The 72089-nt window shown below is 30.4% G+C and overlaps 4 protein-coding genes across 4 annotated transcripts; 3 read left to right on the top strand and 1 right to left on the bottom strand.

Annotated features, from left to right (window-relative positions):
• The first annotated feature begins 17732 nt into the window (after positions 1-17732).
• LOC132725659 (uncharacterized) lies at positions 17733-19976 on the top strand. The gene has a single exon (XM_060710837.1). It carries the CDS (start codon positions 17733-17735, stop codon positions 19974-19976), a length of 2244 nt encoding a protein of 747 aa, XP_060566820.1.
• An 89-nt stretch (positions 19977-20065) lies between these two features.
• Positions 20066-23335, top strand: LOC132725658 (uncharacterized). Its single transcript, XM_060710835.1, has one exon. It carries the CDS (start codon positions 20066-20068, stop codon positions 23333-23335), a length of 3270 nt encoding a protein of 1089 aa, XP_060566818.1.
• An 11618-nt stretch (positions 23336-34953) lies between these two features.
• On the top strand, positions 34954-38690 carry LOC132725651 (visual pigment-like receptor peropsin). Its single transcript, XM_060710829.1, has 4 exons — positions 34954-35135; positions 35511-35677; positions 36793-36901; positions 37307-38690. The coding sequence occupies exons 1-4, from the start codon at positions 35069-35071 to the stop codon at positions 37567-37569; spliced, it is 606 nt and encodes a 201-aa protein (XP_060566812.1). The 5' UTR covers positions 34954-35068; the 3' UTR covers positions 37570-38690.
• Positions 38691-51748: 13058 nt separating this feature from the next.
• LOC132725657 (visual pigment-like receptor peropsin) lies at positions 51749-56726 on the bottom strand. The gene is made up of 5 exons (XM_060710834.1): positions 56148-56726; positions 54455-54640; positions 53890-54056; positions 52529-52637; positions 51749-52111 (listed from the first exon to the last, which is right to left on the bottom strand). Exons 1-5 carry the CDS (start codon positions 56656-56658, stop codon positions 51849-51851), a joined length of 1236 nt encoding a protein of 411 aa, XP_060566817.1. The 5' UTR covers positions 56659-56726; the 3' UTR covers positions 51749-51848.
• Positions 56727-72089: the final 15363 nt, after the last annotated feature.

The raw sequence follows: 72089 nt of genomic DNA, 5'->3' as shown, positions 1-72089 counted from the left end.
TGAACTAAACAAATATCCTCTATATGCCAATAGGTATCATATGTGGCAATGATCCCAAAAATAAATATATGTGTTTGAATTGTGTTGGTAACTGCAAGATACATGATCCGATAATACATATCTGCATATAGCTGATAATAAATAAATTGTTGAAGTAAAATTACCATTACTCATCATATAAATTGTTAAACTAAATAATTAAAAACTTTCACAGCATTATTTTGAAGAAAAATTTTACACGAATATCCAATATTGTATATTTTATCAATATTTGAAATACTTATGAAAAATGTGCATATTTTAGACCAATTGTTTTAAATTAATGAGAATTCAATACCTGGGGATAAGAATACTTTTTTCACGCTATTAGTCAAACTTTTTAAAGAAATTCAAACTTGGGAAAAATGTACTAAGATTTTAAGAAGAATAAAAAGATTCAACATTCAAGTTATAATTCATATGTTTGTCATGTGTGATTAAGACTGATTGTACAGTAACTGTTTATATCATCATATTTCTTCTGCGTGACTAACGCAGTAAGGAATATTTTTGCACAGTTATGATCACATTTAAATATACATGTATATAATTAAACATATATATTTTTAATGAAAATTAGCATGCTTCTTTAATGTTGAGTAACAATATTGCATTTAGAAAACAAACATACATGACATTAGAATTATCTTACACTATCCTTGATAGTATTTAGAAATACATGACATCATTGATCATTGTTTACGTTTGTCTGAAATTTAACTGTAAATTTAACAGTTTAGTAGCGTGATTTTATTACATTTAGGACATTTTTCAACACAAGTTTTGGCAAAATTTAATTCATTTAAATCTTAATATAGAAAAACAAAGACTAAGTTTATTCTATTTTTCTTTTATAATTAAATTTCAATAAATGATGTCACGACCGTTGTTTGAAGAAAGAACATGTCAAAATGCCTTTAAAGTGATTTTAGGTGAAATTAATTACATTTATTTCACTTGACTGTGTATGATTGATTGTAACATTAACTGTAATATGTGTCTAAATAAATGATTTAATAGCAATTATAAGTGAATGTTCAAACAAATGACTTACAATGTTCAGATAAGTTATTCATAAGAAATGCAGATTTAAGCATCTTGAAAAACCGATGTATGAATACATTATTAGTGACATATGCTGATTTTTATAAATTTGAATTTAAATTTTACCATTTCATGTGATATCTCTTGAATCCGACTTCAGCCGGTGTTAGGGGCCTGGACAATAGCTTGTCCAACTTATCAGTACCATCATGAGCACGCTCATTCACACCATGCTTGAATTCAGCTATATATGTTTGCGGATGACCTTATCCTTATGCATTTATCTTCTTTTGCTAAGTAAGAATTCACACTAAACCTGTAAAGAACAACACCCCGAAGCAGTAGCCAAAACCCCTTTTTATTCTTTGTTATTTTAAACACAGAATATATGAAAATAGAAAAAGAGAACATTTGACGGTCTGTAATCATTGCAAAGCAAATAATCATAAAGTCAGTTCCATTACCTGTATACGCTCCCACATCAGATTAAGCAGAAAACAAATATTCTTATCAATAATTGAATTAATTGTAATTAATTTCCTATTTTGGGGAATTTAGGTATCAAAGCAAAATGTAAACGAAAGAGAAGAATCGTCACAGAATCCTTCAAACCAACCTAATTCAAATAGCTGCAAAACATTTTAAAACAAACTTTCTTTTCATTAATTTAATCTGTTTTATAACTTATTTTAATGAAAATTCAAAATATATGATATTCAAACATATGGCACTATCACTTCAGTTTATCGTTTATTATAATTCCTAAAAACTTGGTGACACATTGTGCATCAGAAAAGCTATTTTTATTAGAGAATATTAAAACAGTGTGATTTTCGTTAAAACAAACAAAAAACACAACAACAAAAAAAAAACAACAACAGACAAATGCAAGACAATAATTTTCCACATTGCTGAATAGACGAATGCTAATCCACCAGCAACCGCATGCTCGCGGTGCACCCTAATCTTCCTCCGCTTTCTATATCTTAGTTAGTAAAGCGAATGATACGTTTCCCGATCTTCAATGTTTAGAAACGAACGTTATTGGCACGTTATAAATTACTCTCGGAAAGGCGTATACTAAGATACAATAACTTCGAATACTTAGATTGAAACAACACAGAATAGTTTTTTCTACACAAAAAAGCTGAAGGCCGCTTTAGTCATAAAAATATTCAAGTTAAAGCATATGTTGAATGAATTGTTCGTTGACTTACGCAAGATGCAGATAAAGAACAATTACCCGAGATCTATATATATATTCTCATGGACAGAAATGTGATGTAAGAAGTGCCTGATTGCCCTTCAAATAAATTACTCGTTTAACAACGTTTCTGGGAAGCGAACATCATAAAAGCATTGTTAAAAGGATAGCAGAAATCGGTTAATAATCTTACAGTTAATACTGAGAGTTCAGGTATTGTAATGTTGACTGGTTTAAGATGCTCTTTTTATGTATACCTTTTTTGGCTTTATGACATACAAAAGAGGACACTTGAACTAACCATACCGAAATTCCATTCAACAAATGTGTGATACTTGGACGGCGTTCTAAAAGCAATATAGATTGTCTGTTTTTTGTTTGTTTTCCTTTTAAGTGTTAATCGTGAAAAGTCATATTAAAATTGACAGTACAATAGACAATAATGCCCGTGAAGGATTCCACTGTGCTCTAAAACTTTGTCCAACCTAGTTTGCAGAAGTCAAAACTAGTTAATTTATACATCCGTTATTATTCGGTGATGCTTGATTCACAAAGATGTGTTCAATTTTTAACCTTTATATAGAGCATACTACCACCACAATTAGAATTTGCATAGTACTCTTGTCTACAATGCCGTTTTCTACCATAAAGTAAGACTCCATTGATTTATTTCATATAAAATAAAATTGGTAAAATATTCTCTTTTGTAATATTTTGCCTCTTAAGAAAAAAAAATTACATAAAGTCGAAGCAAACATGAGTTGTGTCCTCGTGATAAAATGATGAAACTTGTTCTTTATTTAAAACACAAACTGTTCCATTTAAGCTTTAGGTAAAAACTCTATTTTTCCTTATTTGTGCTTGAAAATTTATTTATTTGTATCTGAAATAATATGGTTGGTGATAAAATCTCTTTCATTTAAAAGTCAGAAATGCCATACGTTTAAGCAAATATTTGCGAATATTCTATTTAAAAACCAGCAATAATGCATTGTACAGTATGCTCTTCTGCCTGAACCACTTACCAACGCAATATAGAATTTTATCATCTAATTCGTTCTGCAGTAAAAATAGATTTTCAATTCAATATTTTAAAAAAATATTCATTTCAAATTTAATAGCATGTCTATTATTTTATTTCCTTTTCAGAATTTATTGTGGTTAAAGTATCGCTCCTCTTGCCGGTTTGTATCGTGTATTTATGTTTAACCCTTTCCTTGGCATGACCTTACTGTCTGGTTTATTTATACTTATTATACTACTTCTAGGCAAACAAACGTATTAAAAGACATTTTTTATAACAAGGTGTTTTGTTTAGTTTTATTTATTATTCTGTTTTCACGGACATGTAACGGCTGATCTAATAAATTTAAATAATATAACACATTTATGGTGTCTCTGTGTCCAACCCTTTCATTGGAATGACCTTTACATGTCATTTCGGTATTAATGCAGCCGAGGGATCACCTTTTTCCAGATAGTTTTTAATGTCTGGTTTATTCATGATTATCATAATATGTTTTGACAAAAAGACATAACTATACAAATATGTTTGTATATTTTTGTATGGTGTTTTATAAATCTATATTAAGATAATGTAACACTCTCTGGACAAGGAACTACAACTTTATTTCCTTATAAAATCGATAGCTGCCAGATTATTAACAAACATGTATTTGGATGAAACAAAACTCGTGTTGTATGAAACATTCCCGTCTTCATATGATTGTATTTCATTTATTTGCTTGACGTCTGTATCAAAATTGAAATAACATTTCTATTTTATTTATTTGAGAAAAACAAACAAATAAATACAGATGACATAATCATTACAAAAAGTATGCAGTTATCCATTACAAAAAAAGAACGCAGTTATCATTACATAAATTATGCAGTTATCAATACAAAAAAATGCAATTATCTTTACAAAATACAAAAATTATGCAGTTATCATTACTTAATATTTGCAATTATCAGTACAAAAAGTATACAATGGTATCATAGTTGCATTTTCGTTATATTGGCGAGGCATGTTCCTGTATATGTGCGTATCCGCCGGCAATGATTGGTTTCACAGACGGAACGGGTTCCTTTTTGCTTTTGTGTTACGTTTTAGTTCGAATAAAAACCGTGTAACTGAAATATTTAATAAAGAACTGAAAATAAGAAAAACTAAAGAAAGAGATACTACCTTAAAACAAATAAGTAGAATTTCCCATTCAGATGACCATTTACGTATGGTTTATAAACTCTTTGAAATTCTTTCATGCTGTCGACTTTAGTTATTCTCTTATTTGTAGAACAGAGACGGGCGGACTTTATTTTCGTATATTCTCCGTACTGTGCGGTGTTATATAATCACCCGCTTAATATGCCACTTTTGAGTATCACTAAGTAAAATACCAAAAACGGAATAGCGAAGAAGTACGGTGTTAAAGAAACTCTAGAAATCAGTTCTGTCCCGTTCCACTCCGATGAAAAAAAAAACCCATTTGCAACTGGCTAATTATTTGCATATGGAAAGTTGCATAACACTTAAAATATTAATTGTAAAAACATTTTCTTTTGTGTTCTTTGGTACAAGACTTTCTACACTCCTTAATTACTGAAAGCAGTGCTGTAATCGCATGACATCTTCTGGACTTTGGGAGAAAGTGTCAAAACATTTGATCACTTTTTATGCCGACTGTACACATATAGAAGACTTACATGTAAGAATTCAATAAGTTATCATTTTATTCAGTTGTGATCAAAAAAACTTCATTTCACCCTAAATAATTATTTCAACTGCTCAAAATGATTTAGAAAGTAAAAATCGTTTAAGCGTTTTTAAACTCAATTCTAGCTTAAAATATCATTCAATATCTATTCTCAAGTTCAATCCGAGTACATTTCATTCCTAAAGTTTACACAGTTTTACGTTTTAAGTTCATCAGTTGATCTATGAAAGATTTCTTTTACGATTTTGGACCTGAGTGAAGTTCATTTGAAGGAAAAAAGTTATATTTTTGAAAAACAGATTACAAATTACTGTTATTAAAAAACAAACTAAAATGGGTTTACGTTAATCGTGTTGAGATCATTTCTATAAAACAGTCTTTGTTAACTTTAGTCAAAGCACATAATTAAAGTAGACAAGAAACAAAAAATTCTACAGTTTAAGGTTCTACAAATTTACGATGCAAAATATCATTAAATCAAATATGAACGCACAAGTATTGGAGGAAATTTTTTAAAAGTAAAGCACAAAAAAATCACTCACTGTTACGAAGATACAAACCTTAAGATGTTAATAGGAGTCGGGTGGTTTTAACTTTGTTTTTATCATCATCCATGTTATAAAAGTTCCGTTATAACATCAAATACATGTTCTGCTTTAAAAAAAAGAAAACTTTGTTTGATGACATTTGTTTTAAACAATAGAATATGGTTTTCTTGATCTTGAACTAGTATTTGATTCGAGTGAACTTTACTAGGCTAGGATAGGAACTAGGGAGGTGTGGAAGCGCTGAGTGTGATCCTCTTTTTAGAATCAATGAGATTCAAATACATGAATAAAATATAGACCTGATTTATGGAAAGCGGTATGGGACCTTACTGCCATTACTATATAATCGACCGTTAGAACCACCCGCTCCGCCATAAGCTATCCACTCCGTCGCCAAATGATTTCGCCATTTTAATGTAACTAATGGAAGAAGCACAATTCAAATTAAATTAACGCTCATTAGCATAATTTCAGCTTTGTCATTCAGAATATCACTCGACAGTGTAATACAGATTTCTTTCTGGGTGATTCAAAATATCTGATATAGTTTTAAATGATAATATGCTATATTAGAATGTCTGTTTGATAATAAAACACATATTAATGTTACATCACTTGAAGAGTTTTATAATATGGTAAATGCTTAAAATGTAAAAAAAAATGAAAAAAAATATGTACTGGCATGCGAGCAGTTCCCGTACAGAAGCAGTACCCGTATTTTTCATTTAAACGCTTGATTTTTACTTGCAGACTTCACAAATTCATTTCAAATCAAACAGATACATACACGAGACAAAATCAAAGTGTCAGTTCGGCAATACGTATAAAAAGTCTCATTTTAAATCACTTTCACCTATGCGTTGTCAAAACGTGACCTTGTAAACTTTGGGGGATTCCGTCCTTGCGCGCATGCGCAAAAATACTTACACGAGAGGCATGTTAAAGGATTTTCCACAAATACCAACTGTTTACAGATAAGTGGGCAATGTGATGAACACTTGTTTAATTATAAGAATTTTGACCAATATAACTATATAAAATAATTTTATGGCTTTGATGCGTAAAATAGCATGCATACAAGCATGCCATCGCATGTGAATGCGTTGGGGTAACGGTACCGGGTAATAGATACACGCGTTTAGTTTACTTTCTATTTCCTGAATTACATCTATTTATCTCATAGAAAATGGTCTGTTCAACAATTTTAAATGAAAAATAGGTCCGATATAATAAAATTGTATAATTATAATGGGTTAAATTTTATGCACGGGAACTACTTCTCTTCATACAAAATAATGGATAATTTCGGTACCCCATATGAGGCCTCATAACTAAGGGTTATTCTATGTTTAGAACATGATGGAATTCCCATGATTTGTTTGACGAGCCGAATATTGATGTGTAACATGCAAATTTTGGTGAGTGAGCGTAATAAAAAATAATGTTTAAGTTATTACGATTTTTGTATGGGAACTGCTCGCATGCCAGTAGCGTTAGTCATTATATTATTTAAAGATAAACTATGATATGACATTGATAATTGCTACACTGTCTCTTTGTAAATATGAAATGGACATGTTTCGACTTCATTCAAAGTAGATACATTGTTGTACGTCATGCTTTTAACTCTATAAATTATAGGTGATCATAATATGAATATATACTGTTATGATTAAAAAACTGGTAGTTTCTGTAAGAAAAGATCATCTTTACATGACATGTAATAAGGAATGCAGATTTCCATATATAGTTTTTACACTCTGTTATGCAAATTAAACATATTCAGTTAGGATTTCATTGATTTCAATAAGTTTCTACAATACAAAGGTATACTCAAGAAATAGTATATCTTTAAACTAATTTCAAGTTTCTGATAAATATAGAGAAAATATTTGAGCTCAGTTTCTATGTAGGAAACAACATCTTGTTTATCAAATGGCAGCTAAGAAACTTTTTTGTCTATCTGATCCAATTATGTCTTAGGTATAGGCACAATTTGATGTATGCAATTCCATAAATTCCAAGATAACTGACTTATGGAAGCGTATTTAATTACCTAACTGATGTAATTCGTATCTGATTTCCTCATTAAAATTTCTTCTAAAATATTTTGTGAACATTTTATTATGCATGAGAGGGAAGTTTTAATATTGGAGTAGTAAATGTCTTTCAAAATTGATATAATTAGAAGAGCATTGTTTGTTTAATAAAAAGTAAAAATATAAACTTAGTGTAAAAAGGTAAATCAATCCATTTACGTTTTTGAACATGTATGAATATACGTGCTTCAGGTTAGAAATAATAAAAAGAAAAAGCGTTTAAATACTTTATTTAAGTGATAACAGGTTATATACATAAATAAGTCCCTAGTTATAGTCATGTCAGTTTGCCAAAACGTGCCTGTTATGTAGGTTTTTGGTTTGCATTGACTGCATAATTTATTGACGTAGGATCAGCATTGAGAAATTTGATTATATGGTACTTGGGTCTTGTGTTATTGCCAATTTTGGTGACCCATAGGGTTTCTTTTTTTAAGCTTCTAAAAGTGGCGTCCATGGCCGAATGGTTAAGGCCGTTGACTTCAAATAACTTGCACCTCACCGCTATAGGTTGCGATTCCGCTAGGGACTTTTGTGATGACTGAACTCTCTACTGCTATTGTGATGACTGAACTCTCTACTGCTTAATGGTCTTCTTGTGTGTCTTTTGACACAGTTAGGCGATGGAAAAAGAAATTTGAGTCTGGGGTAGAGTGCATCAAAAATGCACCAAAATCAGGTAGGCCACAATCTGCATCTCGTAACGAAATCGTTTCCAAAATAAAGGATATCATTGAAGGAGATGCCAGATTTGCAGTTCGTGATATTGCACGAAAGGTAGGCATATCACTATCAACGGTTCACTTTATTTAGAAGAAGCATTTGGAAGTCAGAAAGACTGCTAGATGGATGCCACATCTGTTGACCGATGAGCAAAAGAGGCAACGGGTTAAGGTGGCCAAAATCTGCTTCAAATGTTTCCAAAATATGACAAAAACAGTTTGCCAATGTCGTCACAGGTGGTGAAACTTCGGTCCATCATTTTGAGCCCGTCAGAAAGGTTAGCAACAAAATCTAGGCCACTAAACACAACAAACGCCCAATAAACGAAAACGGTCTTTGAGTGCAAAGAAGGTTTGTATGCAGTTTTCTTCTCTGGTGAAGGTGTCGCAATAAAAGTGCCGGTGAATAAGGGCAAAAGTATCACTGGGAAGTACTACAAAGACGTAGTATTTAAGAAACTTAAAAATTATTATAAGAAACGACGCCCTGTCACTGGTTTTAAGCATACCATATTTTACATGAAAATGTCCCCGCTCATTCCTTGCAATAGTTTCGGCGTTTTTGAAAAAAGAAAAAGTTACTATTATGCCTCACCCCGTATTCTCCAGATCTTGCCCCATGTGATTTCGGAAATACAAGTCCCGACAGGCAATTGGATCTGCCATTCATCAGTACCTTATTACTTTGCCCAAATCAGCGTACCGTGACGCCTTCAATTGACGCCTGAAATTTGAAGTCTCCAGATAGAAATAAGCAATACATTTCAAACATCCCTCATATGTCGTATTGTAAAACAAAACATTTCGGTTTTCATTTAATGTTTTTAATTACAAGTTTGTCTTGCTACGTTTGTATTTTATTAATGATCTCTTTTTGGAGATATTAATATACAATTGCCACTCTTGACTCACCTTTAACAGCAATGGATTATTTAAAAAAAAGAAGTCCGAGATGGATGTTCATTTTCCAAACAGAAAATGTGAACATTGCAGATAAATTCAATTTCTCTTTACTCTCGGACTATATCTAATAATTGTTGTTTAGTCTTCAATGCATATATTTCAATGACATATGTGGTAATCCGCTTTGAGGACATTTTGCGAACGATTCACTCGCCAAACCCTATATAAAAAGATATGTTTTGTCAGCATTTATAGCATGACAATCTAGAAATATCGACTACCGATGATAATTTATAATTAATTCTTTGGGGAAAATCAATAGAATAGCTTGACCAAGTTATTGTTCAACTACTTGGAATTTTGCAGTATTTGTCACCACATTTCTACTGTGTGACTATCATAGTAAGGGCTTTTTTGCATAGTAATCTTAATTATTTAGTAACTTTTGTGGATTTCTTTATTAAAAAATAGCATGAATTTGGAGGTATGCTGCTTTAATAAAATTTCTCTTCTGTGAAATTTTCCAGAGACTTTACAGATCACTCCTTGATGAAATTTAATAGAAAATTTTAAAAGGTGTCAAATTATCAACTGAAATTTCCCTAGCCTCTATTTATGTTAGGTTTTCGCTATCAAGATCTCATATTAAATATGTCTGGACCCAGACAGAATAGATTTATATTAATGAATTTCCTTTTTAGAACTATCCCTACGAAGTATTTATTGAAAACAACATGATGGAAAACAGCTCTGGCTGTGCTTTTTTCATTCGGCCCTGAAATTAATGACTGATATTTCATATTTTATAGCCCTCCAATAGAATAGAAACATTGGAATTTCTGAAATTGTCCTTTTACAATTGTATACCTTAGTCAAACCGTTAACTAATGATATACTATGCTCATCCTTGTGATATACTTTGCTCATTCTTTGGTGAAATATTTCAGTCACGGAAATCTATTGAAATGTATTGAAGTCTAACTGAATGACATATTCAGTTAGACCTCCATTTAGGGTTTATTTAAATAAAATAATGAGTAAACTTTTTATAAGGAAACTGCGTTTCCTATTACAGATCAAACAAAGTTGGTAGTTTATTTTAAAATTATCTGTCAGTTTTTTTAAAGAAACTATATATTCATATTGTGACCTCCTGTATTAAGTAGAATTTTAAACATAACATTTCTACTTTATGTGAAGTCAAAACATGTTTATTTTATATTTACAAAGAGACTGTATAGCAATTACCAATATTTTTTTGATATTAGTTGTTGGCAAAGTATATCTTTATATGTCGTTTCCTGAATATCTTCAGAAGATGGCTTGTAAAAAAAAGAAAACAAATGCTTGAGTAACATTCATTTTACACCTACGTATACTTTATATCTGTGACTTAATTGACGGTTTAATTACGCTAATCTCACGTGCGCATTGTAACGTGAGGACAATATTTCCAGTGCAGTTATTAACAATTGTGCACCATTTATCTCATTTCAGTTCATTATTTATGATGATAATTTTGTTTAGATGTTATAATAGTCAAGTGTGGAAATTACCGGGAGATTAGAAATGTGAAATTGCAATTATGTATCATGTAAATATTGAATTTAATTACAAAGACCAATCTTCCGTTATTTAATAAAATACTAATGCATTGAAGAAGCAGATTAAAATTTGCAATTAACAGCCATTAGATCGCTTTTCCAGAACCTGAAATGTAAACCAAAAAAATATGAAAAGTTAGGCTTTTATCATTTATACAAGTATATATCTTTTTTTATTCGGCTATAAATATATAATTTTACCCGTGTGTGACATTAGTTTCCGACTATAAATTTTAATTTAAGCTAATTTCTTCAACATATGTAACATATGTCGGCCATGTTCAAAGTGATTGACATATAAGTAAAACTTGTGTGGTAAGCTTAAGGTACAAGTATGTGTACATGTACTAAGAATATTATTTCTCCGATATACCTAAAACCCTCATTATGAACAACTCTAAAAATTGAAAATAGTTTTAATATAGACAAAATTGAGACAAACACGTGTACAGGGAAAATGCTGACGTTGTTTATCTAAAGACATTAATAATAATAATACGGTTATAGAATATATGTCGCTTTGTTTTGTCAACTATCAAAGCACGGAGTAAGCCTTTTAACGACACTGATTGATAAATTATCTGTCAAGTCCAGCAACTTTTGTTCTAATTTAACATTAGCCAGTCAATAACACAATAAGTGTGACCACAAGAATAGATTTATCTGTCTTTTCCACAGCTATTCACTAGTGGTCTAAAGATCTCTAGTAGAGCGGGGTCAAAACCAATCACGACCAAGCCGTGGTTTTATTGACCAAGAAACTTGACACTCATTTCTCAGTACTTGTTCCAGGAATAGATTTGAGTCTATTTCTATATTCTATAAGCGTATAACTTCCTTCACAATCGGATTTAACAAAGTCAGTATAGACTAATACATTTGTATTGTTTTAATCAAGAGTTGGAATACTTATGGAAAATGTATGGGTCCAGTATGAACCAATTCAAGTTATTGCCCCAATTAACTATTTTACACCATTTCACTAATTTAAAGTTCATGATTTAAGATGACAGATTTCTTAAGATGTGCGTATAGTCAGGTGATGATATAATCATGAAATCAAAAATGTAAAACTTTATTACTTTGATATTCTAAAATTGCCAAAACTCATTATGTCACAATTATTATTAAAGATCGAAATCATATTTTATATTACTTTAAGTAGATAATCAATAATTAAAAATTTGCAATTTAAAACCCATTATTGGCTTTTGAGTCTTAATGTTTCAGACAAAAATATATAATGAGTGAAAAAAGTATTGTTTATCGGCCTCTTATAATACTAATAAAACTACGGTGATAAAAGTATATTGAGGTATTCAAAATCATTTCTATAACGCAATTTGAACCCAAATTAGGGACATAATGTCAAAATAATTGTTTCAACTGCCTGTAATGAAATCAAACAAGCACGTGTTTGCTTAAACAGGGTCAGCTTCCGAAGGAAATTAATCATAAAAAGTTACTTGATATGGCATATGCATGTATAATGTGTCAAAAACTACAGCATAAAGTAGAGCTTTTTACAACACTGTTTAAATAAGTATCTGTTTATTCCAGCAACAGTTACTGTTGTTAAAATCACATGTTGGCCTGCTAAGAACATAAATATAACAACAACAACAAGTACATATATTTTTGAGTCACGTTACATAGAACCACGTGACGGAATATAATGGTAAAAAATCTGAGATTTTTTTTAAATTGAAAATATCAAAATTAAGCATCGTCACATATTGTTAATCAACTTGGAGACAGCTATTTTCGTGTAAATTATGGTTGCATATATAGAGGATATTGAATGAGTGTAGTTTAATACTTAATTTATTGAACGAGTTGAATAAAATCATATTATGCGAGCCTCTGGCGAGCATAATATTTGTTTTATTCAACGAGTTCAATACATTTAGTATTGAATCTACACGAATATAATATTCTTTTTATCACATCTATACAAAATAAGAACAGTAAACTGTTGAAATGAGTCATTTTTCAATGGCGCGTTTATAGTGTAACGCTAACATTAGCGCGCTTTAACGCTATGTTTCTATATAGCGCAAATGACGTCACGTCAAAGTGTTATTACACTAGTGTAATATCGTTTTTATTAAATGGCTTTATTACACTCCTGCGCCGCGGTTTATGTGATAAATAGAGGATATTGAATGAGTGTAGTTTAATACTAAATTTATTGAACGAGTTGAATAAAATCATATTATGCGAGCCTCTGGCGAGCATAATATTGTTTTATTCAACGAGTTCAATAAATTTAGTATTAAATCTACACGAATATAAAATTCTATTTATCACATATATGAAATAAGAACAGTAAACTGTTAAAATGAGTATTTTTTCAATGACGCGCCTATAGTGTAACGCTAACATTAGCGCGCTTTAACGCTATGCTTCTATATAGCGCAAATGACGTCACGTCAAAGTGTTATTACACTATAGTGTAATATCGTTTGTATTAAATGGCTTTATTACACTCCTGCGCCAAAGTTTTTGTGTTAAATCAACAAATGTCATTATAATCATAATGTCCAGAAATCATGTATAAATAAGGTACATTATATCAACTACTCTTTTAAACGAATAGGCAATTCTTAGAGAGATAAAACAATGGTATCGGTGTTTGGTATATAAAACGAGAGAAAGTGACAGGGAGGAAATCAAGAGCCAGTTTTGAACCGGGTGATGCTCCCCGAATTGGTCTTGGACAGAAGAAAGTACTCCTCTTGTAGTTTCATAGTTATGTCCCTGGACAAAGTACAAAGTGCAATAATTCCAAAATAAGGCAAGGCATACTTATGTTTTCTACATTGGAATCTAATCAATGAGATAGATCTACTTACAAAGTTTCCTGTTGATACCACTTATGGTTTCCCGAGTAATGTCCCAGACAAAGTTCAAAATGTAAAAATAAACAAAGGAAAATAACTCCAAAATTAGGGAAGGCAGAGTTACGATTCTTTTGCACTGAATATCTACTCATTGAAATCTATCAACCAACAAAGTTTCATGTTGATACCTCTAATAGTTTTAGAGGTATGTCCCGGACATTTTTTCCCAAAAGGGGAGATAATTCAAAAACAGGGCTAAACAAAGTAATGTTTTTTTGCACTGCACTTTTACCTAATGTGAAATATCAACCTACAACGTTTCATGTTGATGTCTCTTACAAAACTCTCCCCGACAAATTTCAAAATTTTAATATAGACAAAGGGCAATCACTCCAAAAATAAGGCAAAATAGAGTTATGGCTCTTGTGTACTGCACATCTACCTAGGGCGAAACAAAGTAATGTTATTTTTTTGCACTGCACTTTTACCTAATGAGATCTATCGACGTACAAAGTTTCATGTTAATATCTCTTATAGTTTTAGAGTTATGTCCCGGACAAGATTTTTCCAAAAGGTGAGATAAGTAAACAAATGGGACAAAACAGTATTTATTCAAGCATGCAACATTAACGTGGGCTTAAATGCCTCTCCAAATCAATTCTGTGGGATTGAACCCTTAGGTCAGCTGACAGAAACCAGCAGAAAATTCACAGGTTATTTTAGATAACCACGTGTATTCGATTATCGGCTTAACGTCGCAAAATACCAATGTATTTCCGACGGACACACTTATTACATACCCTCTTTATTATTTTTGAAGACTCAGCGTTTAATATTAAGAAATGTCACAAAAATGTCGTATTTTACATAAACAAAAAGTATATGATTTAATTTGACAATATTTTCCTGATTTCTATAGCATACAATAATATCCTTTTTAACAATTCCGCGTTATCTGGAAAAAAACAACTTGATTTTTTTTGTAATTTCTAGAAAATAAATTAGATTTGCGATATATATTCGGTATATAGAGTACAGGGTAATAATGCTTGAAAGATATAGCTTATTTTGTTTACAATATCTCTTTTCTTCGGTTCTCTTTTGTGAGTCTTTTTTGTTGTTGTTGTTGTTGTTGTGGTTTGCTTTATTTTGGATTATAACCCATAAGATTTGTGAATGTTAGCAACATCTTTATAACTGTAGAATCGACATACAAGAAAATGATACAATTTTTCTTATCATGTTTGATATTGTTATAGACAATCAAAAATAGCGGCACTAAAGTATGCATGTAGATAGTCTGAATGTTGTCAATAAACAAGAAGCTTCTTTTGCATTAGTATGATTTTATGATTGCTCGTACCACTTATGTTGCTAAGGTAAATTGTATTCCCACAAGCCTGCAGCTGATACAATTTATCTTGATGGTATTTGATATTTACTAATCAAATTTTGTCGCCTTATCTTGAAATGTAGATATCTCAAATGTATTTCTCTCCTGGCGACTCTGTTGTTCTAAGTAAGGGTATGAAAAGTTTGAAAATGCAAAGTAGTGCACATTGAAACCCCAAACACATCAGTGCTTAATGTGTTATATCTGAAAGAAAAATAGGAGCATAGGTCATAGGAAATAATTATCAGATTATAGTAAAAATAATTCAAGATTATATTTGCAAAAAATTACATATCGTCAATAAAAATGGATTCCTTAAAGATAATGCACAAAAGTCATTGCAATCTACCGGAGTGTTTGCATATTAGTAAAATATTGATAAGTAAAAAATCATTTATTTTATTAGAAGATTGACACTAGAATGTTTTTTACAGTGCAAAATCAAGTTGATTTAGTTAAGACTCGCTGACAATTACTATAATAATGTCATTACTTACATCTTTGCCGTGGACGTTTTGCGTTTATTTGTAGGCGTCGGAAAATTAAGTAAAGACATACATAAATAATATATATTGATATTTGCTTACCTATCAGATAAGAATTTTTATTGCTTACATACTTTGTACGTCACCGATGACACATTGTTGAGCACGTGAATATATATGATTTTTTATTGAAACAATCTTTATTTTGTAAACATTGTATTTTAGCTAAAATAACTAGGTTCTTGTCACCAAACGGAAGGCAAAGCTTCAGTGAAGAGTTATCCTTATTTTCAGTGTGAGAATCTTGGTATTTTTTCTTTACAAATATTTGAGAAAAGGTATGGCTAATTTTCTTTTAATTGGAATAATTCACTATAGACCTTTTTACGAACCGGTTTGTTGCGATTAAAAATCGACCAGATGTAGAAATTTCTTGCTCATGCGCAATTTGCACAGGGCAAAAGATAATCGTCCTACATAGAAATGCAGTAGGGTCTTTCAAATATAAAATAAATACATAAAATGAATGTGTGATATAATAAAACATTACCAAAACTCTGTCAGAGGTTGCTGATTAACATGTGTTCATGACTATCAAAAAGTATTTTAAAAGGCAATATTGAGTTTGTACACAATGGCATTTAAATTTATTCTCCTCACCTAGTAAACTATAACATATTCCTGTTATCTAAAGCGCAAATACGAGGGTTATCTACATAATAAAATAAGAAAAAAAACTTTTAACTGAATTATGAGTACACTATTAGAAATTAGTTTTCAATGCAACCACTATTTTGTTTTCTGAATGAATATTACTGGAATTATTTATTTATTTTCAATGAAATTGTTTATTAATATATCGATTCATCATCGGATTTTCAACAATTAAATGACATCCTGTTAGGGACTGTACAAGTTGCCGCGATTTTAGGCGAGAAAAAAATGATTGATACTTGTTTCGCGATTTCAAAAATAATTATTATAGTTTAATAAGGTTAAGAAATGAGAAGAATGAAATCAATCACTGACATCTGCGCATAAGTGATTAGGAAATGATGAAAAGTGTGATTTTTCGGAAACAATAGTAAACGTTCTTTGATTGAGTCTGTGTATAAGTGATAATGAAAAAGTGCGACATTCCTCATGCCCCATAGCACCGGCTTAAGCGGTACTCAATTTTCACACTTAACTTGCTGGAAATAAGAAAAAAACATTAATTATATACTTATGACTAAGTGTAAACAGTATTTTGTTAAATCTTGTCCTGAGGAAAACCAGACCAATAACGACCAGTATAGTATTTAATAATTCAATATTTTATGATATTACAACTTATTGTATCAAATTGACATTGAAAAAAAAAATAGATAAAAACTTTAGTAAATTATAGTGAATGAAAGAGAAAGTACTGTTATTTAGTTTTCCTATATAAATGATATAATTTATAGGTACAGCTATATGTTGTTATAGCGAACATGTTTAAACACGTGATACAATATTGTACAGGTGGTATCATTGTCGCGAACATCGCGATTATTTATAATATGTCTTTAATAATTTAATAAATGTTTAGTTTTTTCTTGTGTTTAAGTTAATAATTTGAGTAACTTATATAATGAATTTACTCAATATGCTTATGTTCTTTTTCATATGCAACGGTGTTGTGCGTTGTTGTAAAGTATCCGTTTAGCAACGGTGTAAGATATACATGTTATTCAGTTCTTATTGTAATGTGATGTTTTGTAATGTAATCACCGCCGGTGACTGTCTATTGTTAAATCAACGGCGTTTGACTCCGTTGGTCATGCATTTTTGTGTCTTTCATATATTTGGCGGGAAAAGTGATTGTATATAAAGGTTTCGTAGTATATGTAAAATTTAGTTTTTTTGTTAGTATTTAGAACCTTTCGGACTTGTGGAATTTAAAACTTAAAATTGGATTAAAAATGTGATTATTGGATTATTTACTTTGAAATAGAAAAAAATGGATATTAAAAGTAGTGAATCATTTCTTGTTGTTCTTAATTCTTTATATTACTATTTCCAGTGTAGCATTTGAAATCTTAAAATTAAAACTTCGCTACATTGTTTGGTCCCGCGAACCGGATTATTCTTGTGTTTATAAAAAATGGCAAATATCTCTTATATCAAAGGTGTTAGAACTAGGTTTCGTAATGTTCTAGAAAGAGAAATCAGTGTAGCAAAGGATTTACTTACGTATATTGTTGAGGATGGCGAAGAGGAAGAAATGGAATTAAAAATTTCAAAGTGCATGGAAAAGCTTAAGTCTTTCATTGAAAAAGTGGAAACTCAAAGTGAAAAGTTGTGTTGTTTCATTAAAGAAAGCGAAAGTGAGCTTATTGGAACGATATTGGACGAAGACTGTGCATTGTGTACATATGCTTTGGATTTACATTCGGATTTAAAACATTTCAAAGAAAAAATTGTACTTCGAATAAAGAAAAGCACCATAAAAGAAGAAGCCGTTGATCATTCTACAACAAAGCAATTACTTGATCTGCAAGCTAATATGCAGAAGTTACTTGAGTCTCAATTGAAACAAAAAGAACATTTTGAAATGAAATCGTTAGAAAATGTTTCAACGGTTAAGTTACCTAAAATTGAAATGATCTCATTCGGTGGCGACAAAACAAAGTGGATCGAGTTTTGGGACTCTTTCAAATGTGCTGTTGATAAAAACAAATCACTAACGGATGTTGAAAGATTCAACTATTTAAAAACAAAGTTGTTTGGCGAAGCTAAAATTGCTATAGCAGGTCTAGCACTCTCAAACGAAAACTACAAAGTAGCAGTGGATATACTATTAAAGAGATTTGGTAATCCTCAAGAAATCATTGACGTACACTACAATGAATTGATAAACATGCAACCTGCTTCAAATAAAGTTGAGTCCCTTAGGTGTCTTTCAGATAAAGTGGAAAGACATTTGCGAAGCTTAGAAGTTTTGAAACAAAATGTGGATCAAGATATCTTTGTGTCCATATTACGGTCAAAACTGCCGGAGGATGTTCTTATTCAGCTTGAAATTCAGAAAGGAGTAGACGTTAAGTGGACTGTGACTAGATTAAATAAACAATTACAAGAGTACTTGGTTGCTCGTGAACGTGCTGTTAAAGAAAAGGTGAAGGATACAAAAAGCAAAACAGAAGGTCATGAACGAAATACATCATTAAATAAACTGCCATCGGAAAGATATTCTTCTACCAGAAATGGTGTTACAAACATGAAATCATCAGCAACGGCGTTAGTTACTACAGGTGCCAATGCCATAAAGAAACCTTTCGATACAAAGAAACAGTGTCGTTACTGTCAGAAAGCGCATTGGAGTGATGAGTGTAATCAATACAAAACTATACGTGAAAGAAGAGACCGTGTAAAAGGAAGTTGTTTTAAATGTCTGAAACCTGGACACTTATTCAATGATTGCAAAACTAACAAAGCTTGTGTATACTGTGGAAAAATGAATGCACACCATAGAAGTCTATGTCCGAAGAAGTTCAGTCAAACTGAAAATGTGACACATTTAGCAAATGATGTACAAATGAGTTACGAATCACAAGAAGTGAGAGAAAATGGTCTCATGGCAATGAATGAAGTGATATTTATGCAAACTGCAAGAACTGAAATTCAAAACCCAGAAACAATGGAAAGTTCACATGTAAGAATTTTATTTGACTCAGGGTCACATAGGAGTTATATGTCGGAAGCATTAGCACAAAAAATGAATTTAAAGGTGTTTGGAAAACAAGATATTCATGTATCAACATTTGGCAGCAAGAACATACAAAAAATCTCAACTAAATATACAAAAGTAAGTGTGAAATTAAAGAATGGAAATAAAAAGGAAATAACTGTTAACATTGTGCCATTTATTAGTGGTGAACTCCAGCGACGACCAGTGAAAGATCTACTAGAGTCAGAAAGAGTACATGACATAATTGATAGTGTACAACTTGCAGATAGTTTACCAACAGAAGATGAAATGTCTCCAATTGAGTTTTTGATTGGTAATGACTATTACTTAGACTTTGTTCTCAGTGAGAGAATTGAGATAAAACCTGGTCTTTATTTGTTGGCTTCTAATCTAGGATGGATCCTCAGTGGAAGAACATGCAATACAGAAGTACGTAGAGAAGATGACATGAGTATGCTTATTCTCACACATGCCAGTAATACAATCAATGAATGTACATTTGCTAGTATGGACAAAAGTTTACAAACCACAAAAATTGCAATGGACGATCTATGGAATATTGAAGCAATCGGTATGACAGATAAACAGGTAGACTCTGATGATGAGATAGCAATGAAGAAATTCCGTGAAACAATCCAATACAAAGACAAACTATAATTTGTAACATGGCCTTGGAAGAATGAAGAACCCGATATACCTTAAATAGAAAATTGACAGTAGGTCGATTAAAATCGACCGTAAATCGAATGAAAAATAAGCCAGAACTTATACAGAAATATGATAATGTCATTCAAGAGCAATTTACAAAGGGCATCATTGAAAGAGTAGAAACAAAAAGAGTAGGAATTGTCCACTACTTACCTCATCATGCTGTTATCACTCCACAGAAAACCACCACAAAATTGAGAGTAGTATACGATGCCTCATCTAAGTCAAAACAGAGCAACAAAAGTTTGAATGAGTGTCTCTACAGAGGACCCGTAATGTTACACGACTTGTGTGGTATGCTTATGCGATTTAGACTACATAAGATAGCATTGGTTGCAGATATTGAGAAAGCCTTTCTACAAATTGGTTTACAGGAAAGTCAGCGAGACGTAACGCGCTTTGTGTGGTTAAAAGATATCAATAACTCGAGATTAGACAATGATAACTTACAGGAATATCGATTTTGCCGCGTGCCTTTCGGTGTAGTATCAAGTCCGTTTCTATTGGGCGCGACCATTGAATATCATCTAGACTCCTATAATAGTGAGATTGCAGAAAAAATAAAGAAAAACATTTACGTTGACAATATCATTACAGGCACCGATAACGCAAGCAAAGCAACAGCACTTTATAATGAAACAAAGAGAATATTTAACGAAGCTTCATTGAATGTGCGTGAATGGATATCAAACAGTCCTGAAGTAAACAAATCATTTCTAGAAAAAGACAAAGCAGGAACCGAATCTATGAAAGTCTTAGGACATGACTGGGATGTTCATAATGACACTTTAACATTTAAATCATGCTCCAAGATTACAAGTAGAGATATCACTAAACGACTTGTTTTGAAAAGTTTAGCAACAGTGTTTGATCCTTTAGGTCTTGTTTGTCCTGTTGTCCTTAGAGGAAAATTGTTCTTGCAGGATTTATGGAAACAAGAGAAAGGTTGGGATGATTTATTATGTAAAGAAGACCAGACTAAATGGAAAGTATTGGAGAAAGACCTTGTAGATGTTTCAAAGTGTTGTGTTCCAAGATACGTAGGTTTTTCTGGCGAAAATGTTGAAAATCGTCTTGTGTGCTTCTGCGATGCTTCTCAGAAAGCATATGCATGTGTGATCTATCTTCATCAAACATCAGGGAAAGATATAAATTTGAAACTTGTTTTTGCAAAGACCAGACTTGCACCAACAAAAACATTATCTATTCCTAGACTAGAACTTTTATCTGTTACAATTGGATACAAATGTTTGAAATTTGTGAGAGACCAATTATGTCAACAAGTTGAAAGTTCACATATCTGGACAGATTCACAATGTGTTCTTCACTGGTTACGATCACAGAAACAATTGTCTGTTTTTGTTAGGAACAGGATTAATCAAATAGATATGTGTTCAGATATATCTATTGCTTATGTACCATCAAAAGAAAACCCAGCGGATATTGCTTCAAGGGGGACAACACCGTCAAAACTGTTGAGCTGTAATTATTGGTGGAATGGCCCAACATGGCTATTAACACCAGAGAGTGAATGGCCAAATTTTGAACAAAACATGAGCGAGACAGTGCAAAAAGAAGTTGAGGCTGAAATCGTTATTAAGAAACCAAGGAAAGAAACAAGTTTGTTGCAAACTACATCAGTAAAAACTGTGGAAGACATGTCTGTGAATCCTTTAGGAATAGACATTACAAGATTTTCGTCATTAACAAAATTGTTACGGATTACGGCTTTGGCTCTTAAATTTATAAGAAAATTGAAGAAAAACGTCAATGAAAAGCAATTTATAACAGGTGGAGAAATTCGTAATGCAGAAGAAATGTGGATTAAGTCTGTGCAAAGAAATTGGTACCAAGATGTCTTTTACTCTATCGATCATAATAAAAGACATAACTTACAAGTTCAGTTGGGTGTGTTTGTTGATAAAACTGGTCTTCTGAGGTGTAAAGGCCGACTTGAAAATGCTAGTATTACCGTTGGAGCTCGATTCCCGATATTACTGCCACAGAAAGACAAGTTTACATGCCTTCTAATTGAAAAAACGCACAAAGAACTTTTACATTCAGGTGTTTCGCAATGCCTTTCAACAGTTCGCAATCGCTTCTGGATTCCTCATGGACGAGCAACTATCAAATATGTGATAAAATTATGTACAGTGTGTCGACGCCATGAAGGTAGTCCGTATAAAATGCCGCCAATGAGTCCACTACCCGTTTCACGTGTAACTGAAGCATGTCCGTTTACAAAAGTCGGAATAGATTACTTTGGACCAATTTTCATTAAGACAGCTGATGAAAATCGAAAAGTATGGGTATGTCTTTTTACATGCCTAGTCACCCGTGCATTACATCTTGAACTAGTTTCTGATATGACAACGTCAGAATTCTTACTTTGCTTTAGACGTTTTATTGCTCAACGTGGTACCCCTGTTGAAATAATTAGCGACAACGCTAAGCAATTTAAGTCAGCATCTTCAGTATTAGATCAATTGTGGTCAAATATTCACAAAGACGATGAAGTGTTGAGTTATATTTCAAATGCTAAGATAAAGTGGACTTTCAATGTAGAGCTCGCTCCTTGGATGGGAGGGTTCTACGAACGGCTCGTAGGATTAGTGAAACGTGCTTTAAGAAAAACGATTGGAAAGCGCCTGTTAACAATGATTCAACTTCAAACTGTTTTGAAAGAAATAGAGTCTTTAATAAATTCAAGGCCTTTAGTGTATGTGGACGACGATATCAATTCCAACGTACCAATTACTCCTGCACATTTTCTTACTTTAAATCCAAAAACAGGAATTCCAAATACAGAAATAAGTAATGACAGTGATTATAAACCTTATACAAGTACTGGTGACAAATTAATTGAAATTTGGAAAAAGGGTCAGAAAATGTTGGATACTTTTTGGAACATATGGAAAAAGGAGTATATATTAAGTTTAAGGGAACGGACTCAAACGAAACTGAAAAGTGGGCGTGTTTCTTCACAATTTAAGCCAAAAGTGAAAGATGTTGTACTGATAAAAGAGGACTCTCCAAGAGGAAATTGGAAATTAGGAAGAATCAGCAAATTGCTTAAAAGTAATGATGGAGAGATTCGAGCAGCAAAAGTAGTTGTTTCTTCGGGAAATGAAATAGGTCGATCACTTAACTGTTTGTATCCGCTAGAGATGTCAAATGATGAAGATTGTGATGAATACAAAATGATAAAAAGTGATGTACTTGTCAAAGAAAATAGACCTATAAGAAAGACTGCGATTAAAGCTAAAGAAAAAATAAAAAAGATGATAGAGGATGAAAGTACTATGTAATTCAACACTGAATTCAAGAATATGATTATCATACATCAAGATATTTGAATAATATCAGCTTTTATTAAAAATAAAACAAAAAGATATACAGGACTAGAAACAATTTTTTGTTTTAAAATGCCTTAAACGTTTCTTGTATTGTTGCATGTAAAACACGTGCAACGGTTCTCGTAAAACTCGTGCAACGGCTTTCGTAAAACCCGTGCAACGGAATTTGATCTGTTCAGTAAAACTCGTGTAACGGATCTTAATATAGAAATTTGTTTCGTGGAACACGTGCAACGGCTCTTTATGACATATATATATTTCTATTCAAGTTCACCAATTTTAGCAGTAGTACTATATATTTAGAACTTGCAACATGTATGTTTGTGATACATGCCGACGTGAATATTGTTCACAGAAAAGTTTGCAGAGACATATTAAAGAACGGCATGTGGATGAAAAGTGCTTCCCATGTTATTTTACAACTTGCAAGACGAAATTTATCCGACGAAGCTATTTATTAACTCATCTTTTCAAAGTACATAATTTGGACAGAAAAATTGCAAAATCACTCTCTTCGAAAGTCAAAAGTGTTCCAAGAGAGTATTTTAATACAACGCATTCTGGTTTAGAAGACATTAGTGACACAGAGGATTTTTTCACAAACCTTGAAGGCAAACAAAGTTCTAAAGTAGCTGAAGAAGAACTATTCAATGTGATTGATGATATGTCAGCATCTAACATACAATTGGATAGAAACACCAATCTGTTGGATATGTATTTCTTAAGTGAAAGTGAAGTTGATGATGCTTTCACTCTTCCAGATCTCTCGAACAAGGAGCGACAACACGATGACGAAAATGATAAAACTGGTTATGAAAATAGTAATGAAAACAATACACCGAGGAAATTTGATGTTGGCGGCTGTTATAGTGATATCAGCGATGAAGAAGATGTCACCAACGATTCCTCGTTTAATGTTCATAACAGTAATTCTTCTGTTAATGCTGCTGATGTTAATACAGAGAATTCAGCCTCCGCTGATAACTTTGATGAGAATAGTCCTGAATCTTCTGATACCGGAAGTACTACTAACAGGAATAGTCATGATGACGAAGAAATTATAGTTATTGGGAGTGACAGTGACAGTGAAGACTATGATGAAATCAAATCTACATCTATCTCCTTAACACTTGTTAAAACTGAAAAATTTAAACATGGAACTGTAAAATCAGTGAAGCGTAGTGCTTCTATTGGCTATACAGAAAACTTTTGTGAAAACGGCATGAAGTTCAAACTAAACGAGGTTTTTGATTATGTGCAAAAGGAATTTGCTGAGTATGCCAATTTCTATCATGATACTACAAAGTGACATTAAAATTTATTATGGAGTAACCTCTCCTGTTGGGAATGTCGCGAACATCGCGATTATTTATAATATGTGTTTAATAATTTAATAAATGTTTAGTTTTTTCTTGTGTTTAAGTTAATAATTTGAGTAACTTATATAATGAATTTACTCAATATGCTTATGTTCTTTTTCATATGCAACGGTGTTGTGCGTTGTTGTAAAGTATCCGTTTAGCAACGGTGTAAGATATACATGTTATTCAGTTCTTATTGTAATGTGATGTTTTGTAATGTAATCACCGCCGGTGACTGTCTATTGTTAAATCAACGGCGTTTGACTCCGTTGGTCATGCATTTTTGTGTCTTTCATATATTTGGCGGGAAAAGTGATTGTATATAAAGGTTTCGTAGTATATGTAAAATTTAGTTTTTGTTAGTATTTAGAACCTTTCGGACTTGTGGAATTTAAAACTTAAAATTGGATTAAAAATGTGATTATTGGATTATTTACTTTGAAATAGCAAAAAATGGATATTAAAAGTAGTGAATCATTTCTTGTTGTTCTTAATTCTTTATATTACTATTTCCAGTGTAGCATTTGAAATCTTAAAAATTAAACTTCGCTACAATCATAACATATAAAACTACTAAATTATTTAAATGAAAATATAGTATGGGGAATATTTTTAGTGTGGTTTCTATAACACAACAAGTACGTATCACCTTTTTAAAACTGGTACTATGTATACACTACCAAAGTTATATGGGTCAAATGATTAACTCCGGTTCTATATACAAAGGCTCCGTTTCTCAGAAAGTCCTAAGCCACAACCTGTTAAAAGACCATAACTGAGACAATTTAGCAATTCAATGAAATCATCTTTGATTAAGATAATAATGTTCATAAAAACAAATATCAACTTTAATAAAATATGTCTAAAAAAGTTTTTGTTTTTTTTAAAAATTGTATTGCAAAATATTGCATTAAGTGAACAGAAGTCGATTCCTTCAAAATTAATACAAAAAGTCCTTAAAAAGTACGAAGTTGTTTTAAATATTGGTATAGTTATGTATCTTATTTCGGTTTATTTGGAAAGTAAAACAGTTTAAAGTTAGACACTTTAATTTGTTTAAAAAGGTGTTAAACAAGAATTTATAAATGTCAATCAAATCCACTCCATAAGCAAGTAAATCCTAGCAAAAAGATAATTGCTATGTTAAAAGGTATTTATTTACAGTAGTCATCACAGTCGTGATCTTCCTACGTATGCTTTCAACAAAGTTTATGTTATACATGTAAACATTTGCGATACCAAACCGTTCAAGCTATACTCATTCAAGTGAGACAATCTTTTTCAAGAAAATCAAACTTTAGAAAGATATGTTAAGATTTTAAGTAAACAATTCGAGATTCAAGTAATAAATTTCATCTTAAAATCAATAAATGACTAGTTTTTCGTTATTTATATTCATATTTCTACTGATGACTAACACAGTAAGGGCTATTTTTGCATATTTTGACCTGTTGGTCATTTACGTAGATTTTAAGTATAATTTAAATCCTCTTTTTATTTTGTTACGATAGTATTTGACGCATACCATAAAGTATATTGACGTTCTATTTATAAATATTTTTGTTTTACAGATGACTTACAATGTACAAATCTAAATAAAATATTGTTCTGTTTTGTTAACAAAATTACCAGTTTTTACATCAAATGTAAGGCTCAGTTTCAATTATGACTTATTTTCATATTCAGAATGATATTTATATTAAGACGTGTGTAGTTTTATCTAACGACGTATTTACTTTCTTAAAAAGGTTAAAAGTTCAATTAGGAAAAGATGTTTATTTTTCTTTGTTTAATCTTTATTTTCTTACCTTTTTATGTATTCTACTTTTTATGCCCCCGTCATGTAATGTCCGCGGCATATTGTGTTACCCTGTTCCGTCATTCCGTCCTTCCGTCATTCTGTCATTCCGTCATCATCAGTTTCCGTTCATTATTTTAAGAACAGTTGCCCACATTCAACTCAAATTGAAGATATGGATATTTTATGACAAAATACAGGTCAAGTTCGAATTTGGTCATGGTTCGATTATTTTTGGCAGAGTTATGCCCCTTTTACTTTGAAAATAATATGAAATTTTCAGTTTCCGTTCATTATCTCCCCAACAGTAACACCCATTCAACTCAAACTTGACATATGGATATGTCATGAGAAAATACAGGTCAAGTTCAAATTTGGTTATGGTTCGATGATTTTTGGCAGAGTTATGCCCCTTTTACTTCGAAAATAATATGAAAGATTCAGTTTCCGTTCATTATCTCCCCAACAGTACAACCCATTCAACTCAAACTTGACATATGGATGCGTCAAAGAAATGCACAGGTCAAGTTCAAATTATGTTATGGTTCAATGATTTCTGGCATAGTTATGCCCCTTTCACTATGAAAGTAATATGAAATTTTCAGTTTCCATTTATTATCTTCCCAATGGTACAACACATTCAACTCAAATTTGACATATGGATATGTTTTTGGAATGCCCAGGCCAAGTTCGAATTTGGTCATTGTTCAATGATTTTTGGCAGAGTAATGCCCCTTTCACTTTGAAATTAATATGAAATTTCAGTTTCTGTTCGTTATCTACCCAACAGTGTTACATATTCAACTTAAATTTGACATATGGATATGTCAAAGGAATGGGCAGGCCAAGTTGGAATTTGGTCATGGTTTGATGATTTTTTGCAGAGTTATGTCCCTTTCACTTTGAAAATAATATAGATACATCTTAGGAATAAGCAGTTTATGTTTGAATTCGGTTCTGGTTCAATGATTTTAGACAAACTTATCTTTCCTGAATGTTGGAAAAATTTTGAACTTTCAGTTTCAGCACTCATACTTTTAGCAATTATTTTGGCTACAATTATGCAATATGCTATTTTTAAAAGGTTAAGACTGAATAATTTCAGTGCCTTGAACATTGTATAAAAATGGTTTGTGTTAACATTGAAAAGTATTAAGGGCTTTGAACTTAAAATGAAAAAAAAAATAATGCACCATCTGAATTTTTGGCTGCATGCAGGGGCATCCGTGGCATGATGACACATTTCTAGTTTATTATTATAACATTTCCTTAAAATGGGATTATTGCGTTTTAATGTAACAAAACATCAATAAAACCCTCTCAGAAGAAGCTTATTATCATGTATACTTGACTCCTAATACTATTTCTAATAAGTTAAAATAACAGTTTGTGTTATATAGTGTTTTCACGTAATTGCATCTGTATCAATTTTGATAAAATATAGCAGATTTCGCTTGAAGCACGGATAAAAAGGTGGCCTAACTTTCACACATACTAAGATAAAACCAATCTAAATTTGAAAATAAAAACAACCATGAATCTGAATTGGAATATAAGAAATAAATCTGAAGAGAAAGCATAATAATTTCCCTGAATGTACATTTTTTACAAATTTATTCATTCTTGTTATACAATGCAATCGCTAATTAAATGTTGATTCTACATGGGATTTTCGACGAAAGAATCTCATTAATTTCATAGTATCATTTTTAATTGCTTTACTTTTTGTTATGAAGTTCCCTTTTCTGTAATATTGAGTACCATTGTTCTCGTTTGCTTTCATTTTTAAAATCTCAAGTGATTTATCAACTTTAAGCCTGATTGATGAAAATATCATTCTCACCAAAAATAAACACCTCTTTTAAGAAAAACAACTGAACCGTTTTGTTTTATCTGTGTGCCGGAATGCAAATGGGTGGGAGATTGTGTGCGCGTGTGTTTTACTTGTTTCTTCTACGTATATACAGATGAATTCTAAATGCACATACAGTTGATGACAGGTTTTGGTTTTTGTACATGGTTTCTATTTAAATTGTACATTGTGCAACTTAAATGAACCGTAAAAGATTGATCTTTAATTGGAAAAATGAATATTTTTATATTTTGTAGATTTTTGACAAACAATATTTTCAATTTGAGAATATCTGAAACAGACAAATTATGTTTTTGTTGTAATAAATAATGCTTTGTGGATTCAAAACCCAAGAGGCGCTAGCTTATTTTCGCAAATATTTGTCATTTTTCTTTATTTTGTCTGCCAAGCTATGATTTTATTTCTCCAAAAATCTTTAATTACAAATACTTGCAGTTATATATGATACTGTTTCAATGTGAAAGAATGAAATACAATGGTAGATTTTCCACTTTAAACGGCTATATTTGAAACTTTGCATTGGTTACTGGGGTTGTATTTTACATGATACACAAAATGGGAGTATCTACTTTAAACCGAACCTGCTTCTTACCAGTAGGGACTTTCTTATATATGGTGTATTTTCGACATTCGACAATACATTAAGAAACATCGCATCAGCTATATTTAAACCTTTGTCCTTGAGACAATTCAATATCTTAGCTGTACATAATGATGTATTTGCTTAAGCTGCGATTACGTAATTTTCTACTGTGCCAAATCTGAAGTAATGGGAATAAGTCCATTTTAATAAAGTTTTACAAATCTTCCTAGACGGGGCTAAGCATAAAGGTTTAGTCAGAAACAATTCCAAGCAGACACCATGAACAAAGATCAACTTATATAGAAGCCATCTTACACATTCTTTTATCATTAGAGAACTGATAAATCAGTTGTGTGAAAAGAAGCACGCTTCACGACTTTTTCCTCGTCTTAAATCGTACAAATGTATGTGAATATGGAGATTATATTAAAGAAAAAAAAATTACTTAAAATCTTTTCACATTTAACCTGAAATGTTTCATTTTATATGTGTTATACTATATATTCATATTATTTTTTGCACTCATTCTCTTTCATCAAATGCATTATGGTTTTATATTTCAAGTTATTTAGCTTACATTTCATGAAAGAAAATTACAAGGTTTGTTTGACTGTTTCTCTGCCAAGTGGTCAATTTCTAATAAAACGCTCAATTGCCAGTTAATGGTTGACATACCGAATTTTAAGACATCTCGCTTAAGAACAAGTCATTTGGGTGTAATGGAACACGCCTCCAGATTTGTATATAGATCAAATTTATACTGCATTACTTTGTAAGACATGTTTGTAGAATTTTCAAATTAAGTTATTTAAGAGAAAATTAAAGCACTATTAATCAACATAAATATTCTACAACTTTGTCAAAGTATGTAAAGACTATTCAATATTGAACGGGAGAGAATTTTTGCGATAAAAGTAGAAAATTATTTTATGTTTTGTATGTTTTCACCGTATCTTGATTATTAATACATTTTGTAAACAATATATTATTATTTAAAGATGTACCTCACTTACATGAAGGTGTGCCACTTTTATAATGACTAATAAATTACAAATAAAAAGGATACATCTTTTACCTATATTGAGATACTATTATTTTAGCAACAATACTTTTTATCAAAATCTTTATATTACATAAACACTCGTAAGGTTAACCTTTTTAATTAATATCTTGCAAAACCCTTCAGTGTTTTTTTTTTTACTTAGACAGAAATAAATAATATTTATTTTCTAACCTTGTTCTACAAGGAAATACAGTTTTGATTAATTTTACGTGATATGTCACCTTGAATTCAAATGAAATACAACATTATTTGTAATAACTTGCGAAAAGATTTTACGTGTGTCTTAAGCTGACTTTATATTGTTATTTGCCAGGAATTGCGGTTTATACAGCACGGACTATTCTTGTTGTGTTTCATAGACCTCATGTGTTACTGCGTGATAAAAGAAGAACAATAGTCAGTAAAACCTTCGCAATAGAAATTACTAATTGCAAAACCAAAATACAATAATTTCATTCATGCTCATATAAAAAAATATTCAACATCGAAGAATATGTGAAATATGTACTGCAAATATGTGTGCACATTATTTGTAATTAAAATATATGCATTCATTTCTTATTTTAAAAAATGACTTAGACTTACAGAAAAAAATCTAATTACTACTTTACATGAAATGTTAATTATATTAAGTAATATTTTTATAAATAATGCTTTTTGGAACTTTTAGAAATATTGGTAAATCTTAATTTGAGCATCATATTTATGACATAAAACCATAAAAAATTTTGCTACAGGATCTTTTATTATTTTAAACATTTTCTTTTGATGGTTTTGCTATTTGTAATTTATTAGGGTATCTATGTTTTGACGAGCAAAGCCAAGTCACTGCTTAACGGCTAAACAGTTGAATTATTTACATTTAAATGTTTCTTTTGTCTACCATGTATGTGATAAAGGCAAATTGTTTTCTAGAAACCTTCCTTCCTTTAGTTTAGTCCAATTTATAGATTTACAACTGAATCTTAACGCAAATGTGTTTTATTTAATTTTCAAACGTCGTATAAAAATTGGCTTTCAGTCGCTGTTGTTGTTGTTGTTTTAGTAAAAGGAAAAGAAGAAACTTGTAGAAAGCATAGTGCATTGTCTTTAAGTGTAGAAAACTCCACCAGTAATAATTCTTATGTTACGATGGTCTGAGGTCTTTCTTATTTAAGATTATTACAAAAAAATTCTCTTAAAGAAATTGCAATTTTAGAGTCTGACTTACCAAAAGAAAATTCATTTTATTAATTAATCACATATAAATTTTGCAGCAGACGTTCAAGGAGTAGACGGCTAAATTAAACCCAACAATGATTGAAGTTTCAGAAATATGTCCAAAACACGTGAGAGAGATTTTTTTAGGAAAGGAAATTAAACTGCACCTGAAACCCAAGTGATTAACTGTTTCAAATAATGGGTTGGTGTAAATAATTGTCCTTCCACAGTCAAACAAAAATAGATAAACACAATTTTCTTGTTGTTTTGGTTAAAAGATACAACAATTTAATAACAAATATTCAATTTCTAAAGCATTTCTGTTTTGTTTACTATAGCTAAAAGTTATCTTCTAATTTCATGAAATAATATGAGTGGTATCGGAAATGTTTAAAAGCTTGTTGTGATTAGTTTTATTCATTATCAGACGGGGATTATTTAAATCAACGGTAATAATGTATAAATTATATTATTAAAAAAAATGCAAAAAACCCCCAACAAAGCTAATAATTATTTATCAAATATTTTACCATTAGTCAAAACTATCATCATGTGTCAATATATATTTTATATCGTTTTTTGCACAGTGATAACAAACTGTTTCTCCTCCTTCCACTTCTTTTTGGTTTATTATTATTATGCGTATTATTCTTCTTATTATTTTTTACTATTACCATTACTGTTATTATTATTTACTATTATTTCTATCATAATTATTATTATTATTGTTATTATTATTATTATTTTTTTTTTATTATTGTTATAATTATTATTATTATTATCATTATTATTATTATTATTATTTTTATTATTATTATTATCATTATTATTATTTTTTTTTATTATTATTATCATTATTATTATTATTATTATTATCATTACGTTTTTCATGTAACGTTATGTCAAAGCAGTTAATGCAAACAATGTATGACAATTTATACAATTTTAGGCCAGACATCTTTGTCATCTATATCAGATATTACTTTTTTCAACTGATTAGCTATTAGCAATAAAATGAAATCTTATATCCATTTAACATCGCAGGTTATTGAGGAAACAAAATGATACGATACACGATACAGACGTGAATTCCTTATATAACCAGAGCTATCGTGTTCATATAATAGTAAATCGTAAACTACTTATTGTTGGAAATTGGAAGCCTTTTTACTCATAACCTAGAACATTTCACAGACACGGAGAGGACATCAGATCGTATGAAATGTTACATGTCATCCATTCAGCCAATGGAATGTGTTTGCCTTGTTGAATTATAGATACTATATATACAGCTGCAGTCACATATTTTAATTCACAACGCTCAATTGATTCTGCTACATGTCAATGTTACGAAGAAATAACAGAATTGTAATTAATTTCTGATTTGATGTCTGGTGAAAGAATCTTCAAGGATTAATAATATTTGAAAGGATTATAAAAAAATTGAAAAAGTTGATAAAGCTAACAGTTCTTTAAAATCTAAGGGAATTAGACAAAATAGCTAATTATTTGATTGCAAGCATAAAAAGAATTTCATATATACTTACGGGTATGGAGAATGTCATGGGTAGCATAAAACCTGTATCAGTTAATGTTGGAAAATTAACTGTAAGGCCTATTGACAACAGCAATGTTTTAAAACAGTACATCGACAATGAAATTATGCGAACAAAGTTAAGTGAAAAAAATGATATTTTCACCGGCCCAAATGATATAGTTTGGCTTGATACCAGGGCGGGAATTTACAGTTCTGAGAGTGTTTTTGCAAACAATTTTACGGCGACTTGTTGTGGTAATCTAGAACAAAATGTTTCAACACCTTTCCACCAAGTACCAGATTTTTTATATATAATATATTCTGTATATATTTCGTTACTTCTTGTGCTCGGACTTAGCCAAAATTCGATAACTTTGTACGTTTTTGTAAAAGAAAAGTGCTTAAGAAGATCTCACAATATTTTTATCGTTGGGCTGGCTGTGGGGGACGTTTGCATGTGCCTATCAAGCACTTGGATGGTAATAGTGTCCTCCGCACATCACCGATGGATTTTTGGATACTCTGGTAGGTTTGCAATTGCATACAGTCTGAATGAGTATTTGAAAATAAATAATTTGTCTCAGAAATAATGATACTTATTTTAAACCAAACCCCGTTCCTTATTAAAACGTGTCTCTTATGAAATATTGCAATACTTAATATTTATACAAATTGTTTCCATTCTGTGCTTTTGTATCATTCACAATGATATGAATACAAATTGGCCACAGAATCAATCATAAGTACTTTAAACCAAAGCCCTGTTCCTCATTTCAAAGTTTCTTTTATAAAATATTGTCCCGTACATTCAATCAGGGATGTTATATTTCCGATGCTTAAAGATTGTTCAACTCATTTCAAAGTTTCTTTTATGAAATATTGTCCCGTTCATTCAATCAGGGATGTTTTATTTCCAAAGCTTAAAGATTGTTCACATTATTGTTGCGTGTGCTCTTGGTATATTATTTTTAGTTCTTTTTATTCGGCTTCTTTGGTTCCAGTATACCTCAATGGAATTCTGTTAAATCACCCTTATCTTATCTATTTATTATGATGGGTAATGTGTGCGGGGCGCCAGACGAAAACACGACAAAGTGTCATATATGTTGTATTTTCTAGTTTTCGACTGGCGCCCTACAGAAGGAAAGTACGGCAAAATTGTTACTGTTTCGTATTTTCGTGTGTTTGTCTTGCACATCGCGGTTTCCTTATTTGTTCATCTTTTCACATGTGTTTTTGTTTCTAAAAAACATGTTCGTAATAAGGCAGCATTAATTGACAAGAAGAAAGCGTAACATTGAATTTGTGTCCAGGTTTACTTTGTAACTAATTCTCATACCCTTTACATAGAATATTTGATAGATATAAAAGAAGGGTAAATTGAGGTTAAAGAATAAATAATTCTTTTCGCGCATTTCTGTCAAAAATTTTCAATCCCTATCAATGAAATTCAATACTTAATCATGGCAACAAAAGGAAATATATATCAATATTCTGTAGGAATGTTTGGAAAGTGACATTTTAGACATTTGATGTGATACATATTTGTCTTATATTACTTACAAATACACACATCTAAATACGTGCTGTATGTAAATATAGATGAATTGAAGGCGAATGAATAAGAAAACTATCCTATGTGCCCCTACCTTTATACTAAAAATACCAAAAAAACATCCGATAATTATATTGTGGCAAAATTTTAACAAAACATCTACTTATATTCATTTATAGTTTTAAACTTTTTTCTGTCTCTCAAGACATTTAATATGTTTTCAAGACTGTAAATTTAAGTTTAAATTATATTCGTATGAGTAAAAAGTAGCGTCTATTCAAAAAATTTCCTTTGTTTTGCTATTTTATTAACCACTCCTGAATAATCATTTAGATAAACACTTACAAGGTCGACCTAGACTTGTCAAATCTCAAGGGAGAAAAATAAAGGACATACATTTACATTGCTGACTGTGCTTCAAAATTTATAATTGATGACGACTGACAAAATGATTTCTTAGACGTAAGCCATTGTTTTATTGAATTAAACTATTTCTTAAATATTCTCAAATATGTAGCAATCTTACATTTAATGTAACATTTACTTTAATTTTATCGTATTTTAAGTGTGTATTTTAAGTATCAATTTCATTTCAGGCTGTGTGTATTACGGGTTTACAACAACCTTACTAGGCATTACACAGATATCTTTATTGGCAACAATAGCGCTCGACAGATACCTTGTCATTGTACGCCCTTCACATTGTACTATTGGCATGAGTAAAGCTGTCACCATGGTTATATGTTGCTACGGTTACGGATTTCTTTGGGCACTATTTCCAGGTATTGATTCCTATCATACCACACTATGGAACCGGACTTTAATTCAAATAATGAATACCAACTAACCAATATATTGTATTCGTTCTTAATTGATTATATCTTTTTCTTAAAATGTATAGCTGAAATGATAGACGGTAAATTCCCTTTTATTTTGAACTAACTTTTACAACTGCTTTATCTATGAAACAATTCTCCAAGGTCAAACTCGGATTTCAGGTATTTAATTGGTCAGAAACTCACACAGAATGTACAGTAACCAATGCAAATCCAAAAATCTGAGTCAATACTCCAAATAAAATTTTATAACCTGAGCTTATCTTTAATGCATAGAAATATAAAAAGAATACAATGAAAATGTTTTTTTTTACATTTTAGCTGTTGGGTGGAGCTCTTATCAATTGGAGGGAATTCGATTGAGGTGTGCCATTAACTGGAGAAGCAAGCGTCCGCTAGACCTGTCTTATTCTTTATCAATATTAGTGTTGGCATGGGTTGTGCCCCTTGGAATAATCCTCTTTTGCTATGGAGCAATATGTACTTTGGTATGTGATTTTTACTTTTTCCAATCTGATAAAACATTATTTGCCGCTAGATTGTATTTCTTTTTGCGTAGAGATTCATGAACGAGCTGCTGCTTTTCTGGAATAAAGGCTCTTGTGCGGAGTTTCAGATCAGTTGCCTGTTTTTTTCTTTTTTGACAACGAATTCAAACATATTATTACATAAATTTTGAATATCTAAAATTGTTTTTAATAATATTTTTTGTAAATAAAATCTATATGTATTGATTTCCGGCATTCATTGAAGAAGTCTTGCGGCCTTTAAGATATGAATCAAAACAAAATATTTTTTTTCATATATTATATATATTATACAGTTATATAATCATTTGTTAAAATATTTTAAATTACACACTTGAAGTTATTGTCCGTTGTGCGTAATATATTTGCCTATCATTGACATCCGATAACATGTGCTTTGTCTGTAATGCTTAGGGTCGGATTTTGAAGTGGATGTTTGTTTAAATAGAAACTAGACAACATCGATTATCGTGAATTATACTCTTTACCAAACAATTCAGAATAGAGATTAATATCTTGAGCATCCGCCATAACATCAAAAAGTTCTTATGTGCCGAAATGCTGTTGAAAATGTTACTGCTTTGACATTGTATAAAACGTATCATTTGCGACGTAATGTGGATCGTTAATCTTGATAGGATTTACGCTTTCTTTAACAAGTAGAATGACATTAAAAGTTCCAAACGCGGTATGAACCATTGTCGTATTTTATTGTTGAACATGCTCAATCAAGCCGAGCTTGCAACGTTTTCAACTTTCGCGCTTATGGCGTTCTTTAGAGCTTCTGCTTTTCACATTTTAACTGTTTTCGTGGGTTCAACTTCCGACCAGGCAAGGCAAATGTTAACTTGAGCAAAAAAAAAAAAAAGACAAGAAAACCAAACAAAAAAACTTAGCAATAATTCCATAGTACTTGTTATCTCAAGGAACGGATTCAAAATTTTGTTTGTAAACTTAAAGTTTCCAAAACAATCGAACTAAAATACATTCTGTATAAATTATATCGTTGACCTTTTTGATATTACACTGGAATGTCGATTAACGTCTTTATATCATAGTATATTTTATACCTGTAGATATACCGGGAGAGAGCAAAGCCGCTAAGGGCAACAATGAGAAAAGGAAAGACGGGGAAACACAGACGTCGAGAGCAACGTGTTGCCATAACGGTTCTCCTTATGATTGGTAAGAATATTTTATAATAATAAAAAAGATCAAACCATAAGAAATGAAAAAAATCTGAAAAAATATTATGAGCTTTTTTTACATTTTGTAAAGAAGTTATGAAATAATGAAGTTTCGATTTTGAAATCATGTAAATGACATATTTCCTTATAAATGTTTGCTTTGGATTGAATAAAGCACTATATTCAAATGCATTCTAAACATTAAGTTAATGTAGAGTTTTGATGAGGGTGATATATCGGTATTGTAATTATCTAAAATACTTTTATGTCGGCTTTCTACACGGGTTTATGTACTATTTGTTGCATAAGCATTTTTTATAACTTAATATTATAGTTAGAAAGAAAACAAATATTTTAGATGTTTTAAATAATCATATATTATAAAATACCTTCCATTTTGCAGGTGCGTTCTTTCTAAGTTGGACACCGTATTCTATTGTTACAATCATTGTGATATTTGGAAAGCTAGAAGACGTTCCTGTGTCTGTTGTTATGATACCAACTTTGATGGCCAAATCGTCAATCATTTGGAATCCGTTAATTTACGTGGTTCGACACAATGACTTTCGGAAAGCGTGTTTACGTCATGTGCCTTGTATTACATGGATTAAAAACGCATTTGTTTCCACATCGATGTCAACCAATACATCCTCGTATACTGTATAATATCATATGGATTTTTTTCAAAGGCTCTTTGTGTGTGTTTTTTTAGATAATGGTACCATGTGATAAAGAATGTTTTTGTATATGATAAAAGAAAAATCATAAACTTTTGTTTTTTCAACAATTTTCTTTTTTCTTTTTCTTCATTTGTTTCTTCTCTTTTACTCCAATGTTTCTAAAAATAATTATTATAATCATCAGAATCATAATAATGATAATTATAAAATAATTTGATAAATAGCAAGGGTTTCGTATAATATTACATAAATATTTGCTTTTATTATATTTTTTCACATTTGAATATTTCATGAAACGTGGTATGCCTGTCATTGAAAATATGAAAATTGAAACTATTGTGTAAACAGCAATTATTCAAGATGCTAAAGGGAAGGGTAATTAATTCTGTCATACACAGCAATTTACGATATTTATATCCTATAATTGGTTTCCACGAACTGTTGTTTGTTGTTCGTTTCCACAAACTCTTCCATGGTGTAATACATGTACATTAACTTCTACTGAAATTATTGTTTATATAACAATTTCTATAAAAATCACATCCATACATAACAATAGATAAATTACATAATTTTACAAAATAAAAGTTGTTTGTGTACGGCCATTGTATTCTAATTTACAAAAGACTGTAAAAGTAACATAGTGTATGTTTCAAACCTATCGTAGGACTTTCAACAACACTGCAACGTTTTATGTGATGAGCAAAGAACAAAACAATGGACTACATTGCTGAATAGCGATACATAATACATGCACAATCATAGTGTAGTATGATTTTATCAACGATAATATCATGTCTTTTAAAAATGTCTGAAGAATATTGCAAATGACAAATGAATTTGTTTAACGTTATTGTCTTTGGCTGCTGTCTCCAACATGACGAGACATTATTGGTGCTCCAATAACTTATTGTATTATTTGCTCAATATATCAGCTGAAAATATCATTATCGCATTCATCGACGGAATCATGGCATACCTAAATGTGTATTTTTATGTATACTTTATATGACCATTGTGTAAAATACTAACATTATAAATTATTCATTTTTTTTTTACATTTCAACGTATTCAGCATACTTTTGTTTTGGATACCTTCAGTAAATTTGTTCTTGTTGAGATAGCATCTACATATATATTCATAATAAATATTTTTCTTAAAGAGGAACATAGTTGACATTCTTTTAATTTACCTTGTTACACATAAAAGATGATTTTGTTAATCAGTGAAGTTATATCATAGAAGAAGAATTAAAGTGGATTGCAAGCGATGTTTGCAATGTGTTACGCTTCCTTCGCAGCTCACTGAATACACTCACGTTACTTCAGTGGAACATTCGACCGATGCGCAGAAGAGTAGTAATGTGTAAATCATTTTCTTTGTTCACTCGGTTCATTTTACTTTTTAAATACATTTTTACAATTTTCAGGAAAATTAACATGTATCTGAGGCGTGCTAGTTGCTTTAATAACAAACAAATCTATTTTGTTTAACAAGACAGAGCGTGTCAATGATCTGTTAAAAAAGTATTGTTATATAAAACGGTGTACATTTACAAGTTATTAAAGTGGTATAAAATGCTTGTATTACTTTTTTGTGGCTTGACATTTTTTCCACAAATTTAATTAATAATTTATTATTTCCTCTGTAAAATTATTATTAAATTTTTTTTGAAAAAAGTGAAATGAGTCTTAATAATTTTGAAAAGTAATAAAATCTGATATTTGATAAACAAATTTTTTATCGGTGAAAAATTTAAAAAAAAAAAAAAAAACCCAGTTTCAGAAATTTTAAAAGTAAAACAAATTTTCTTGGAAAAAAAAATCCCCTTTTCTACTTTTTTATATCGGATATATTTTTCATTTTGAATTTGATTTAATTCAAAAACAAAAAGTAAAGTTCAGGTTGGAACGTCACAAAAAATAAAGATTACAAATCATAAAGGGTGATTATTTCTGAAATCCCCCTAGGTGGTTTTTTACCGTACACAAGAAAAATTTTTAAATATTTATTTAAAATTTTTGTTTTATTTGATCAACAGTGTAGTAGATATGTCGCAGAAAATTTAAACACGTAAATAATATTTATTTATTATGAATATCTAGCAGTGTTTATGAACTTAGTAAGTGAAGACATATTAGTTTTATTGCTTAATATAAATTGAAATTCATATACGTGAAAATATAATTATTTGGTATCAGTATTATATATTCTTTTCATAATGTGTCTGTGAATTATGAAGTTATAAGAAAAGATATAAAGAAGATGATTTAGAATTAAATCACAGATTTTCTTTCACCCAGTTTTCATATGTTTTTGTTATAAATAACAATTTTATTTGAGAAGACTTTATATATTTTTATTTTCTTCAGTATGTATCTAAAAAGATATAGAGAAACGGTGATTCATCGGAAGCATTAATAACAACTAAATTACATGAAAATTGCAGATTCGACAACATTCAGTCTGTACATGAGGAAACATGTTAAACAGTACAACACCACTCACGCCCCCTAGCACCAGTTTGAGTGGTATTGAATTTTCATCACTTAAAAATGCCCCGAACCAAAGATCCCGTGCGAAAAAATAAAAACAAAGGGAAAATAAAAGGGTTTTCGCCCAAAGGCATGCACCCGCTGTTTTGATTTACAAATGTATAAAGATCTTGAGAAAAGGTAATCCATCGGAAGCATGAATCACAACAAAATAACACAGTCAATATTATTTCAGACTCGGTTTGAGTTTGCAAAGTAATTTAAAGTTCACGCAATCTTTTCTTGTATTAAGGTTTCTTCTAATACTTTTTAATAATTGTTATCATCGTTTGACATAAATGTTTATGAACGTCATTTAAAATGTCTGTAGTTCGTTATTGTTTGATATGTCGGGACCAAGATTCGTATTATGCTTTCTTATTTAATCACATTCTTTAAGTTTATAGAACTTTCCCTTTTTGATTTCTTTCTATCTTGTGAAACATAAATCATGTTAACAATAAAGATGACATAAACACAATCCTCAATTTCTAGCAATATTCGTTACCTAACTGCATAGCTGAATGTCTCATTTCTGTTTTATTATTACAGCATTATTAAGTTGCTTCTGATTTAATTGCATTAATTTAATAGAGAACAGCTAAAGTTTCTTGTTATATATGTCAAACACTCCTTGATGAAAATTAAAACATTTACAATGTATTAGATAAAATCATTGTATGTCAAAAAAAGATTAAGTCAAATTACTGCGAAACTACTAATTGTAGGATATAAATCAATTATCAAAATAATCTGTATTATTTACGCATATTTTTTATATATGATTCTACTGTCATATCATTTTACAAGATATTACCAATCAAAGTAGCCGTCAGAAATGTGCTGTTTTGATAAGACATTTTCCCCAACGTATGCAAATAGTTCGTATATGCGCCGCAAGGTTTTTTCAATAGTTACAAACATTTGTTTAATATAACTACTCAGTTATATTTTGATGGCAAATAATTTATTGTACAATTAAACCCAATGCTGTGCAATAAAGTTACTGAAGTTTGTGTCCGTCATTGCGGCAAAAAGTTTACACTTTCTCAGTCCAGCAATTGTATTTGAAATGTGTAATATGCCATTAAGAAAAAAATGCTATACTATAATGTAAATTTACAAAACTACGGAATCATTCTAATTAATAATTACACCATGAAGAAGTTCTTCAAAGTTTTATCATATACACCGACTGATAAACTGAGAGTAATATGGATTTTATTTCACTGCCTAACATAATATTTATACCATCATGTTTAATCAAGAGGGAATCACCACAACTCCCCAGATTACAAACTGATAAGGTCATTTTTGGGTCACTGTCATTCCTTGTCATTGAATTTATTTAAGTCTAGTTTAGTTTGGTATAGTTTAGTATGCTTAGTTTAGTTGTTAGTTGTTAGTATAGTTTCTTATTTATTTATTCCATTCGTGCACAAATAGTTTTTTCGACTTCAATAAATCACTTTCTGCTTCGCTTCAGTGAACTAACTAACACTTGTGTCATAAGAGGAAACACGGTATTGACACGAGTAAGTATCGAACCCATGATCTCGGAATTCAGTGGCGGAAACCGAAACTACAAGGCCAATGCTATTTTATTGTTCAGCGAATAACTAGATATAATGTACGACATAATAGAATGCCTGATTGTAACAAGGTAATGGTGATAAACATGAGTTAAAATAATCCTCTTCAAAGTTCAATCGGGCGAACTTGATAGGCACAGTAGGTGTCGTAGTCCGTGTTTGTACACGTGAGAAAGAACATAAAAATTACAAGTAATTATACCCTGTGGATGTCCATTATTAAATGATGTCTAATTAGTAGGTAAAATTAATCTCTCACGAGTATTCGTGTGACACTTCCATGTTTGTCTTTTCAGAGACAATTTGCCTGTAGCATTTTCCTTATTTTCTTATGAGTGACTTGAAAAAATTCTTTGCTGAACTTAACTGCAACGGATTTAGTTTAGAAAATACCAAATTACAACTTTTTGTTACATGCTTGTGAAATATTGTAGTTGATATTTTTAACGTGAAATTATATTTTAATATTTGCACCGCGAAATTATGTTAAATGTGACTTATGAATCATTTATAACGTCTGTTCACTCTGACATATATTTCGATCTCAAACAATTGAATTGAACAACCCTATTTAAAGCATAAGATTAAACGTAAAAATTACTTTGATTAAAAACTTGATTTGTATATTATTAAATGTTCAAATGTGATGTTTCAAAAGGTTTTTTTTATAAGTGATGCAACTAAATATTTGATGTTATTATTTTACGTTTTCTTAGATACGATTTGTTGAGATGCGAATATATCATACTTGAATCACAGTGTCAAATGCAAGGCAAAAATAAAGTAATGTCATAAGCAATGTACAAAAATGTTTATATTATAAACTGGAACAAGTTCATACGTTGCCTTGTAATCACATTAAAAATTCGACTTTGCATATCCCTTTAATATTGTATCATTTTATATGGAAAATTTTCAAAATGTTTTTTTCCCCACAAAAGTAGTTCAATTTTTCCTCTATAATCCAGGAAAAATATCGTTACAGAAAAATTTGAATCATGACATTGAACAACTATGATATAGATATTAAATAAATAACACATGGGTTTGTGGGTAACAGTAAAAAAATCATCCCGAGGAAAATACTGTTACCCGAGGCGTAGCCGAGGGTAACAGTATTTTTACGAAGGATGATATTTTTACTGTTACTCACAAACCCATGTGTTATTTATTTTATTACCCCGAACAAAAATACTGAGATGATCTGAAATTGTCAACTAAATCTAACTGTAACAAAAATAAACCAAGAGTAACAAATAACTTAACTGTCCTTACCTTTTTAAGTTTTAAGTGTACTTTACTGTAGGCCTACTTGAGAAGTTTTCTTTTTCTTTTATTCTTTAAGCAAGTGATGATATCTACAAATCATAAACATACAATAAGCTAGGTTTTATTTAGGAAACAAAACACTTACCCATTTACACGGTTATGATCTGTGAAATCTGATCCTTCTGTTTCCAGAATATTCTTAGCATGGTTTTTGACAAAATAACGATGATATCCTATGTCCACCATATCTGTAACGTTTCACTGATTAAATTTGTTAAATAATCCTTTGTTGAATGCTTAAATCTTCTGCATGTTCCAGTTTGACACATAATTATTTACATTGCAATCACTTCCGTTGAAAACGGATGTTCACTTTTTGACTATTGTGCAAAAAAATATTTTATATGCTAAAAGCACACCAGGATACAAACAACTAAATTTTACGAGTGTCATAGGGACTCAGGAGGAGAAATTGATGTCCTATCGGGGTTTAACGTCGAAAATAAGAATGAATCGAGAAAAAAATGGCGGCCATTTTATTTCATTTTATTTAGGAAATAGACCACGTGACCGCTTAAAAAATACTGTTACCTAAGTAACAGTACAAAATTTTTAGTCACGTGGTACACTTGCATTAACAGTAAAAATAACTCCCAGAGGCCTATGGGAAATTAGCATTACGAAAAAAGTGAGGGGTAATAATAGTAGATCTAAATAATATATTGTTTGACATTTTACACAGGCCAGTATGTCAATGTTAGAACAAGAAATACATCATCCACTATACCTGGTTTAATCGGAAATACTTGCAGTCACATTTCTACAGATGCACCTAAATTTTATATTCACCTTTATCTTACAAATTACCATGTAATTAAACACTAAATATGATTGTACTTAAGGATGTGAACAACTTCAGTATATCATACTTTTTTTATTTAGCAATTGTAAAGTATTGTTATTAAAAACAGAAATGATATGATTTTTTTGTTTATCCTTGTATCATTACTTACAGAAAATAGATTTTGTTACTTTCTTACACGCACACACAATTTCCTTGTAACAAATCAAACACATTTACCACGCCTAGAAAATAAATCGGTGTTGATCTAAATGGACTAGCAATTATTGCTTGTGGCCGCTTCATACAATTATCTGGACGCATCTGTACTATTATAACCTGACCAATTAAACGCTTTTACATTTAAATAGCACTTTAAGCACTTTGCCAATGCTTTTGCCAGCGAAAATTTCCACGGACGCTTGGCACAAGACAAGAAGGTGTGTATATAAGAAAGTAGGCTAAACATAGACTACAGCCATTAAAATTAAAACTACAGCAGGTTCAGTAGAAAGTCCATGGTTAAGAAGATACAGAAATTGGAAGGAAAACAAAAAGTCTATTAACATCTACGCATGATCAGTGGGGACATTTCAATGTCATTAATTCCGATTATATCTTTGTGAGTTTACAATTCTAAATTCCACGAAGATAAAATCGGAAATTCATGAAGTTGAAATGTCCCCACCAGTCTTTCGTAAAAATCGAATTTGCTCTTTCAGTTCGCGAGCGATAAAAAAGATAGTCACATTTATATATAAGTACATGTATACCCAAGGTAACAACTATTATACCAAAGGTACATATTTACCATTCAGTGTATATCTTTTCTCATTTCCTTCGTTTGTCCAATCGGAGTGATAATAAACATGCAAAACAAACATGCAAAATATCCGGTTCCTTTTTTTGAAATGTGGTCCTTAAAGACTTTCTTCAAAAAGCTAAAATGTCATTTTTGTTGATTACCAACTAATGTTTTTTCCCTAAACATGCTAAAATTGACCTCTTGTTAAAGGCAAATTATGCTTCAGAAATATATATTTTTTATCTTTAGACATGTCAAACATGTGTTTAATAATGTTTTAATATGTAACATGTTTAGTTTAACAACCTACGAAAGTAGTGCAGAACGTACAGTAATGTGTTGCAAATGTAGCAAAACGTGAACAAAGTAGTATTTTGGGTCCAAACAAAATACTTATATGCAAATGTAGATATACAAATATAGTTACATCAAATAAAAAGTGCAGAGTTGTGTAATTCATCTCAAATGTGATATTAAATGAACTCCACTGACGTACCAGAGCCCAAAAACATAAAATTTATATTTCTTACAAAGGCACCTAAACCGAAAAATATGCTACAGATATATAAGAAATATACTTTGAATAAATTGAATACCGTATTTTTGTGCTATTTTTGCCCGATTTGATTGAAATGCGTTACAACGCTTTTCGTTTTTTGATGATATTTTTTACAACCAGTCTGAAAAAAGAGAGGGAGCGAATGATTTGAATTTTGCACATTTTGTTATTTAGTCTGGATGTGATTTAGAAGTTTAATTAAAATAACATTTAAGATCACTATGTTCTAATATTGTCTGGTACTGTCTTAAATACAAGTAAAAGTGGGAAGCACTATTTTACGTGACAAATATGTACCAAATGGTCTGATGTCAATCAATAAGTGAATGTGGACACTCTCGAGAGGTGAGACTCTTCCTTTTACGGAGTGATGATACACTTGTCCGTGGAATCACAAACAATATCAGTGGAGGTCCTTTTCTTCAAAACGCAACAGCAGCTTATGTCCTTAACATAGTGTCACATTTGCGTACTTGTTTCACATAGACAAAAGAGCTATGATCTTGATCTTAAAGGTAGCGACCATAATGTTGCGCGCAACACATTGTCTCAATATGGTGATCATTTCTGTGAAATAATTGTTAATTACGACTTCAAATAACGAGGTTATGGGCCGGACACGATTTTGCTGCAAGGTCATGCTGTGAGGTCATGCTGTGACCTTGACCTTCAAGGTAACTGCCCAAATGTTGCACGCGACATGTCGTCCCAATATGGTAATCATTTCTGTGAAATAGTTGTAAAATCCGACTGCAAATAACGAAGTTATGAACTGGACACGAATTTGGGACGTACTTACGGACGGACTGACTGACGGACAGACTACCTGGCGACTATATACTCCCCCGAATTTTTCGGAGATCATATTAAGGTATATAAGTATACGCGTACTTGTTTTAACATTGGCATATTTTTTCTTGGTCTGCACGGCATCCATTTAAAAAGAAATCTTCATATTTCAAACCATGTGTTTTGTTACACAATTTATATGATGAAAAAACAATATGAAGATAATTTATTATATTTTCTGTATTGCAATACAGCATTATTTCTCAATAAGATAAAAGGCGCAATATCTCATTACTTGGTGAAATTCGGTATGAATTTAGATGTGATTTACTTACTTGCCTGGACATAACTTTTTATCTGAACTTTACTACAATTATCTGAATAATAAATAAATAGGTGCACATAAACACGAATTGTATTACATTTAAAGCTATATTTAATACATTGCCACACAGATATTTAAAGCGAAATTACAAATTTAATATATATTATCACGGTACTTTGGGCTATTATAATTTATCCACTTCTTTTCAACGAGATTTTTCAAAATGTTATTGATATATAAAAATTTGGTTGAAGCTGAATGAGAAATTAAATTCGGTTCCCATTAGATATATACTCTAATAATATACACGCTACACAGACAATGTCAACATCAAATCTAGGAGTTAAAATTCGTACCGGAAATTCTGTACTTACCATTTAATTAATTATTTTTTAGAACAGTTGCTAATTGTAACTGATTTTTTCTAACGTGAATATACTAGCACGTAAACTTGTCATTAACTTGTCGTTTTAAATAGAGCTGATAACATCAATACAGGACAACCACGTACTTGCATAATGTCTCATCAGTTGAAATGAGACTAAATGTCGAAGTATTTTATTATACAACTAAATATTTCATTTGGTATGTCAAGGTAAGATTGACATCAATTTTACATAAACAAATTAAAAAGCAGCTTAATACACTTTTTGAAATTTTCTTCAACATTTAATTAAATGCCTCACCTGTATGTACTATTATTTAATAAGAAATATTAACATTGTGTTCTTCTTTGAAATGTTATAAATCCATTTACCCCTATGACTTAATAAACTTTTCACTTATGCATCGCATGCCAAGATGAATAAAAAACACCTAAAATTACATAAGCAGTTAAACAACATTTGCATGTCAGAACTAATAAAATCATTTTAATCTATGTCTTTATGCCATGAATTGACTGTTATAGTTATCATAGCATTCGTCACTGTTACACTCTAGAATAGCGAAGACTTGTGCTTTTAGATTTTAACAAAGTAAAGACCATGCCTTGCGTAGACAATAGATAAAAAATCCAAGTAAAAAAAGCCCAAACTCTTTGATTTGAGCCAATTTCTGGTCACATTGGTGCAAAAACAAATCCATTGCTTTGTCCGGGCAGTGCTGGAATGGTCGAAAGGGAATCCCTGGCTCATTTCCCCTGGTATGGAATTCCACTAGCATTTTCCCAACGAAGAGTCTTTTGTAGCTATTACATAATATACGAATAAAACAAGAATGAATTTTATTCAAGACTTGTACATGGTACATCATCTTACAATTTGTACAATTTAGAAATACTATACAATAGTCACATGACATAATTTTTGAATATGAATGTTGCTATAAACCGTAGCTTACTTACTGTTAACAAAGAAAATATAGATAGAGAATACAACATAATATATTCGGCTTACTTTTTACATAGAGGATTAACCATTCATTATTACATATTATAAGACATGGATGTTCTATTAGCCATAGCATCTCTGATATAGTAAGCTAAGTTACACAATATTTTCTTATGATTACAATTTAACAATTCAACAAAATTGAATATACTTGATCTAACATAGTAGTTTCTCTTAACATCTTTTTTACGAATTTCAAAAAACAGGTTTATACTTATATAAAATGGTACTCATATTCGATTTTACGAAGGTAACAATATATACAAAATATTATCGTTCATTTCTAGGAAATCTGTTTATACCATAACACCCGTTTTGTATCAGTAATTTAAATGGAGCTGTTCGTTTCAAGTGTGTTTGTGAAGTTACATTGCTGAAAAACATTTGTTTGTTTTGCAAGATCGAAATATATTTCATAGAGTGAACATCAGACGTAATATATTTTCATAAGTCAAAATTACCAATATATAATTTTACGGTGAAAATATCAAAATAGACTTTCACTGTCTTCTTACAAGCATGTAAAAAAGAGATGTTATTTTCTAATTCAAGTGTATTTAAGAAAAAAATACTTTTCTAAGTCACTCATAAGAAATTAATATTGGGTGTTTTAAGGGAAATACTACATACTATAAGCCACTGTCTCTTAAAATACAAATGTAGAAGTGTCACAGGAAGATTTGTGAGAGATTATTTTACCTACTAATTAGGCATCATTTAATTATAGACACACACAGGGTATAATTACTTGTAATTTTGATGTTCTTTCTCACGTATACAAACACGGGTTACGGCACCTAATGTGTCTATCAAGTTCGCCCGATTGAACTTGTAAGAGGATTATTTTTACTCATGTCTATTATCATTACCTTTTTTACTGTAATACATTTTGTTATGTTTTACAACCGTATCTAGGCGTTCGCTGATTATGTAGTAACATTTGACTACAAGTTACGGTATCCACCACTCAACCCATTAATCGTGGGGTCGAGCCCTACTCGCATCACGACCTCGTTTCCTCTTATGACACCATTACTAATCAGTTCAATGAAGCGACCAGAAAATAATTAATTTAAGTCAAAAGAACTAATTTTGTATGATTTTGGAATATATGAAAATAAAACTATACTAACAGCTAGACTTAAGTAAACTAGACTAAACAAAACTAAACTAGACTTAATTGAACTAAACTAAACAAAACAATCTAAACTAAACTTAGCTAAACTAGACTTATATTAGTATAATGTCAGGAAATGACTGTGAACTAACAATTGACCTTATCAGTTTTTAATCTTAGGATTCGTCGATTCCGTTTTGATTAAACATGAAATAACGTGATAATATACATAATTATATTATGTAAAGCAGTGAAATAAAATCCATATTACTCTCAGTGTATCACACAGTGTAGATGTTTAAGCTTTGAAAACTTCTTCATTGCGTACGTATTAATTTGCATGTCCCCGTAGGTTAGTGTATCTACATTTATAGCATTTTGTTCTTAATGGCATATTACTTAATTACGTTATAGTTTAAACTGTACGCCTCAATGGCTTAAATTGAAATATCTCTGACCTTACAACATTGTAACAATAAAAAGAAACAAACAAAAACTATATTATGCTTTGATTGATGCTTCCGTGGGATCACCTTTTCTCCATATCTTTTAGATAAAATGCTTACGAAAATGAAAGCAAATTAATAAAGATTTTACATATAAGTTTTTTTTATTATAGAAACATATGAAAGATGTGTAAAAGAGAATCTGTAATTTAAATCTCAATTTTCTTAATATCTTTTTCTAATAACTTCATTATTCATAGACACATTAAAATTGTTATCATAAAAAGAATTAATGATACTTATATTTAATACATGTACACGTTTTAATATTTAAATTTATGTTAAGCAATAAAACTAATATTTCTTTTCTTACCGAATTCATAACACGGCTACATAAAAGGAGACTTGTTGATATTCATAACACATATACTAATATACAATTTTACTTTTTCTTATGTGTCCCAAATTTATAGACTTATCTTCTTAAATGGGTGATTTGAATGAAATTGATATGTTGATGTCAAATATACGTAGATCGAGTTGTCAAAAAATAAATGTAAGATGTAACACTAACCCGGTTAGTGAAAAGCTAGTTCACCACCGAGAGTGGTTTAGGCCCTTACTTATGGGATACTTTCCTATATGTTAATTTACAACCTTTGGTTCATGCCTATTGTAATTCTTATTATGAGTATAATGACGTCATTACATTACTAAGACTGAATTAGCTTTTGACCATAAAATGCACATACCACATTGCAAGATATATCCTAAAGAAATCAGTCATGAAGTTGGGTTGGATTTTTTTTAAGTAAATAGGTTTCCAAATTCTCCTTGCCTAAGTAGTTTATTCTTGTTTTAGAATTTTTACCCGATGTTTAAACAATATGTTATTCAGACATTATAAGAGGTTTACTTACTTTTCAAGAACATTAAGTACGTTCATATCACATTTTCATAGAAATATTAATTAAAATTTTACACGCAAGGAAATGAATAAATTATGTTGACATTGACATTCGTAGGATAAAATGTCAAGCCACAAAAAAGTAATAAAAACAGTTTATAACATTTTGATAACTTGTAAATGTACATCGTCTTTTATATAACAATACTTTTATAACAGATCATTGGCACGGTAAGTCTTGTAAAACAATACAGATTTGTGAGTTTTTAAAGGAACTAACAAGCCTTCTGATTCATGCTATTTGTCCTGAAAATTGTAAAAATGTATTTTAAAGTATAATGAAGTGAAATGAACAAATGATTTATACATCTCAAACATCACTTGCAATCAATGCAAATTCTTCCTCTATGTTTCTCTTTATGGAACTCATTCCTGCGGAACGTACTTTCACTGATTACAAAATCATCCCGTATATGTACCAACGTAGCAAAAAAGAATGTCAACTATGTTCCTCTTTTAAAAAGTAGATTTATTGTGAATATATATATGTAGATGCAATACTCAACAAGAACAAAAATACTGAAGGTATCCAAAACAAAAATATGGTACATATATATATATGCGTTGAGATTAAAATAAATAATGAATCATTTGTAATATGGCATTTTACACAATGAACACAAAGAAAACATAAAAAGACACATTTAGGTATGCCGCAATTCTATCGATGATTGCCATAAGGATATTTGCGGCTGATATATTGAGCAAATGATACAATTAGTTATTGGAGCACCGATAATTTTTGACAGCAGTCAAGGACAATAACGTTAAGCAAATTCATTGCAGATTTGCAATATTTCAGATAGTATTAAAATACATGATATGATCTTTTATGAAATCATACACAATATTGTGGTGCATGTCTTACTTATCGTTATTCAGCTATACCGTCGATTCTTTTGTTCTTTGCTCATCACAGCAAAATTAGAAATAATAGGTTACAGTTTAGTTGAAAGTCCTACGATAGGTTTGAAACATAAACTATATTACTTTTACAATCTTTTATAAGTCAGAATAAAATTGCCGTATACATCATCTTTTTTCTTGTAAAATTGTGTAATTTATTAATTGTATATATGGACGTGACTTTTATAAAAATTATAATATATACACAAATTTCAATAGTAGTTAATGTTCATGTTTTACACCATGGATGAGTTTGTTTACAACAGTTCGTGGAAAGCAATTATAGGAAACAATTATCGTTAATTGCTGTGAATGACAGAATCAATTACCCTTCCCTTTGGTATCGTGAATAATTGCTGTTAACATAATGGTTTTAATTTTCATTTTTTCAATGACAGGGTAACCACGTGTCATTAAATGTTTAAATGTGAAAAAATAATAATAAACGCAAATATTTATATAATATGATACGAAACCTTGCTTATCTATCAAAAGATTTTATCATTATCTTTATTACTACTCTTATAATAATTATGAATATAATTATTACATATATTATTTTGAAACATTGAAAAAAAAGAGAAGAAACAAATGAAGACAAAGAAAATGAAACCGTTGTAAAAACAAAATTTTATAATTATTTTTACCACATACAAAACCATTCATTATCACGTTATATGAAAGATAAACACATTAAAAGCTTTGGAAAAACTCAATATGTTATTAAACAGTATACGAGGATGAATTAGATGACATCGATGTGGCAACAAATGCGTTTTTAATCCATGTAATACAAGGCACATGACGTAAACACGCTTTCCGAAAGTCATTGTGTCGAACCACGTAAATTAACGGATTCCAAATAATTGACGATTTTGCCATCAAAGTTGGTATCATTATAACAGACACAGGAACGTCTTCTAGCTTTCCAAATATCACAATGATTGTTACAATAGAATATGGTGTCCAACTTAAAAAGAACGCACCTGCAAAATGGAAGGTATTTGATAATATATGATTTTTTAAAACATTTAAAATGTTTGTTTTCTTTCTAACTTTAACATGAAGTTAAGAAAAATGCTTATGCAAAAATAAGTACAATTTCCCATATTAAAGGCGACATAAATGTATTTTAGATACTAACAATAACGATATTTTATTATAATCAAAACTCTCAATTCACTTAATTTTTACATTGCAATTTGAAAACAGTGCTTTATTCTATTGTCCGAAGCAAACATTTAGAAGAAAATATGTCATATACATGATGTTAAAATCGAAACTTTATTTTTGTTTCTTACAAATTTTCTTTACAAAATGTAAAAACTTAATATATCATCTTCAGCTGTTTTTCTTAATAATTTCTCATGGTTTGATAATTTTGTATTATAAAATATTCTTACCAATCATGAGAAGAACTGTTATGGCAACACGTTGCTCTCGACGTCTGTGTTTCCCAGTCTTTCCTTTTCTCATAGATGCCCTTAGCGGTTTTTCTCTCTCCCGGTATATCTACAGGTAGAAAAATACAAGAATGACATTAAGACGTTAATCAACATTCCGTTACGCTTAGTTAAATATTAAAACATTCAACGATATAATGTATACACGATGCTTTTCAGTCTGATTGCGTTGGGAGCTTTAAGTTTGCAAACACAATTTTCAATCCGTTCCTTTATATAACAAGTTCTATAATTATTGCTAAGTTTTTTTGCTCGCCCCTGCCCGAAATTTTAACCCACGAAGGTGGTGGTAAAAGAAAAGCAGACCCTCTTAAGGACGCCCAAAAACAGCAAAATGCTGCAGACTCTGTTTGATTGAGCACGTTCTTGGACGGTACTGGAAAGTTTCAGTCCAGCCCCCAACCGCCCCCCCCCCCAAACCAGAGCTCATCATTTAAACACAAAAATGGTAAACTTTTGAATTAAGTAACATCGGCAGATGTGTTCATACGGCGGTTGTAATGTAATCTTTAATTGGATTCTTTCTTGCCATTCTGTGAAAAGCGAAGTATGACCCCATTGGTAGCAAAACGTAAATAATAAGATTTACGGTCCATATTACGCGACAGAATTATAAGTTTTATAAAATGTCAAAGCATTAATTATTTCAAAGTGATCACCAGCATTGCGACACATAAGACATTATTGATGTATTGGCGGCAAGATATCAAACTTTATCCTAAATGTATTGGTTAGAAATTTTCCAGTGTTTCTATTTAAACAACCGACTACTTCAAAATCCGGTCCCGAGCTTTACAGACAAGGCGCATTTTATCGGATGTCAATACTAGGCAAAAAATACACACAACGGACAATAACTTCACGTTTGAAATGAAGAAAATATTTAAGCAAATGATAATAAAGCTATATTATGCATTTAAAAAAAATAGTTTGTTTTGATTCATATCTTAAATGCCGCAAGATTACTTCAATGAATGCAGGAAACCGATACATAAAGATTTAATTTGTCACAAGAATTATGAATATATTTTTTTTAAATATTCAAAACTTACGTAATGATATGTTTGAATTCGTTGTATAAAATAACAAGAACAAGCAACTGATTTGAAATTGTGCACACAAGTCTTTATTCCAGATATAAAAAAGATCTTATATAAATTTAAAAAAGTAAACATAGAAAAAACAGACATCAAAAAAAGAGATCTAAGACCAATATGTTACTTACAATTATAAAAATACTATATAGAAACAATTATTCTTTTATCAAATTGGAGAAAGAAAAGAAAGTAAAAATCACATACCAAAGTACATATTGCTCCATAGCAAAAGAGGATTATTCCAAGGGGCACAACCCATGCCAACACTAATATTGATAATGAGTATGACAGGTCTAGAGGACGCTTGCTTCTCCAGTTTATGGCACACCTCAATCGAATTCCCTCCAATTGATACGAGCTCCACCCAACAGCTAAAATGTAAAAAAACAACGTTTCTAGTTGTATTGGTTTCATAATCCAGTTCTAAAATGATGTTTTCATTTAATGTAGACCTGGCTCAGTGTTATATATTTTGTTTAATCTTGACTCAAATTTCTGGATTTTCATTGGTCACTGTACATTCTTTGTGGGTTTCTGACCAACTAAATACGTTAGAACCGAGTTTGCGCTCGAAGAAATTTATTACAGATAAGACAGTCATAAAAAATTAGTTCAAAAGAAAAGAGAATTTTCCATCTTCAAACTTATTTATTCTTATAATTTCTTATCATTTCAACTATATATTTTAAGGGGAAAGGAAAGAGAAAAAATATAATCAATTAAATACGAATAACATCTATTGGTTAGTTGGTAGTCATTATTTGAATACCTGGAAATAGTGCCCAAAGAAATCCGTAACCGTAGCAACATATGACCATAGTGACAGCTTTACTCATGCCAATAGTAAAATGTGAAGGGCGTACAATGACAAGGTATCTGTCGAGCGCTATTGTTGCCAATAAGGATATCTGTGTAATGCCTAGTAAGGTTGTTGTAAACCCGTAGTACACACATCCTGAAATGAAATTGATAATTAAAATAAATACTTCACCAAAATACGATAAAATCAAAGTAAATGTTACTTATAAATTAAATGTTCGATTGACTGCGTATTTAAGAAATAGTTTAAATCATTAAAACAATGCCTTACATCTAAGAAATCATTATTCTAGTAGTCATCAATTGATTTTGAAGCACATTCAGCAATGTAGATATATGTCCTTTATTCACCTCCCTTGATATTTGACATGTCTAGGCCGACCTTGTGCTTATCTTTAGGGATATTCAGTGGTTAATAAAATGGCAAGATAAAGGAAATATTTTGAAAAGACGCTAATTCTTACTCATACGAATATAATTTAAACGAATATAATTTAAACTTAACATTTATAGTCGGAAATGTCTTGAGACACAGAAAAAATTTAAAACAAAATTATATAAGAAAAGGTTGGTTGAAATTGTGGCACAATGCTTCTATCTAATGTTTGTTGGTATTTTTAGTATCAAGGTAGAGGCATATAGTAACGTTTTCTTAATCATTCGGTTGCGCCTGCAATTGATCTATATTTACATAAATCACGTGTTTATATGTGTGTATTTGTTTGTAATATAAGACAAATACGTCTCACATCAGTTGTTAAAAAAATTACTTTTCAATCACTCCTACAGAATATTGATATATATCTTCTTTTTTTGCTTGATTGAGTATTGCATTTTCTTGATAGGGATTGAATTTTTGACAGATATGTGCGAAATTAATTAGTTTTTTTTACCTTACCCTTCTTTTATGTCTAACAAATATACTATCTAAAGGGTAAAAGGATTGATTTCAAAGTAAACAAATACAATGTGACTTTTCTTCTTGTCAATTAATGTTTTTTTAGAACCAAAAAGCATATGTGGAAAGATGAACTAATTAAGAAACCGCGGTGTTCAAGGGGAACCCACGAAAATGCAAGTCACAACTTTGCAGTACTCTCCTCCTGCAGGATGCAAGGCGAAAACACGAAAATACGAAAAATTTGATACTTTGTCGTGTTTTCGTCTGGCGCCCCCACAAAGTAGCTATTATAATAAATATTTGATTATAAGGTTAATTAAACCGTATTCAAGTGAGGAATACTAGAATCACCTAACTAAAATAGAAGCCGAATTAAAAGAACTAGAAATAATATAACTAACACAACAATAATGTCGTGCTGAACAATCTTAAAGGATTGGAAATATAACATCCCTAATTGAAGGAACTGGGTTATATTTAATAAAAGAAACTTATAGATAAAAAAAAACAGGGCATTGGCTTTAAATAGTTATCATTGATTCGGAGGCCAATTTGTTATCATACTATTTTGTTTGATACAAAAAGCACAGAATTGAAACCATTTGTATAAAAATTTTGTATTTCAATAATTCAAAAGAGACACTTTTCAATAAGAACATGGTTTGTTTTAAAACAACTGTCATTGTTTCTGAGGCCAATTTTATTGTTAACACATTGAGACTGTATGCAATTGAAAACCTACCAGAGTATCCAAAAATCCATCGGTGATGTGCGGAGGACACTATTACCATCCAAGTGCTTGATAGGCACATGCAAACGTCCCCCAAAGCCAGTCCAACGATAAAAATATTGTGAGATCTTCTTAAGCACTTTTCCTTTACAAAAACGTATAAAGTTATAGAGTTTTGACTAAGTCCGAGTACAAGAATTAACGAAATATATACAGAATATATTATATATAAAAAATCTGGTACTTGGTGGAAAGGTGTTGCAACATTTTGTTCTAGATTACCACAACAAGTCGCCGTAAAATTGTTTGCAAAATCACTCTCAGAACTGTAAATACCCGCCCTGGTATCAAGCCAAACTATATCATTGGGGCCGGTGAAAATATCAGTTTGTTCACTTAACTTTGTTCGTATTATTTCATTGTCGATGAACTGTTTTAAAACATTTCTGTTGTCAATAGGCCTTACAGTTAAACTTTCAACTTTAACTGAGATAGGTGTTATGCTACCCATGACATTCGCCATACCCGTAAGTATATATATATATTCCCTAAAATATACTTGCAATCAAATAATCAACTATTTTGTGTTGTTCTCTTTCATTTAAAATAACTGTTAAGTTTATCAACTTTTTAAAATTTTTATAATCCTTTAAAATCTCATTTATCCTTGAAGATTCTTTCACCAGACATCAAATCAGAAATCAATTACAATTCTGTTATTTCCTTGTAATATTGACATGTAGCAGAATCAATTGAGCGTTGTGAATGTGACAGCAGCTGTATATATAGTATCTATAATTCAACCAGGCAAACACATTCCATTGGCTGAATAGATGACATTTAACATCTCATACGATTTGATGTCCTCTCTCCGTTTCTGTGAAATGTTCTAGGTTATGCGTAAAAAGGCTTCCAATTTCCAATAAGTAGTTTACGATTTACTATTATATGAACACGATAGCTCTGGTTATATAAGGAATTCACGTCTGTATCTGGTATCGTATCACTTTGTTCACTCAATAACCTGCGGTATTAAATGGATATTTGATTTAGTTTTATTGCTTATAGCTTATCAGTTGAAAAAGTAATATTCGATATAGATGACAAATATGTCTGGCCTACAATTGTTGTATAAATTGCCATACATTGTTTGCATTAATTGCTTTAACATTACGTTATATAAAATTGTTACAACAACAACAACAATAACAACAATAAGAATAACAAGAATAATAATATAAATAACAATAACAATAACAATGATAAAAGTAATAAATTTGGCAGCAGAAACAAGAAAGTTGCCATAAGAACATGGGCATTAACATTTAATTCGCTGGAAATCTTCTGCCTAGTATTTTTCTATTAGCTTTCTGGCTGCAACTGAGTTAATCCATTCAATAAGTGCAGGCCGAGATCAACCGGCAAATCCGTGCTGTTTGACAATGGTCTATTCAGTCAGTACTGATTTTGATAGTTTCTTTAAAATGATAAAAAAAGTTTTGTCAAAAGATACACATATCCATTTCAGAAATTTGGCTTGTAGAATTGATTCTTGTTGTTGAATAGTTTGTTTGGCCGTTGAAAGACAAGTTTTTTCCCGAAACCGTATCTCATTTGGGTTTTAGGTGCAGTTTAATTTCATTAATTTCCTATAAAATCTCTCTCACGAGTTTTGGACATATTTCTGAGACTTCAATTTTTGTTGGATTTAATTAAGCCGTCTACTTCTTGAACGTCTACTGCAAAATTAATATGTTATTAATTGATATAATGAATTTTCTATTGGTAAGTCAGACTCTTAAATTGATTTCTTTAATAGATTTTTTTTGTAATAATCTTAAATAAGAAAGCCATCAAGCCATCTTCAGATAAGAAGGTGCATTTTTTTCTACACCTAAAGACATTGCTCAATGCTTTCAACAAATTACTTCCATTCCTGTTTAGAAAAAGCAACAACTTCAAGCCAATTTCGAAATTAAATAACATATTAGCCGCGTCACGAAAAAAAAAACCCACAACATAGTGCGTTTACGATCAGCATGGGTTCAGACAAGCCTGCGCATCCGTGCAGTCTGATCAGGATCTATGCTGTTCGCTAAATAACTCTATAACAAGTAGAGAAACTGATAGCGAACAGCATTGATCCTGATCAGACTGCGCGGACGCGGACGCACAGTCTGGTCTGGATTCATGCTGGTTACAAGCACATTATGTTGGTTTTGTCGTGACGCGGCTCATATGTTTATTTTTAGTGATAAACATATGAATTGGACTAAACTAAAGGAAGATAGCAAAACGTATAATTATTATTTCGTCGAAAAGACAAACATCAAAATAGCAAGAATCAAATTACAACATTCTGGTTTTGCAATTTTGAATTTCTATTGCGACGTTTACAGTTTATTGTTTTCCCCTTATCACGCAGTAACACATGAGGTCTACAAAACACAACTAGAGTATAACGTGCTGTAAAAACCTCAATTCCTGACAAATAATTATATAAAGTCAGCTTAAGAAACACGTAAGATCTTTTCACAAGTTATTACAAATAATATTGTATTGCCTTTGCATTCACGGTGATATCTCACGTAATATTAATTAAAACTTTATTTCCCTGTAGAGCAAGGTCAGAAAGTAAATATTATTTATTGTTGAATAAGCCAAGAGACACCGCATTCCCTGAAAATGGTTTTGTGAGAAATGAATTAAAATATTTAACCTGATTAGTGTTAATGTAATATAAAGATTGAGATAAAAAGTATTGTTGCTAAAATAATATTATCTCAATATAGGTCAAGGATGTATTCTTTATATTTGTTTTTCACTAGTCATTTATAAAAATGACAAACCTTCATGCAAGTGAGAAAAGTAAATCTGTAGATAATAATTTATTGTTTACAAAATGTAGTAATATTCAAGATCCGATGGAAGCGTGTTCCATTAAACCCAAATGACTTGTTCTTAAGCAAGATGTTTTAAAATTTGGTATGTTAAGCATAAACTGGATGTTGAGCATTCTAAGCGAAATTAACTACTTATTTCACGTTCATAAAATGTTTCATATCAAACTAAATAACTTTTAATCTAAAACCATAATGCCTTTCCTCCAAGGGAATGAGTGGAAAATTAATATGAATCTATAGTATAACACATTTAAAATAATGCATATCAGGTTTGAGGTATATGAAATATTTTTTTCTTTAATATTAACTTCCTTTTACACTTACCTTTGTACGATTTAAGACAAGAAAAATAATCGCGAAGAGTGCTTCTTTTCACACAACTGATTTATCAGTTATCTAATTAATAAATAATGTGTAAGATGTCTTCAATATAAGTTGATTTTGGTCATGATATCTGGTTGGAATTGTTTATGACAAAAGCCTGTTTGCTTAATCCTGTCTAGGAAGGGTTGTAAAACGTCATCAAAATGGACTTATTCTCATTTTCTTCAGATTTGGCACAGTAGAAAATAACGTAATGGGAGCTTTAGCATATAAATCATTTTATGCACAACTTAGATTTTGAATTTTTCAAGGATAATTGTCAGGTCTAAAAGTAGCTTATACGATGTTTCTTAATATATTTCTGAATGTGGAAAATACAGCAGTTATAACATAATGTCTGTCTTATATGTATATATATGGCTTATATAACGTTATTTAGACACAAAGACACACATTATCTTATAATTGATTAAATGAAGATTCACAAGAAAGTCCCTACTGAATGCCCAAAATGGCAAAATAAAAGAATAATGTTGCAGGTTTTACTCCCACCTTTTTATCATGTAAAAATCCACGCACATAACAATGCAGAGTTTGAAATATAGCCAATTTTAGTTTAAAAATTAAGTTGAAAATTTACCGTTTACTTTGCTGATTTCACACTGAAAGAGTATCATCTATAACTGCAAGTATTTGTAATTAAAACCTTTTTTTGGGATAATAAAATCATGGCTGTGGGAGACAAAATGTAGTAAAATAACACACATTTGAGAAAATAGGCTTGCTCCCCTTGGGTTGTGAATCCACGCAACATTTAAACTCTGTCTCCTCATTGAAAGTAAGAAATAACTGCATTTTGCATTTGATACATTATATCCATTGTGATACTGGGAAACAACTGCATACTATATGGTTTTCATTATTTCTTTTTATTTTATTTCAAATGTTCTAGACGTTTTGTATTGTACGTGCATTTCCGAATATAACGAAGCACTATTTTAAAACCATAGTTTTATAAAATACTAAATCATTATTGTATGATATCAATGAAATAAAAGTAATCTATAATTATCAATATGATACAGGATTATAATGAAATATATTTGATTTAAGTCTCTTATTTCAAATTATACAATTCAAAATAGAATCTTTATGAATTTCGGAAGGAAATATTAAATTAAAGAATCGCTTCGTTTTGTAACAACAACAGCAAAAAATATAACCATTTTTGTCTATTTCAGAAATTTAAGACAATCTTTTGAAAATTGAAAATATTGTTTGTCAAAAATCTACAAATATAAAAATAATAATGCTTTCAATTAAAAATCAATCTTTTACGGTTAATTTAAATAGCACCATACAAAAAAAACCCAAAGATTGTCATCAACTTCATATGCATTTAAAATTCATATGTATATACGTAAAAGAAACAAGTAGAATGCACGCACACACAATCATGCATCCATTTGCATACCGGCACACAGGAAAAAACAAAACGGTTTAGAAGTTTGTCTTAAAAGAAGAATATATCTTTTTATGAGAATGATATCTTCATCGATTTGATAAATTACTTGAGATTTTGATAATGAAAGCAATCAAGAACATTAAGAACTCAAATATATTACAGAAAAAGGGAACTTCATAACAAAAAGTAAAGCAATTAAAATGATACTACGAAATTAATATAATATTCTTTTGTGGAAAATCCCATGTAGAACCCACATTTTAATTAATACAACAATGAATCTATTTGTAAAAAATGTACATTCAGGGAAAATCATTTTGCATTCACTTGAGATTTATTTCTTATATTATTCCAGTTCAGTTCATGGTTGTATTTTTTATTTTCAATTTCAGGTTGGTTTTATTTTAGAATGTTGGCAAGTTAGGCAACCTTTTTACTCGTGTTTTAACCGGGATATGCTATACTTTATCAAAATTGATACAAATGCAATTATGCAAATACACTTCTTTTATTTTGACTGATTAAAAAATGTATTAGGAGTCAAGTATACATGTTTATCAGCTACTTCTTAGGGGGTTTTGGTGATGTTTTGTTACATTAAAATGCAAAAATCCCATTTTAGGAAAATCGTGTAATAATCAAGTAAATAAAATACATAAAATAATAAAATAAAGATAATTAAATGAATAAATAAATTAATAAATAAATAAATGAATATATTAATAAATAAATAAAAAAACAACAACAAATAAATAAATAAATAGATAAATAAATAAATAAATAAATAAATAAATTAACAAAAAACAAAAAAAAAACAAGGAAGCAAACAAATAAACAACTTTTTTCTGTTTTGAACTTTTCACCTTTGTAAGAAAGTTAACACTTCATTAGATAAAACTACTTAAGTCTAAATTTAATTATCATACTGAATATGAAGATAAATCGTTATTGAAGCTAAGCCTTACGCTTGATGTAAAAACTGGCATTTTTCTAGTATCATGAACAGAACAGATATTTTATCTTGATTTGCAAAATGTACGTCATCTATGATAGAATAATATTTACAATCAGATCGTCAATATAATTTATGGTAGGCGTCAAATGTATAAATAATACTTATATTCTACATAAATAACCAAGAAGTCAACATATGCAAGAAATAGCCCTTACTGTGGTAGTCACGCGGTAGAAATATGGTGATAAATACTTAGAGAAAAAAACAACACAAAAAACAAAACTCATTGATCGATTTTACAATGTAAAGTATTATTTGAACCTAGAATCTTATTACTTAAAATCTTAGTATATTTTCTCAAGTTTAATTTTCTAGAAATATTTTGTCTCATCTGGATGCATACAGCTTGAACGTTGAGGTATCGATAATGTTTATATGTACGAAATAAACTATGTTGAAAGCAAACACAGGAAGAACAATGCGGTTATGACTACTATAAATGAATACTTTTTTATAGTTCTTATCTTTTTTTTGCTAGGATTTACTGGTTTGTGAAGTTGATTTGATATATTTATATATAATGATATATATTTATATACTCTTGTTTTGCACTTTTTTTTAAAAAACAAATTAAAGTGTCTAACTTAAAAATGTTTTACATTCCAAATAAACCGAATAAAATACATAACTTTACCAATATTAAAACAACCGGATACTTTTCAGGACTTTTGGTAGTTATTTTGAAGGAATCGATTTTGGTTCACTTAATGCAATATTTTGCAATACAATCTTGAAAAAACAACTCTTTTTGATTTTTTTTATTTAAACTGGTATTTGTTTGATTATGAATATTATTATCTTAATCGAGGTCTTTTTGCAAAAATTGCCTCAGTTATAGTCTTAAAACTGATTCAGACTTAGGAATTCCTATGAAACGTAGCATTGGCCTATAGAGCCGTGTTGGACCTCTATATTCATAAAAAACGGAGCTTGAGTTCATCATTTGAGTCATATAGCTTGGTAGTGTATACAAAGTAGCAGTTGAAAGAACGTGACACGTACTTGTTGTATAACAAATATCACTAATAAAACATGTTCCCATTACTGTATTTTCATTTAATTAAGTAAATCAGTTGTTTTATGTTGTGATACCACCTGTACAATATAGTATCACGTGTTTTGACATGTTCACTAAAACAATATATGTTTGTACTTGAAATATTATATCATTTACGTAGGAAAACTGAATAACAGTATTTTCTCTCTCATTCACTATAATTTACTAGAGTTGTTATTTACTTCTTTGTATTAATTTGATACACTAAATTGTAATATTATAAAATATTAAATTATTAAATGCAATACTAGTTGTTACTTGTCTGGTTTTCCTCAAGACCAGATTTAACCACATTCTGTTTAAACTTAGTCATAACTTGTATATATATTTGAAGTGTTTTCTGATTCTAGTACGTTAAGTATTGAAATGTTTATATTGTTGGGGCATGAGGGATGTTGTACTTTTTCATTATCACTTACGTACAGACTCAATCAAACCGAATCTACTATTTTTATGTTATTTTGTTGTGATTAATGTCTCCTAAGGACCACACTTTTCCTGATATCACCATCTAGGGATGTCAGTGACTGGTTTCCTTCATATAATGTCATCACCTTATTTTATTACAATTAATATTTATGAAATCGCGAAACAAATATAATTTTTTGTTCGACTTAAATCGCAGCAACTTGTACAGTCTCTAAAAGGAGATCATTTCACTGTGGACAATCCGATGTTTAATCGATATTTCAATTGACGATTTCATTGAAAATAAATAAATAAATCCCAGTAATATTCATTCAGAAAACAATATAGTGCTTTTATTGAGAATCTATTTCTATTTCCTATCTTATTATGTAGATGACCTTATTTGCGCTTAAAATAAAATAGGAATGTGCGATAGTTTACTATGTGCTGAGATAAATGCAAATGCAATAGTGGAAAAAACTATATATATGTATTGCCTTTTAAGAATACTTTTAAATAAGCCAAGTACGCGTTTTAATCAGCAACTTCTGTGATGGTTTTGGTGATGTGTCAATATAGACCTTTTTTAGACTACGGTATTTCCATTGAAACATATTCTGCGTAGCGGAATAAATATTAACATTCAATAAATTCATTATTAATTTGAAAGAATCTCAATGATTTTCGATAAATTTAGAATAGTCTATTTTGATAAATTACCAATGAAATGGTTATTAAAGTAATTATTAATAATTGGAACATTTCTGCATATACGCCTTAATTCGTTTTATGCATTAATTTTATATAAGAAAGACCCTGAATGATGATTTCGATTATCACAAAAGAATTCCGTATACAAGCATAAGTGTTGAAATGCGTCACTTGGATATATCGTCTTATTAAAAAGTACTCGTTAAAGGTATCATTAAAATATGCGGGATAACTAATTCAATGATCAAAGTACTCTGATGAAAGTATCATTAGACGACTTTTTTCATCAGCTATTTCTCATTGAAACAACATGTTGTTTAAGATCAAATTTCAAACCGTATATTACATAGTATTACACAATTGATGCAGTACATATCCTTTGATCAGGGTCTTCCAAATCAAATAGAATTCTATTTGAAAGATTTTGCTTTGATTGAATGAATTGGCAAGGCTGAACGTGTCAAACAGATGGACACGTGACCGGTCGTTTTTAGCTAGCTTACAATGTCATTCAACCGGGACGTTTTAGTACCATGACATTCCTTATAACGTACAATTATGATAATTGTAATTTTACATTTACATTTTTTATCAATGTTTGGAGTTATTTTCAAATTTTTGAAATGAAAATAGCGTGGGATGCATTTACCTAGATTTTTAAAATGAGTGACGATACACTGGATGAAATGTGTGTTTGACCTTGTGTGTCTTATGTTTACAAAATAAAGAGATGGTTTCACTAAAATTAAATATATATATTCACGTGGTTAACAATGTGTCACCGTTGGCGTACAAAATATGCAAGCAAAAAAACGGTTAGGTATCGAAAATATATATTATTTTGTTGTTCTACTATAATTCTACTGACGCCTACAATTACACACAAAAACTCCAAGGCGAAGACGTAAATGAAAACGCCATTAAAGCGATTGTCTCTCAGCGGGTTTTAACTGGTTTATGAAGTTGAATTTGATTGACACTTCTAAAAACAAATTCTTGAAACTCTTTAATTTTTCAGTTATACCGATAAAAAACCAACAACAAAACAACAACAACAACAACAAATAAAACAACATAATTTTACCAATAAATATTTTACCAATAGTTAAGACACTCGGGTACATTGCATAATATTTTCATACATTGTTTTTTTTTAAGGAATCCATTTCTATTTCCTTTTTGTAATATTTCGCAAAAATTATCTTGAAAAACAAAATTGATATTATCTGACATTTATTTCCTACTGATATTTATTTCTTTTTCTGACCTATCAATATTATTATCTTAGCCATAATATTCAGATATAAGATGCCAATATTAAAAATCGATTTTAGGTTTACTTTCAAATGTCTAAACAAATGTTGCTTTCAACCTGGCCTATTTAAGCAAAGTACAAAGTACATCGTTTGAGCATATACGTTCGTCATTTATTCATTCGTAGTAGCAGTTGTAAGAACGTGATGTATATTTTTGCCGTGAACAAAAATTAATCATTTCCCCTTACTGTATCTTTATTTAGAAATTTTCATTGTTTTATTTGGAATTGCCACCTGAACAATATTACTATCACGTGTTTAGACATATTCCCTAAAACTAAACAAATTTGTTCTAGAAATGTAGGGAAACTGTGCAACCGTAATATTTTCCTTTCCCTTCCCATAATAAGGAACTAAATGCAGGTATAATAAACTGAAATTACGGAAGTTATATTGTGTTGTTTCTAAAATTAGTTGTTAAAATGATTTCACAGAAGAAAGTTTCATACATTAAGCTTTAAGCTTTCTTTTCAGTCCTGGTTGTAATTTATGTAATGTAATTTTGTTTGTAAATGCGGAAGAAGAAATAAATATTGTTTAAACCAAAATTAAAGGAGAGTGTTATTTTCTTTAATTTTAGTGGTAATTTTATTTAATTCTGATTGCTATCAAGATAAACGATAACATGACATAGTAGATAATAGTATAATAAAATATGTCATAGTCTCGCACAGAACAGTACGTGTATACAAAAATAAAGTCATCGATAAAGGTCTGATTGCTTTTATCAAAACACCTAAAATATTGAATTTGTTTGGGTTTTCAAATGTGCAATAATTCGTGTTGTTGTTTTTTTTTTCTCAAAAATGTTCATATATTTCAAATGATTCCATATTGTAGCTGTATCAGGAGACAAAAATTGAGATATCATCTACAGTTTGAGATAAGGCGACAAAATCATATAACTAAAACTCAGATACCATTAGGAAAATTTGTTTCAGCTGCAGGCTCGTGGGAATACAATTTACTATAGCAACATAAGTGATACGATCCATCATAAAATGTTTCTTGTTTATTTACAACACTTCGACCATCTACATAACACTTTAGTGCCGCTATTTTCTACCATCTATAACAACATCACACATGATGGGAAACATCATATCATATTCCTGTATGTCGCTTCAAGAAGTACATTGCATCAATATGCTACTGATGTGCTCCAATCTAATATGTAATAGAAACAAAGCAAACAAAAACAATATCCACAATACAGACACACACAAAAAATAAAAAAAAACAGAAAACAAAGGATAACAACTCCCTTAAAAAGAAAGAAAATACAACAACAACAACAACAACAACAATAAATGAATAAAAAAGGCAGTTATACAAAAGACAAACAAATAAAAAAGCAACAAATGAAAACAAATGGACAAAAATACACAAATATTCCCAAGAAATTTCAATATTGATACGTGATCAGATTACAATTACTCATTTTCTTTAAAATAGATATTGTTGACAAAATAAGCTAGCCACATTATTCTGTACTCATTGTCAGCATTTTTATATACCGAATATATCTTGCCAATCTAATTTATTTTCTAGAAATTACAAAAATTTACGAAACAGTAATATCCAGTTACTTTTTCCCAGATAATGCAGGATTGTTAAAAATGATATTATTGTTGTTTGCAATTCAGTAAAAAATATAATTGTTAAATAAATCCGAAATATTTTTTCTAAATTCATTCTTGTTAAGAAAAATATAATATTTGTGTAAAACGCCGAGTCTGCAATAATAATGAAGAGTGTCAGACAGTTTATTTACCTTCTTGAATAATTGTGTTTGTCGGAAAAACATTGGTATTTTGCGACTTTAAGTCGAAAATCGAACACACATCGTAATTTTAGATAAAATCTTTGATTATTCTACTGTTTTCTATGAGCTGAGTGAAGGTTCAATTCAACAGAATTGCGTTATGTGCTGCCCGCTTTTGAGAGGCATTATAACCCACATCACTGTTTGTCTGTTTGTATAAATACTATGTTACTCCTCCAAGAAACATAGCCACAAGAGGCCCTCATGGCATAAGCGTTAGCGTGGAAATTTAGTATGTTTGTATTTGAAAGTCCGTCGCTATTTTCCAAAAACAAAACTAGATACTTGGCGCTCGCCAAGGAAACATATCCGCTTGACAGGAGGTTTATTTCACAGTCATGACAATTTTATCGGTTAACACTTACACTATATTTTCCTAAAATACCACTATCAGGAGCTACCATTGCTCAATTTCGTTTCATTTTGGCAATATCTCATAGGTTCCACTTCACGATGCTTGGTCAACAAGCATGGTCACGGTCAAAAATGTCCGTTTGACTTAGGCTCTAGTCAGCACGGTGAGTTATTCTTACAGTATATTATCTTGTACACTAGTAATTGGTATAATTTTACATTTTTTTCGCTCCCTCAGATAAGTAAACTATAAATATCATTAAACACATTATTACAGCGATGTATACTGTCTGGAAAAACGTATTTTTTGAGAAAAATAAGATAGAATTTCATTAATGATATACTGATATTTTCCTCTAAGGAGATAACTTATATAATACTTGTCTTTTATGTCTGTCATATAATTCTTCCCCTACCTTGTAATTCGGATTGCTATTTAAATAATTTTAAGATAGAGCAACTTTAATCGGCAATAATTTATTTCAAAAATAACTGTTTGCTATAAAAACGTTAAATTAACAAAAGGTTTACTAGTACATAGAAATATAATTCTTTCCTTTATAGTTTCTTAAAATAGATATAATATATCTTGTAATTCTAATTGTACCATAAAATAAGAAATCGAATACACAAATAAAGGTGTTTAAATTGAGTTATAATTGTTGTCTTTATTGTTCCCATCAACGTGTTAAAGGTTTTATAATTGTCTCTTTACCAAGCCTTAAAAATCCAAAAAAGATTGTCAAAGTGTCAGACTTTCTTATATGATTTGCCGAGTATACGTGGTACATTATATAGAATGATTATTTAAGTACTAGGTTTTCAAACAATATATCAATAACAAGACTTTAAACATAACAAGATGATTGTATCATTGATGTAAATCGTATCCCATGATATCATGAAACAAATTAAAAAAATCATGAAAACTGCAAACAAACTTGAAAACTTCGATTACGATCATGATATAACGATTCAACTATAACAAATGGTGCAAATGGTGCAAATTATGAAATAGAATGACAATTTAAAAGTAATGAAAAGTTTCTAGCACAATTCGGATAAAATAATGTAGTGTTTAATTTGAATACAAGTATTTCTACTGAAACAAACTATAAAGAGACAAACAACTTGTACAAAGAAAGATCAATACTTAATTAAAGTAAAGCTACTTAGGTACAATGGTCTGAAAACTCATACACCACTTAAAAGGACACAAATGCAAAAACAATAAATGCGCAAATGGAAGCCCAATTTGATTTAATGCGGTGTTTGTCAGTTTGTTGGGTACTATTGTACAAGGATAAACAACTGTTATAAAACAATTGGGGTTTATAAATTCCTCGCGACATTTTAAACGATTTCGGCAGAAAATGTCGTGGGTTTGTTGTAAGTCCTCCCAGTGGCATTGTATGATTAAACGATAAAATTACTCGAGGGTTTGAAATGGTCGCAAACGGCAACCTGATACAAGAGAGATTATAATTCTGCAAAATTAAGATATGAATGATAGCACACAACTGATTGGTTTATACCTACATCAAATGGTACAACATACCTGAAACAGCCAGTTGGGTCCTTTTTGGAAACTATACTTGATAAATATGATAATATTAATGTACCCGGAAACATATCTTTACTCAAAGGCCTTAAAAGTATTATAGAAAGTCCGGGGGAAAAGTGTTTTTGTCAAAGATTCTATTTCAGACAAAGATGAATTATTATATTCTTACAGTGAATATGATTAATGGCTGAAACTTAAATGATATTATAAACCACTTTAAAGTAATATCTAACAGTGAATATGTTTTATGGCTGAAACTTAAATGATAATATAAACCACTTTAAAGTAATATCTAACAGTGAATATGTTTTATGGCTGAAACTTAAATGATATTATAAACCACTTTAAAGTGTAAACCTGTTATGAACATTTAACTAATCACAGAGATAGTGTTATCCAAATTCTAGCATTGCATCGTATTTTTAACACATACCATTAATAACACGCGTTTCTACACTGTCATTTCCCAATACCTTGTCCCACCTTCCAAACAATTTACTAAAAGCTGGATATCGTGCAATATACTACATTTGTAGTATTCCAGATCTCGTAAGATTTTAATATATATTCATAATTCTTACTATGACACGGAAAACTCGTGCAGACTGCCGTACACAAACAGTAATTTGTGCAAACGCCATCTATGTTTACTATAACGCGATTCTCTTTCCCCTCTCTGTCTCTTTCGCTCCCTTTATATACTAAATACCGGTTACCACTGTTGTTTTTTTGTTTTTTTTTATAAGAATTACTTATTTGTTTAAATGTATAGGTTATCATGTACCTCATTTATTCTTGATTTATTGATATAGTATTATAATGACCTTTGTTGATTTATGCAACCATAATCTACGCAATCTAGTGTTGACAAAACAGATGTCCCCATGTTGTTCAACGGTATGTGGCGATGCTTGATTTTGATATTTTCAATAAAAAAAACAACAACATCAACAGCTAAACCTCACCTTTTATACCACTGTATTCAGTCACGGTGTTCTATGTATCGTGACTACAAAATAAATTTATTTGTTGTTGCTGTTGTACTTGTGTTCTTGACAGGCTAACATGTTATATAAACAACAATTACAGTGACGTAAAAAATGCCCTACTAAATGTTGTAGTTTTTGACAACCCGTGCAGACATATGCCGTATCAAGTAACTTTTTCGGACATAGTCTGTCTGTTACCAGTTTGACTTCCCATAAAACAGGGAAGGCTGAATGTGAGAAGAATTTCATTGGTCACTCTACAATAAAATATAAAGGACATTTGTTACCATTCTAAAATAAAATGTTAAGGATAGTTCTTACCATTTGTACTTGTGTTCTTGACAGGCTAACATGTAATACAAACAACAGTTGCTGAAATAGACAGATAATTATTTAAACAGTAACGTAAAAATGCCCTATTTAATGTTAAAGTTTTTTGACACCTCATACATGCCAAAATCAGTATTTTTTATGCTTATTTGTATATAAATATTCGTGCGCTCACCTTGTTTAAAGCAGACACGTGTTTGTTTGATATGTGTGCAAACAGTTGAAACAATTTCTTGGACACTAGGTTTTCAAGTTGCATTGTATTAATGATTTTTAATACGTCAGTGTACCTTTAACATTTGTAAGTATTATAAGAGGTCGATAAGCAACACATTTTAACACATTATATATTTTCGTCTGTAACATTAAAACACATATGCCAATAATGGGTTTTAAATTGCAAAATTAATTGATTATATCTACTTAATAAAGTAACATAAACTATGGTTTAGATCTTTATTCATAATTGTGATATAGAGTGGGTCTAGGGAATTTTAGAAAACAATAATTTTTGTGATTTTTTGTCACATTGTTGATTCATTTTTGAATATATAATAACTTGACTATAAGCACATATTAATATTTCTGTCATCGCACATCATGACCTTAAATAACTTAAATAGTGTAGAATAGTTAATGGGGGAAATAGCTTGAATTGATTTTCACTGGACGCATTCACTTTATTTCAATAAGTTTTCCAACTCTTGAATGAATAAGAATATATTAACTTTGTTAAATCCGATTGTGTAGGAAGCTATAAGTTTACAGACACACATTCAAATCTGTTCCTGGAACCAGCCAGTACTATACAATGAGTATACATAACGTTTCTTGCGCATTAAACCCACGGCTTGACCTTGAGCGGTTTTGATCCCGCTCTACTAGACTTTAGACCACTAGTTAACAGCTGTGGAAACGACAGACAAATAAATGATTGGTGCTACACTATTTGTGTTCTTGACTGGCTAATATTGAATTAGAACAAAATTTGCTGAACTTGAAAGATATTTCATCAATCAGTGTCGTAAAAAGGCTTACTCCGTGCTATGACATTTGACTAATCAAACCGACATATATGCTATATCCGTATTATTATTTTTGTCTTTAGATAAGCAATGTCAAAGTTATTTTTGTGTCTCAAGTTTGTCTATAAACTATTCCATTTTTAGAGCTATTGTTCACAATAAGGATTTAAGGTATATCGTAGAAATGATATTCTAACTAAATGTATATAATTATGTATGTAACCTTCCACGGAAGTGTCACTTATATATCAATTCATCATAGACGATATATTGTACATATTAAAGAAATTGCCAATATTTGCAGCTTAAATGAAAATTTATATATTAAAAACTCTTGTACATAAAGTGATACATTTTAAATTTAAGTTTACCTGAATACTAACAATTGCTTTTAAGTAAGATAGATTTTGAAATTTTGCAGCTGTTTATTCGTGACCAAATCACTTTTAATGAAATCTCCATAAAGAATTTATAATACAGGAACGTGATTCTTAAATTTTCAGCAGCTTTGAAAATAAATCATGAAACCATGTCGATTACCAGATGGAAACTAATGTCACACACGACACGGGTATAATTATATTGTATATGGCCTATAAAAGGTTTAAAAATTATCATATATAAATAAAAAAAAAGCACCTAATATTTCATTCATTTTTTGTTTAAAT

This window comes from Ruditapes philippinarum, unplaced genomic scaffold, assembly GCF_026571515.1.
Source record: "Ruditapes philippinarum isolate M1 unplaced genomic scaffold, ASM2657151v2 ctg133_1_1_1_1, whole genome shotgun sequence".
NCBI classification, from domain to species: domain Eukaryota; kingdom Metazoa; phylum Mollusca; class Bivalvia; order Venerida; family Veneridae; genus Ruditapes; species Ruditapes philippinarum.
Note: the sequence above shows the minus strand (reverse complement) of the source record. Positions and strands in the feature narration are given on the sequence as shown.

Excerpts from the sequence above, each read along its gene's own strand:
- LOC132725658 (XM_060710835.1), top strand. The coding sequence starts at position 20,066 with ATGAAAAATAAGCCAGAACTTATACAGAAATATGATAATGTCATTCAA.
- LOC132725657 (XM_060710834.1), bottom strand. The coding sequence starts at position 56,658 with ATGGCGAATGTCATGGGTAGCATAACACCTATCTCAGTTAAAGTTGAA. Across the intron at positions 52,638-53,889 it reads ATGGAGCAATATGTACTTTG|ATATACCGGGAGAGAGAAAA; the intron begins GTATGTGATTTT and ends TTCTACCTGTAG. Across the intron at positions 52,112-52,528 it reads AACAGTTCTTCTCATGATTG|GTGCGTTCTTTTTAAGTTGG; the intron begins GTAAGAATATTT and ends TCCATTTTGCAG.
- LOC132725651 (XM_060710829.1), top strand. The coding sequence starts at position 35,069 with ATGAGTAAAGCTGTCACCATGGTTATATGTTGCTACGGTTACGGATTT. Across the intron at positions 35,678-36,792 it reads ATGGAGCAATATGTACTTTG|ATATACCGGGAGAGAGCAAA; the intron begins GTATGTGATTTT and ends TTATACCTGTAG. Across the intron at positions 36,902-37,306 it reads AACGGTTCTCCTTATGATTG|GTGCGTTCTTTCTAAGTTGG; the intron begins GTAAGAATATTT and ends TCCATTTTGCAG.
- LOC132725659 (XM_060710837.1), top strand. The coding sequence starts at position 17,733 with ATGGCAAATATCTCTTATATCAAAGGTGTTAGAACTAGGTTTCGTAAT.